At 44.2% G+C, this 69,804-nt stretch overlaps 12 protein-coding genes and 1 pseudogene across 12 annotated transcripts; 8 read left to right on the forward strand and 5 right to left on the reverse strand.

The window, feature by feature from the left end:
• Nucleotides 1–3,747: 3,747 nt before the first annotated feature.
• On the reverse strand, nucleotides 3,748–4,422 carry LOC131425092 (histone H1B-like). The gene has a single exon (XM_058586679.1). The coding sequence runs from the start codon at nucleotides 4,420–4,422 to the stop codon at nucleotides 3,748–3,750; it is 675 nt and encodes a 224-aa protein (XP_058442662.1).
• A 2,634-nt stretch (nucleotides 4,423–7,056) lies between these two features.
• On the forward strand, nucleotides 7,057–7,368 carry LOC131425129 (histone H4). Its single transcript, XM_058586741.1, has one exon. The coding sequence runs from the start codon at nucleotides 7,057–7,059 to the stop codon at nucleotides 7,366–7,368; it is 312 nt and encodes a 103-aa protein (XP_058442724.1).
• Nucleotides 7,369–9,161: 1,793 nt separating this feature from the next.
• LOC131425136 (histone H2A) lies at nucleotides 9,162–9,536 on the forward strand. Its single transcript, XM_058586754.1, has one exon. It carries the CDS (start codon nucleotides 9,162–9,164, stop codon nucleotides 9,534–9,536), a length of 375 nt encoding a protein of 124 aa, XP_058442737.1.
• Nucleotides 9,537–13,138: 3,602 nt separating this feature from the next.
• On the forward strand, nucleotides 13,139–13,513 carry LOC131427623 (histone H2A). Its single transcript, XM_058590996.1, has one exon. It carries the CDS (start codon nucleotides 13,139–13,141, stop codon nucleotides 13,511–13,513), a length of 375 nt encoding a protein of 124 aa, XP_058446979.1.
• A 917-nt stretch (nucleotides 13,514–14,430) lies between these two features.
• Nucleotides 14,431–15,105, reverse strand: LOC131427630 (histone H1B-like). Its single transcript, XM_058591010.1, has one exon. It carries the CDS (start codon nucleotides 15,103–15,105, stop codon nucleotides 14,431–14,433), a length of 675 nt encoding a protein of 224 aa, XP_058446993.1.
• Nucleotides 15,106–19,836: 4,731 nt separating this feature from the next.
• On the forward strand, nucleotides 19,837–20,211 carry LOC131425142 (histone H2A). Its single transcript, XM_058586765.1, has one exon. It carries the CDS (start codon nucleotides 19,837–19,839, stop codon nucleotides 20,209–20,211), a length of 375 nt encoding a protein of 124 aa, XP_058442748.1.
• A 2,977-nt stretch (nucleotides 20,212–23,188) lies between these two features.
• Nucleotides 23,189–23,565, reverse strand: LOC131425119 (histone H2B-like; annotated as a pseudogene).
• Nucleotides 23,566–28,453: 4,888 nt separating this feature from the next.
• On the forward strand, nucleotides 28,454–28,765 carry LOC131427639 (histone H4). The gene has a single exon (XM_058591021.1). The coding sequence runs from the start codon at nucleotides 28,454–28,456 to the stop codon at nucleotides 28,763–28,765; it is 312 nt and encodes a 103-aa protein (XP_058447004.1).
• A 1,623-nt stretch (nucleotides 28,766–30,388) lies between these two features.
• Nucleotides 30,389–30,778, forward strand: LOC131425523 (histone H2A). The gene has a single exon (XM_058587462.1). The coding sequence runs from the start codon at nucleotides 30,404–30,406 to the stop codon at nucleotides 30,776–30,778; it is 375 nt and encodes a 124-aa protein (XP_058443445.1). The 5' UTR covers nucleotides 30,389–30,403.
• Nucleotides 30,779–34,463: 3,685 nt separating this feature from the next.
• LOC131427647 (histone H2A) lies at nucleotides 34,464–34,838 on the forward strand. The gene has a single exon (XM_058591033.1). The coding sequence runs from the start codon at nucleotides 34,464–34,466 to the stop codon at nucleotides 34,836–34,838; it is 375 nt and encodes a 124-aa protein (XP_058447016.1).
• A 919-nt stretch (nucleotides 34,839–35,757) lies between these two features.
• Nucleotides 35,758–36,432, reverse strand: LOC131427654 (histone H1B-like). Its single transcript, XM_058591046.1, has one exon. It carries the CDS (start codon nucleotides 36,430–36,432, stop codon nucleotides 35,758–35,760), a length of 675 nt encoding a protein of 224 aa, XP_058447029.1.
• A 17,492-nt stretch (nucleotides 36,433–53,924) lies between these two features.
• On the forward strand, nucleotides 53,925–54,236 carry LOC131427663 (histone H4). The gene has a single exon (XM_058591058.1). It carries the CDS (start codon nucleotides 53,925–53,927, stop codon nucleotides 54,234–54,236), a length of 312 nt encoding a protein of 103 aa, XP_058447041.1.
• A 7,097-nt stretch (nucleotides 54,237–61,333) lies between these two features.
• LOC131427672 (histone H1-II-like) lies at nucleotides 61,334–62,001 on the reverse strand. Its single transcript, XM_058591071.1, has 2 exons — nucleotides 61,524–62,001; nucleotides 61,334–61,479 (listed from the first exon to the last, which is right to left on the reverse strand). The coding sequence occupies exons 1-2, from the start codon at nucleotides 61,999–62,001 to the stop codon at nucleotides 61,334–61,336; spliced, it is 624 nt and encodes a 207-aa protein (XP_058447054.1).
• Nucleotides 62,002–69,804: the final 7,803 nt, after the last annotated feature.

Below are 69,804 nucleotides of genomic sequence, written 5' to 3' on the forward strand. Positions count from 1 at the left end.
GAACCGCAGTTTAGTGGTTGGTAAGTGTGTATTGGTGTGCGATTCTAGCAGGAAAAATAAAAACTGCTGCTCATTAGAATATCCTATTGGAAAGACTATCTACTTGGAAAACAGGAACTCCGAATTGTTTTCCGACGGTCCATGTAAGAAATTACTGAAAGATTACTCAATAGCAAGTTGCTTATTTAGCATCGATTGTTGAGTTTCGTTGACATGATCAAACGATGAACGCGGCTTACTCAATCCTAACGCAGTGAACGGAACTCTCGCTGTTCGGATGGTTAGGTTAGCTTAGCAACAATGACAAATGGCAACTGAACGAAAAATGGTTGAAATGGTGAAAAATCTCTCAAACTCTCAAGTGAAAAGTAGTCCAGGTTAACCGGTATTTTTTCTCCCTCTGCTCATGCTCATGGATGGGATATGGGAAATCGGTTTGACTTTGCGTCGTATAAACGGTTGTTCGTTTCTACCTACCACCATCCGAGAGGTAAACAATACGTACATGAAAAAAAAAAACTTAACGACAAAAGTAAAAACCAATCTTTATATGATACCTTCCCGTTATTGTACGTGTTTCAAAACGCTTGTGCCTACAAAATTGAAAAAATTTGTCTTGTGTTTTCTTTTCCGCAATTTTCAGTAGCAAGCAATTTTGTGAATCGCATACCTCAGTTGCACTATTGCGCAAATTGTGTGTGTGTGTGTGTGTGTGTGTGTGTGTGTGTGTGTGTGTGTGTGTGTGTAGACTGCCATGAACAACATGTTCCAACTTATCGCAAACAGAGGTGCGTTGGGAGAGCGAGAGAGAGAGAAAAGCAAGTTAGAGAACATAAGAATGAACTTTATTATGACTGAGGGAAAAACCAATACCCATACATTGAAGTAAACCAGTATGACGTTGATATACATATGTATTGGTGTATGTTTTTGGAAAGCGGAAAATCTTCTTTTTCGTTCTTTGTCTCCGAATTCATCTCCTTTCATTGATAATCGATGGATGAGTGATAAATGATGAATGCTAACTCAAATCGCTATTAAAATATAAATCACCACTCGCAAAATCGAACAAACTAATGTTTTCTGTCCTGCAGGTACAAATCTAATTGTTCCTAACAAGCAAACAGTAAACTTCGGTTGCTAGAGATGATGTCCGATTTTGAGACATTTTCGTTATTTTGGCACAGGAGATTTATTCTTCTCGAAAACCTGCGATTTTCACGAAAACAAACACACACGCACGCGCGCAATCAAATGAAAAAGTGCATGTTCGAAAGAAATTTACATTTGCTTGTCGTCTTCGTGATGAAGTCTTACCATCAAAGCATCATAGAAGAATACTTTACTATGGGACGCCTTTTCAAAATTTACCCTCTGAGAATGTGATAAGTTTTTTGTTTTATCAATGTCTTCTTTCGCCGTTCTTCGGAAAAGGCGGGAAATCTTTGGTCATCCCTGTACAAAAGTAGTGCCTAAAACAATTCGCTCTCTCTCGCTTCCGCAACGGTGTGTGGCTGGTTTCAAGGAATTCAGTTCCAGCATAATGTAATGCACAAATTGGATGAGATTGTTCAAAACAACTAAACTCACTCAAACCAATTGCCCAGCACCTTCCCTCTATTGCACTTTCTTTCACAAACGGCCACCACCATCACAATCGAAACGAGTAAAGAAGAAGCAAGCAAAACAACACACGAGAATTCGAATTTAACACTTTGTGTAGATTTGTTTGTGGCCCTTAAAAGGGCCGTTTGTTAGTTCTCGCATACACGGGGTCGGTGTTGTTCTCAGTTTACTTGGAGCTGGTGTACTTGGTGACGGCTTTGGTTCCCTCAGAAACGGCGTGCTTGGCCAACTCTCCTGGCAAAAGCAGACGAACGGCAGTCTGGATTTCGCGAGAGGTAATCGTCGAACGTTTGTTGTAATGAGCCAAACGCGATGCCTCGGATGCAATGCGTTCGAAGATGTCATTGACGAAACTGTTCATGATGCTCATCGCCTTCGAGGATACTCCGGTATCAGGGTGGACCTGCTTCAACACTTTGTAGATGTAGATAGCGTAGCTTTCCTTCCTGCGGATCTTCTTCTTCTTCTTATCACCCTTGGCGATGTTCTTCTGGGCCTTGCCGGATTTTTTGGCCGCCTTTCCACTAGTTTTCGGTGCCATCGTTCTAACGTTGACGTGCGTTCAGAGTAGCTGTTTTCACGTAAATGACGCTAGCTCGCCCAAGAAACCCCGTTTTATACCTGCTACAGGCAACGCAGTAGGGACAGCCCCTTGGTCAAAATTTGATCCTCTTTTGCGCTTTATGCTCTGCCTATTCGCAGAACGAGAAACAGCGAGATGGTATAAAACAGAGGGTTAGTACTGCGGCAGCCAGTATTACCGAGTTAGCATCCTAGCTGTTAGCATCGTTTCGTGGATTTTTTACGAAAACAAAACACATAAAAGAAAATGTCTGGCCGTGGCAAAGGAGGAAAAGTTAAGGGAAAGGCAAAGTCCCGCTCGAACCGTGCTGGTCTGCAGTTCCCAGTAGGCAGAATCCACCGTCTGCTTCGGAAAGGAAACTACGCCGAACGTGTCGGTGCCGGTGCACCGGTCTATCTGGCGGCAGTGATGGAATACCTGGCCGCCGAAGTGCTGGAATTGGCCGGTAACGCTGCCCGTGACAACAAGAAAACGAGAATCATCCCTCGTCATCTGCAGCTGGCCATCCGTAACGACGAGGAGTTGAACAAACTGCTCTCCGGAGTTACCATCGCACAGGGCGGTGTACTGCCAAACATCCAGGCAGTGTTGCTCCCGAAGAAAACCGAAAAGAAGGCCTAAATTGCACTTGATTCGCACTGAAACCAATCGAAAAAACGTCCTTTTCAGGACGACCACAATTTTCTGATAAAGAACTTATAGAAATTTACTATTTTACTATCGATCAATCATATTTACTCATGCAAGCGCCATAAGACTTGTTTTTTTTTCCATAGCTTCTAGGATAATTTCCCACATTACAAGTGAAAAGTCGATGGTCGGTGGTCGATTGCGCTGGAGAATAGATTTATTTTTTTTTACCGATCAAGCAAGGTTGGTTGAATGAAAACGACAATCGTCTGGAGAGTCAAGCTACTAAATTAAATATGATTATACGAAAAACCGCGTACAGAGCGATACCGTGTCCGAACTGGCTCTACACTAAATGGAAACTATAACGGCATTCATTTTCCAAGAAAAGGAAAACTGGGATAGTTTTAAAATACAAATATAATTGGGAACAAAAACATCAACCATTTTTATCGATGAATTTTCGCAAGCTAGATTTTTACGAACGGACTTCATCAATCATCGTGCATAATCCGTCCGCATTTTCATTTGATCACCTACCGATCCTTTCGTCGCTGCTTACCGACTGAGCGAACGAACATATTTGATTGTACTACAAGAGAAGCATGCGCGTAGCAGCGGGGTCGGCTCTATGGCTGCGCACCAATTTATCCACTATAGCGTGTCGGTGAAGCACACGCTCAGAAAGTAGTGCTGCTATGATGGATAAAAGCATACTTTTTTTTTTTTTTCTTACTGTGCAGTTTTGTTGAAGCGGACTACCCAAAAGCGAGCGAAGTAGGAAATATCGATTAATTCTTTGCATGGATTTTTTGGTAGTCCTGAAAAGGACTGTTTTGTTGAACACCGTCGAAATAAGAACGGTAGAATTCGACATGATGATGATGACTGACTGACGATGGGTCAATTTACTTCTTGGCAGCCACCTTCTTCGGGGCAGCTTTTTTGGCTGGCGCGGCCTTCTTTGGCTTCGGGGTCTTGGGCTTGTTGGCAGCGGCTTTCGATGGCTTGGTGGCCTTCTGCTTCGGTGCAGCAGCCTTCTTGGCGGCCTTGGCTGGTGCTGCCTTAGCCTTCTTTGCAGCGGCGGCTTTCGGCTTTTTCTCACCTGCAGGCTTTTTGGCCTTCGGTTTCTTCTCGCCAGCGGGTTTCTTGGCAACCTTTTTCTTCTCTCCGGCAGCCTTCTTCGGTTTTTTGGCAGCAGCCTTCTTCGGCTTCTTCTCGCCAGCCGGTTGCTTGGCACCGGCTTTGATTTTGAACGAGCCGGATGCACCGGAACCCTTGGTCTGGGTGAGCTTTCCCTTCTCGACGCCAGATTTCAGGGCCTTCTTGATGAACGGGGCCAGCTTGGCGACGTCGCACTTGTAGTTGGCGGCGATGTACTTCTTGATGGCCTGCAGCGAAGATCCGTTGCGTTCCTTCAGCGTCTTGATGGCAGCCACTACCATGTCATTGACTGGTGGATGTGTCGATGGCTTCTTCGGTTTTTTGGCTTCTCCCTTGGCGGCTTTGGCTTTCTTCGGTGCCTTGGCCGGTGAAGCAGCAACCGGAGCTGCGGCCGATACGTCAACAGCGGTTTCAGCCATTTTTTCTAATGTGCACTTTTCTAAAGCAGGTAGAACGAGCGAACGACTAAGCGAATACAAACGAGTGTGTGAATGCAGTAGAATCGTGCGATACGTTCGGGCACCGAATCCGTCGGCCCTGTTAGGGAATACGCACATGACGGTTACCATTCGGTGCTAGGTAGGTGTAGGTAATTTTTCTGGACTATTGTTTTTAAATTGTAAACAATGAATCGACAGCAGCGGAAGTATCGCCAAAGAGTGGTTTTATGTTTGCTACGATGTTTGAACTTTCTGCTCCACCATTCGCGAACAGCCGGACGGGCAGTGATGATAGCGAAATATGCATTCAATATCGGACAAACGGTACATGCTTATTTCGAATTGTCAAAAATAGTAAAACAGTACCATTTAAACAATGCGGACTCCAACGAAACATGGTTCATTGGGAAGAGAAATATTTTCTCTTGACAACTAACACAACCCGTTCGATGACGGTTGCGACGCGCACGAGATTGAATCGGTCAAACTTGAACCTGCTGTCTGGCGCAAATCGATCAAACGACCAAAACGCAGTACGAACCGGTGACTAAGCTTTTCAATTTTTCCGTGTTCTGCATTTGGAAAATACAATTTTTAAACAATTTGACTAACAGATATGTTACGTGAGCATAATATTTCCGAACATGCCTTCCGAAATCTGGAACACGATGGCACTGCCAACGAATAATGCTGGCCAACGTCGCCAACGCCCGGGCGTGTCGGTTGTTCTGAAAGCATTTTGGTTACTATTTTTTGTAATGAACTTGTTTTGCCATTTGAATTTGGTTCATCTTGCAAATATTAAACCTGAACATCAGGACAGGTCAATTCCAAGAGAGAGGATGTTTAAAAATTTCGACAGTGAAAAATTAGAATCAAACAAACCGAAGTCCTTTCTAACACAACGAGTCAAATGTGTGGTGTGTTGTTCACGTACCACAAACGGCTGGCTGGGCTGAGAATATTTGTCATCAGAAGCAAAAACCAAAAAACAATCTTTCCCAAATCAGAATACCGGAATTGTGGAGCGCATTTAGGATTTTACATGCAAAATATACGGTGCAAGTATTACCATTAAATAATAATAATAATCCTTCGACACCTCCATCTGTCTAGCGTGCGTGCCAGACATAGTCAGTCTCTCAGTCTCAATCGATTGGCAACAAAGAACTCGAGCAGTGATTTGATTTGATACCGAATTTGAGTGTTGCTTATATTTGATAGATATTGGCCGAAAATTGTCACGTACCGGAAGAAAGCACCGAACCCAACCGAACATTAGCCTACTATTCAAAGATTGGCAATTGCTGTGTATTTCTTTCGCCAGAAACATCCCCACCAGTCGTCTGGGGATGGGACGTTGACTATGTCAACGGCAAGCAAGCGTCTGTCGGGGTAGTCTTGGAACGAAACAAATTGGTATTTTCATGATTTTGAACCAATATTGTATAGTATAGTGTATTGAGAGTAGCAGTAGCAGAGTAATACTAGTAACTGGTGGCCGAATCCCGTCAGAATTGTCAGGCAGTCAGTCACATGGCATGACACGGCGAGTGCACGATGTGTTGCAAGCTGGGTAACAGGACAATACACATTGCTGAACTATGTAACAGGGAAGCAATGTGTATTGTCTGTGCTGCTTGTCTGTCAGCAGGTCGTCTATTCTCCTCTCAACTGCTACTTTAGCAGAAACAAAAATGAAAGACCAAAAAATAAGGAAAACATTTCAAACACCTATAGATTACTGACTTTCCATATGGGGCATGAATTGTGCAACGGATCGGATGTCATTTTCTGTGCGCGCGCAACTTGTGTGTGTGTGTGTCTGAGTATGTGATTGTTTAAGGGAAAATATTCGAATTCGTAAACTCGTTGGTAATTGATTGGGTGGCCCTGAAAAGGGCCTTTGGGGTATATGTTGTGAGATCAAACGAAAGCCGATAGCCTGTTTAAGCACGTTCGCCACGGATCCGACGAGCCAGCTGGATGTCCTTTGGCATGATGGTAACACGCTTGGCGTGGATCGCGCATAGATTGGTGTCCTCGAACAAACCGACTAGATAGGCTTCGCTGGCCTCCTGCAGTGCCATGACGGCGGAACTCTGGAAGCGAAGGTCGGTCTTGAAATCTTGGGCAATTTCACGCACTAAACGCTGGAACGGCAGCTTGCGAATCAACAGCTCAGTCGATTTCTGGTAACGACGGATCTCCCGAAGGGCTACTGTTCCTGGCCGATAACGATGGGGTTTCTTCACTCCGCCAGTAGCAGGAGCACTTTTGCGAGCAGCCTTTGTCGCCAGTTGCTTACGAGGAGCCTTTCCTCCGGTCGATTTACGAGCGGTCTGCTTGGTACGAGCCATTATTTCTTTCTTTTGCTTATCCTTTCTCTCTACACCGTACTGTACGCGTTGAAAACAAAACACAGAATGAGCTCAAAACGGACCTGGCTGGCTGTTTTATACCTGCCCGACCGCTCTGAAGCAGCCAATCAGCACAAAGCAAAGCACGAAACGGACCCTCTCGGTAGGTATAAAAAAAAGCACCGGTCTGCGAAGTGGCATTAGTTTCACTTGTACTGTCTTACTTGCAAGAACAAGCAGCTAGCAGAGAAAAATGACTGGTCGCGGCAAAGGAGGAAAGGGACTCGGAAAAGGAGGCGCCAAGCGTCATCGTAAAGTGCTTCGTGATAACATCCAGGGAATTACCAAGCCCGCTATCCGTCGTCTGGCTCGTCGTGGTGGTGTCAAGCGTATCTCCGGTCTGATCTATGAGGAAACTCGTGGAGTGCTGAAGGTGTTCCTGGAAAATGTGATCCGAGATGCAGTAACCTACACTGAACACGCCAAGCGCAAGACCGTCACCGCCATGGATGTCGTGTATGCTCTGAAGCGACAGGGTCGCACTCTGTATGGTTTCGGAGGTTAAACGTCGTAACGAGAACACACATAACATAATACGGAAGGATAAAAGGCCCTTTTCAGGGCCACCAATATGTTTCGCAAAGAATTAGTTAGCATTTGCTGGTATTCATTATAATCTATAATCATGATGATGATGATGATGATGGTGGTGGTGGTGGTGATGATATGAGAATAGTAAGAAGTGTGCAATAGAGTAGTGAGTAGTGTGAATTCAACCGGGTTCGAAACTGACTAGATTTTTCAGTCCAACAACTAGGTTTTCAAACAAAAGCGGCCCTTACACGAGCATTAAAAATGTCAGTTTTAATGTAACTAAGTAATGATGTATTTCAAATTTGTTTGAAATCTCGTCATTACTGCACCATTACACGTTCATTAATAATTCAGTAATGACATTTTTAATGCTCGTGTAAGGGCCGCTAAACAATTTAACCAGCAGTCGTTAGGGTGGAAACTGGTTTTCGGTTTCGCATCAAGCAAACACGACATTATTATTTCTGGTCGGTTGTGAGTTTCAAACTGCTGTTGACACTTGAGTACTACTTAACGCGCCGCTGAAAAACGTAACATTTGAGAAATGAAATTAGTTATGTTGTTTAACATGAACTATCTTTTCGAAATCATTCATTCCCATTCAACTGTTCTGGTCAACTGTCAATGCTGTTGGCTTCGAATTTCGACTATACAACATGCAGCATTTGCTCAAAGCCGCCTAGGATAGAAAAACGATTGCTGTTGATATGTCATTGGTTGGTTTACAGTAGCATGCATGTGTATGTGTAGCAATTTATTATTTGGTTGGTCGACCAAGTCTGTCGATTGGTCCGAAAAGTAATCGATACTTTTCTTTATTTCGAAACCAACATATTTTTGCTCCGAACAATATATTGTCCATATGGCATGGATGAATACTCCGAAACGCGAGAACAATTGTACCTGTGTTGTTCATAATTTGTTCTGTTTTTCTCGTTAGGTGTTTGTTGGCTGATGAAAGTAAAATCATCAACGAACAAAATGTGTTTGGTGATTGAATGAGGGAAATATGCGAACTTAACACTTTGTGTAGATTTGTTTGTGGCCCTTAAAAGGGCCGATTATGCTTGGCGATTCGTATGCACACACACGATCGGGGGGGTTTGGTTGTTCTCACTCAGTTTACTTGGAGCTAGTGTACTTGGTGACGGCTTTGGTTCCTTCCGAAACGGCGTGCTTGGCCAACTCTCCTGGCAAAAGCAGACGAACGGCGGTCTGGATTTCGCGAGAGGTAATCGTCGAACGTTTGTTGTAATGGGCCAAACGCGATGCCTCGGATGCAATGCGTTCGAAGATGTCATTGACGAAACTGTTCATGATGCTCATCGCCTTCGAGGATACTCCGGTATCAGGGTGGACCTGTTTCAACACTTTGTAGATGTAGATAGCGTAGCTTTCCTTCCTGCGGATCTTCTTCTTTTTCTTATCTCCCTTGGCGATGTTTTTCTGGGCCTTGCCGGATTTTTTGGCTGCCTTTCCACTGGTTTTCGGTGCCATCGTGCTTGACGGTTCTCGTACGTTCAGAGTAACTGCTTTAACTTAAATGACGCTATTTGCCATATGACAGCTCGTTTTATACCTGCTATTGAGAGCGGCGCATGGACTGCCCCTTTGTTAGAATTCCTTTTCCTGTTCGCAGAACGGGAAACAGTGAGACGATATAAAACAGAGGGTTAGTACGGCGGCAGCCAGTATTACTGAATTGGCTGTCTAGTCGTTAACAGCATCTCGTGGATTTTTTACGCAGAAACACGCACACACAAAATGTCTGGCCGTGGTAAAGGAGGAAAAGTTAAGGGAAAGGCAAAGTCCCGCTCAAACCGTGCTGGTCTGCAGTTCCCAGTAGGCAGAATCCACCGTCTGCTCCGGAAGGGAAACTACGCCGAACGTGTCGGTGCCGGTGCACCGGTCTATCTGGCGGCAGTGATGGAATACCTGGCCGCCGAAGTGCTGGAATTGGCCGGTAACGCTGCCCGTGACAACAAGAAAACGAGAATCATCCCTCGCCATCTGCAGCTGGCCATCCGTAACGACGAGGAGTTGAACAAACTGCTCTCCGGAGTTACCATCGCACAGGGCGGTGTACTGCCAAACATCCAGGCAGTGCTGCTCCCGAAGAAAACCGAGAAAAAGGCCTAAATTGCGATTTCCGGAACATATTGGTGTTACCCCCCTTACAGAACCCGTCCTTTTCAGGACGACCACCTCACTGTGATAAAGAAATATTTAAGATTGCTTTGAATTAAAGATTGCTAAAGTTGTGATACGCCTGGAAAGTATAATGCGCAAATCAAGTATAGCGACCTTTGTTCATTTTCGTTTTCGGAATTTTACCCTGAATCGGTGTATCTACCTGATGCGAAAATGATGTCCGCTTTTTCAGTGTTTGGAAAACAGAAGACAAAATCGGTCATACCAGACGAATCGGAATTTTAGAATGATCGATGTGAGTTCAATGGCGAAAATCTTTCCCATCGATTTACCGGAAAATGCAGCCATTAAAACATCCAAACTTGATCATATAATCTTAGAGAAAGTGTCGCACGAGAAATAAGAGAATAATTTTCGTTCGTATCCGTGACGACACACCGATCCAATATAGCGCATGTATCTGTGTCATCGGTCGGCATCATCTCATGAATGGTGACGACCGACTAGAAAAAAAAAAAGAAGAAGAAGAAGAAGATATCGTAGCTACCACCATGATGGTGAATAAACACTGCCACACACACAGGCCAAAAACAAATGGTAATGTAATGTGTATATGAGGAAACGAAAATCAAGCTGTACCTAAGTTCAGCCATCGGTCTCAGAACCGGAGGGCAAGGTCGCATAAACGCGCGCGTGCGTGTGTGTGTGTGTGTGTGTGTCTGTATATTCATTTACATTACATTAGCGGCCCCTACACGTGGCATTGTTTATTATTGACAACCAAAAGCATCGTCAGTACCACCAATCCAATTAGCTTGGTAACTTGTGTCGGTATTTTTCGAGAAAACGTTTAGAGCTTTAAGTATTGCAACTGAATATTGAAACATTGAGAGAAGAGTTCATTAAACAGTACACTCTCGCCAATGAAAGTTTTGTTGGATTGGCGAATAATTTTGATTGTTTGAACATATTTTCATCAATCCGATGATGTTTCGACCATTCGACTAACATATATTTTCGAACGAATACGAATGCCACAAATACGATAGCGACACGAACGTAAACAATAAGGAGAGTAATATTGGCTACTACGAGAATGCGAGAGGCGTGAAAGAGAGAATGAAAATAACCGACGAACAACTATGGCAACAGTGTACACCAATTGTCTAGACCGAACCGCAGTTTAGTGGTTGGTAAGTGTGTATTGGTGTGCGATTCTAGCAGGAAAAATAAAAACTGCTGCTCATTAGAATATCCTATTGGAAAGACTATCTACTTGGAAAACAGGAACTCCGAATTGTTTTCCGACGGTCCATGTAAGAAATTACTGAAAGATTACTCAATAGCAAGTTGCTTATTTAGCATCGATTGTTGAGTTTCGTTGACATGATCAAACGATGAACGCGGCTTACTCAATCCTAACGCAGTGAACGGAACTCTCGCTGTTCGGATGGTTAGGTTAGCTTAGCAACAATGACAAATGGCAACTGAACGAAAAATGGTTGAAATGGTGAAAAATCTCTCAAACTCTCAAGTGAAAAGTAGTCCAGGTTAACCGGTATTTTTTCTCCCTCTGCTCATGCTCATGGATGGGATATGGGAAATCGGTTTGACTTTGCGTCGTATAAACGGTTGTTCGTTTCTACCTACCACCATCCGAGAGGTAAACAATACGTACATGAAAAAAAAAAACTTAACGACAAAAGTAAAAACCAATCTTTATATGATACCTTCCCGTTATTGTACGTGTTTCAAAACGCTTGTGCCTACAAAATTGAAAAAATTTGTCTTGTGTTTTCTTTTCCGCAATTTTCAGTAGCAAGCAATTTTGTGAATCGCATACCTCAGTTGCACTATTGCGCAAATTGTGTGTGTGTGTGTGTGTGTGTGTGTAGACTGCCATGAACAACATGTTCCAACTTATCGCAAACAGAGGTGCGTTGGGAGAGCGAGAGAGAGAGAAAAGCAAGTTAGAGAACATAAGAATGAACTTTATTATGACTGAGGGAAAAACCAATACCCATACATTGAAGTAAACCAGTATGACGTTGATATACATATGTATTGGTGTATGTTTTTGGAAAGCGGAAAATCTTCTTTTTCGTTCTTTGTCTCCGAATTCATCTCCTTTCATTGATAATCGATGGATGAGTGATAAATGATGAATGCTAACTCAAATCGCTATTAAAATATAAATCACCACTCGCAAAATCGAACAAACTAATGTTTTCTGTCCTGCAGGTACAAATCTAATTGTTCCTAACAAGCAAACAGTAAACTTCGGTTGCTAGAGATAATGACATTTTCGTTATTTTGGCACAGGAGATTTATTCTTCTCGAAAACCTGCGATTTTCACGAAAACAAACACACACGCACGCGCGCAATCAAATGAAAAAGTGCATGTTCGAAAGAAATTTACATTTGCTTGTCGTCTTCGTGATGAAGTCTTACCATCAAAGCATCATAGAAGAATACTTTACTATGGGACGCCTTTTCAAAATTTACCCTCTGAGAATGTGATAAGTTTTTTGTTTTATCAATGTCTTCTTTCGCCGTTCTTCGGAAAAGGCGGGAAATCTTTGGTCATCCCTGTACAAAAGTAGTGCCTAAAACAATTCGCTCTCTCTCGCTTCCGCAACGGTGTGTGGCTGGTTTCAAGGAATTCAGTTCCAGCATAATGTAATGCACAAATTGGATGAGATTGTTCAAAACAACTAAACTCACTCAAACCAATTGCCCAGCACCTTCCCTCTATTGCACTTTCTTTCACAAACGGCCACCACCATCACAATCGAAACGAGTAAAGAAGAAGCAAGCAAAACAACACACGAGAATTCGAATTTAACACTTTGTGTAGATTTGTTTGTGGCCCTTAAAAGGGCCGTTTGTTAGTTCTCGCATACACGGGGTCGGTGTTGTTCTCAGTTTACTTGGAGCTGGTGTACTTGGTGACGGCTTTGGTTCCCTCAGAAACGGCGTGCTTGGCCAACTCTCCTGGCAAAAGCAGACGAACGGCAGTCTGGATTTCGCGAGAGGTAATCGTCGAACGTTTGTTGTAATGAGCCAAACGCGATGCCTCGGATGCAATGCGTTCGAAGATGTCATTGACGAAACTGTTCATGATGCTCATCGCCTTCGAGGATACTCCGGTATCAGGGTGGACCTGCTTCAACACTTTGTAGATGTAGATAGCGTAGCTTTCCTTCCTGCGGATCTTCTTCTTCTTCTTATCACCCTTGGCGATGTTCTTCTGGGCCTTGCCGGATTTTTTGGCCGCCTTTCCACTAGTTTTCGGTGCCATCGTTCTAACGTTGACGTGCGTTCAGAGTAGCTGTTTTCACGTAAATGACGCTAGCTCGCCCAAGAAACCCCGTTTTATACCTGCTACAGGCAACGCAGTAGGGACAGCCCCTTGGTCAAAATTTGATCCTCTTTTGCGCTTTATGCTCTGCCTATTCGCAGAACGAGAAACAGCGAGATGGTATAAAACAGAGGGTTAGTACTGCGGCAGCCAGTATTACCGAGTTAGCATCCTAGCTGTTAGCATCGTTTCGTGGATTTTTTACGAAAACAAAACACATAAAAGAAAATGTCTGGCCGTGGCAAAGGAGGAAAAGTTAAGGGAAAGGCAAAGTCCCGCTCGAACCGTGCTGGTCTGCAGTTCCCAGTAGGCAGAATCCACCGTCTGCTTCGGAAAGGAAACTACGCCGAACGTGTCGGTGCCGGTGCACCGGTCTATCTGGCGGCAGTGATGGAATACCTGGCCGCCGAAGTGCTGGAATTGGCCGGTAACGCTGCCCGTGACAACAAGAAAACGAGAATCATCCCTCGTCATCTGCAGCTGGCCATCCGTAACGACGAGGAGTTGAACAAACTGCTCTCCGGAGTTACCATCGCACAGGGCGGTGTACTGCCAAACATCCAGGCAGTGTTGCTCCCGAAGAAAACCGAAAAGAAGGCCTAAATTGCACTTGATTCGCACTGAAACCAATCGAAAAAACGTCCTTTTCAGGACGACCACAATTTTCTGATAAAGAACTTATAGAAATTTACTATTTTACTATCGATCAATCATATTTACTCATGCAAGCGCCATAAGACTTGTTTTTTTTTCCATAGCTTCTAGGATAATTTCCCACATTACAAGTGAAAAGTCGATGGTCGGTGGTCGATTGCGCTGGAGAATAGATTTATTTTTTTTTACCGATCAAGCAAGGTTGGTTGAATGAAAACGACAATCGTCTGGAGAGTCAAGCTACTAAATTAAATATGATTATACGAAAAACCGCGTACAGAGCGATACCGTGTCCGAACTGGCTCTACACTAAATGGAAACTATAACGGCATTCATTTTCCAAGAAAAGGAAAACTGGGATAGTTTTAAAATACAAATATAATTGGGAACAAAAACATCAACCATTTTTATCGATGAATTTTCGCAAGCTAGATTTTTACGAACGGACTTCATCAATCATCGTGCATAATCCGTCCGCATTTTCATTTGATCACCTACCGATCCTTTCGTCGCTGCTTACCGACTGAGCGAACGAACATATTTGATTGTACTACAAGAGAAGCATGCGCGTAGCAGCGGGGTCGGCTCTATGGCTGCGCACCAATTTATCCACTATAGCGTGTCGGTGAAGCACACGCTCAGAAAGTAGTGCTGCTATGATGGATAAAAGCATACTTTTTTTTTTTTTTCTTACTGTGCAGTTTTGTTGAAGCGGACTACCCAAAAGCGAGCGAAGTAGGAAATATCGATTAATTCTTTGCATGGATTTTTTGGTAGTCCTGAAAAGGACTGTTTTGTTGAACACCGTCGAAATAAGAACGGTAGAATTCGACATGATGATGATGACTGACTGACGATGGGTCAATTTACTTCTTGGCAGCCACCTTCTTCGGGGCAGCTTTTTTGGCTGGCGCGGCCTTCTTTGGCTTCGGGGTCTTGGGCTTGTTGGCAGCGGCTTTCGATGGCTTGGTGGCCTTCTGCTTCGGTGCAGCAGCCTTCTTGGCGGCCTTGGCTGGTGCTGCCTTAGCCTTCTTTGCAGCGGCGGCTTTCGGCTTTTTCTCACCTGCAGGCTTTTTGGCCTTCGGTTTCTTCTCGCCAGCGGGTTTCTTGGCAACCTTTTTCTTCTCTCCGGCAGCCTTCTTCGGTTTTTTGGCAGCAGCCTTCTTCGGCTTCTTCTCGCCAGCCGGTTGCTTGGCACCGGCTTTGATTTTGAACGAGCCGGATGCACCGGAACCCTTGGTCTGGGTGAGCTTTCCCTTCTCGACGCCAGATTTCAGGGCCTTCTTGATGAACGGGGCCAGCTTGGCGACGTCGCACTTGTAGTTGGCGGCGATGTACTTCTTGATGGCCTGCAGCGAAGATCCGTTGCGTTCCTTCAGCGTCTTGATGGCAGCCACTACCATGTCATTGACTGGTGGATGTGTCGATGGCTTCTTCGGTTTTTTGGCTTCTCCCTTGGCGGCTTTGGCTTTCTTCGGTGCCTTGGCCGGTGAAGCAGCAACCGGAGCTGCGGCCGATACGTCAACAGCGGTTTCAGCCATTTTTTCTAATGTGCACTTTTCTAAAGCAGGTAGAACGAGCGAACGACTAAGCGAATACAAACGAGTGTGTGAATGCAGTAGAATCGTGCGATACGTTCGGGCACCGAATCCGTCGGCCCTGTTAGGGAATACGCACATGACGGTTACCATTCGGTGCTAGGTAGGTGTAGGTAATTTTTCTGGACTATTGTTTTTAAATTGTAAACAATGAATCGACAGCAGCGGAAGTATCGCCAAAGAGTGGTTTTATGTTTGCTACGATGTTTGAACTTTCTGCTCCACCATTCGCGAACAGCCGGACGGGCAGTGATGATAGCGAAATATGCATTCAATATCGGACAAACGGTACATGCTTATTTCGAATTGTCAAAAATAGTAAAACAGTACCATTTAAACAATGCGGACTCCAACGAAACATGGTTCATTGGGAAGAGAAATATTTTCTCTTGACAACTAACACAACCCGTTCGATGACGGTTGCGACGCGCACGAGATTGAATCGGTCAAACTTGAACCTGCTGTCTGGCGCAAATCGATCAAACGACCAAAACGCAGTACGAACCGGTGACTAAGCTTTTCAATTTTTCCGTGTTCTGCATTTGGAAAATACAATTTTTAAACAATTTGACTAACAGATATGTTACGTGAGCATAATATTTCCGAACATGCCTTCCGAAATCTGGAACACGATGGCACTGCCAACGAATAATGCTGGCCAACGTCGCCAACGCCCGGGCGTGTCGGTTGTTCTGAAAGCATTTTGGTTACTATTTTTTGTAATGAACTTGTTTTGCCATTTGAATTTGGTTCATCTTGCAAATATTAAACCTGAACATCAGGACAGGTCAATTCCAAGAGAGAGGATGTTTAAAAATTTCGACAGTGAAAAATTAGAATCAAACAAACCGAAGTCCTTTCTAACACAACGAGTCAAATGTGTGGTGTGTTGTTCACGTACCACAAACGGCTGGCTGGGCTGAGAATATTTGTCATCAGAAGCAAAAACCAAAAAACAATCTTTCCCAAATCAGAATACCGGAATTGTGGAGCGCATTTAGGATTTTACATGCAAAATATACGGTGCAAGTATTACCATTAAATAATAATAATAATCCTTCGACACCTCCATCTGTCTAGCGTGCGTGCCAGACATAGTCAGTCTCTCAGTCTCAATCGATTGGCAACAAAGAACTCGAGCAGTGATTTGATTTGATACCGAATTTGAGTGTTGCTTATATTTGATAGATATTGGCCGAAAATTGTCACGTACCGGAAGAAAGCACCGAACCCAACCGAACATTAGCCTACTATTCAAAGATTGGCAATTGCTGTGTATTTCTTTCGCCAGAAACATCCCCACCAGTCGTCTGGGGATGGGACGTTGACTATGTCAACGGCAAGCAAGCGTCTGTCGGGGTAGTCTTGGAACGAAACAAATTGGTATTTTCATGATTTTGAACCAATATTGTATAGTATAGTGTATTGAGAGTAGCAGTAGCAGAGTAATACTAGTAACTGGTGGCCGAATCCCGTCAGAATTGTCAGGCAGTCAGTCACATGGCATGACACGGCGAGTGCACGATGTGTTGCAAGCTGGGTTACAAATTTTGCTGAACTATGTAACAGGGAAGCAATGTGTATTGTCTGTGCTGCTTGTCTGTCAGCAGGTCGTCTATTCTCCTCTCAACTGCTACTTTAGCAGAAACAAAAATGAAAGACCAAAAAATAAGGAAAACATTTCAAACACCTATAGATTACTGACTTTCCATATGGGGCATGAATTGTGCAACGGATCGGATGTCATTTTCTGTGCGCGCGCAACTTGTGTGTGTGTGTGTCTGAGTATGTGATTGTTTAAGGGAAAATATTCGAATTCGTAAACTCGTTGGTAATTGATTGGGTGGCCCTGAAAAGGGCCTTTGGGGTATATGTTGTGAGATCAAACGAAAGCCGATAGCCTGTTTAAGCACGTTCGCCACGGATCCGACGAGCCAGCTGGATGTCCTTTGGCATGATGGTAACACGCTTGGCGTGGATCGCGCATAGATTGGTGTCCTCGAACAAACCGACTAGATAGGCTTCGCTGGCCTCCTGCAGTGCCATGACGGCGGAACTCTGGAAGCGAAGGTCGGTCTTGAAATCTTGGGCAATTTCACGCACTAAACGCTGGAACGGCAGCTTGCGAATCAACAGCTCAGTCGATTTCTGGTAACGACGGATCTCCCGAAGGGCTACTGTTCCTGGCCGATAACGATGGGGTTTCTTCACTCCGCCAGTAGCAGGAGCACTTTTGCGAGCAGCCTTTGTCGCCAGTTGCTTACGAGGAGCCTTTCCTCCGGTCGATTTACGAGCGGTCTGCTTGGTACGAGCCATTATTTCTTTCTTTTGCTTATCCTTTCTCTCTACACCGTACTGTACGCGTTGAAAACAAAACACAGAATGAGCTCAAAACGGACCTGGCTGGCTGTTTTATACCTGCCCGACCGCTCTGAAGCAGCCAATCAGCACAAAGCAAAGCACGAAACGGACCCTCTCGGTAGGTATAAAAAAAAGCACCGGTCTGCGAAGTGGCATTAGTTTCACTTGTACTGTCTTACTTGCAAGAACAAGCAGCTAGCAGAGAAAAATGACTGGTCGCGGCAAAGGAGGAAAGGGACTCGGAAAAGGAGGCGCCAAGCGTCATCGTAAAGTGCTTCGTGATAACATCCAGGGAATTACCAAGCCCGCTATCCGTCGTCTGGCTCGTCGTGGTGGTGTCAAGCGTATCTCCGGTCTGATCTATGAGGAAACTCGTGGAGTGCTGAAGGTGTTCCTGGAAAATGTGATCCGAGATGCAGTAACCTACACTGAACACGCCAAGCGCAAGACCGTCACCGCCATGGATGTCGTGTATGCTCTGAAGCGACAGGGTCGCACTCTGTATGGTTTCGGAGGTTAAACGTCGTAACGAGAACACACATAACATAATACGGAAGGATAAAAGGCCCTTTTCAGGGCCACCAATATGTTTCGCAAAGAATTAGTTAGCATTTGCTGGTATTCATTATAATCTATAATCATGATGATGATGATGATGATGGTGGTGGTGGTGGTGATGATATGAGAATAGTAAGAAGTGTGCAATAGAGTAGTGAGTAGTGTGAATTCAACCGGGTTCGAAACTGACTAGATTTTTCAGTCCAACAACTAGGTTTTCAAACAAAAGCGGCCCTTACACGAGCATTAAAAATGTCAGTTTTAATGTAACTAAGTAATGATGTATTTCAAATTTGTTTGAAATCTCGTCATTACTGCACCATTACACGTTCATTAATAATTCAGTAATGACATTTTTAATGCTCGTGTAAGGGCCGCTAAACAATTTAACCAGCAGTCGTTAGGGTGGAAACTGGTTTTCGGTTTCGCATCAAGCAAACACGACATTATTATTTCTGGTCGGTTGTGAGTTTCAAACTGCTGTTGACACTTGAGTACTACTTAACGCGCCGCTGAAAAACGTAACATTTGAGAAATGAAATTAGTTATGTTGTTTAACATGAACTATCTTTTCGAAATCATTCATTCCCATTCAACTGTTCTGGTCAACTGTCAATGCTGTTGGCTTCGAATTTCGACTATACAACATGCAGCATTTGCTCAAAGCCGCCTAGGATAGAAAAACGATTGCTGTTGATATGTCATTGGTTGGTTTACAGTAGCATGCATGTGTATGTGTAGCAATTTATTATTTGGTTGGTCGACCAAGTCTGTCGATTGGTCCGAAAAGTAATCGATACTTTTCTTTATTTCGAAACCAACATATTTTTGCTCCGAACAATATATTGTCCATATGGCATGGATGAATACTCCGAAACGCGAGAACAATTGTACCTGTGTTGTTCATAATTTGTTCTGTTTTTCTCGTTAGGTGTTTGTTGGCTGATGAAAGTAAAATCATCAACGAACAAAATGTGTTTGGTGATTGAATGAGGGAAATATGCGAACTTAACACTTTGTGTAGATTTGTTTGTGGCCCTTAAAAGGGCCGATTATGCTTGGCGATTCGTATGCACACACACGATCGGGGGGGTTTGGTTGTTCTCACTCAGTTTACTTGGAGCTAGTGTACTTGGTGACGGCTTTGGTTCCTTCCGAAACGGCGTGCTTGGCCAACTCTCCTGGCAAAAGCAGACGAACGGCGGTCTGGATTTCGCGAGAGGTAATCGTCGAACGTTTGTTGTAATGGGCCAAACGCGATGCCTCGGATGCAATGCGTTCGAAGATGTCATTGACGAAACTGTTCATGATGCTCATCGCCTTCGAGGATACTCCGGTATCAGGGTGGACCTGTTTCAACACTTTGTAGATGTAGATAGCGTAGCTTTCCTTCCTGCGGATCTTCTTCTTTTTCTTATCTCCCTTGGCGATGTTTTTCTGGGCCTTGCCGGATTTTTTGGCTGCCTTTCCACTGGTTTTCGGTGCCATCGTGCTTGACGGTTCTCGTACGTTCAGAGTAACTGCTTTAACTTAAATGACGCTATTTGCCATATGACAGCTCGTTTTATACCTGCTATTGAGAGCGGCGCATGGACTGCCCCTTTGTTAGAATTCCTTTTCCTGTTCGCAGAACGGGAAACAGTGAGACGATATAAAACAGAGGGTTAGTACGGCGGCAGCCAGTATTACTGAATTGGCTGTCTAGTCGTTAACAGCATCTCGTGGATTTTTTACGCAGAAACACGCACACACAAAATGTCTGGCCGTGGTAAAGGAGGAAAAGTTAAGGGAAAGGCAAAGTCCCGCTCAAACCGTGCTGGTCTGCAGTTCCCAGTAGGCAGAATCCACCGTCTGCTCCGGAAGGGAAACTACGCCGAACGTGTCGGTGCCGGTGCACCGGTCTATCTGGCGGCAGTGATGGAATACCTGGCCGCCGAAGTGCTGGAATTGGCCGGTAACGCTGCCCGTGACAACAAGAAAACGAGAATCATCCCTCGCCATCTGCAGCTGGCCATCCGTAACGACGAGGAGTTGAACAAACTGCTCTCCGGAGTTACCATCGCACAGGGCGGTGTACTGCCAAACATCCAGGCAGTGCTGCTCCCGAAGAAAACCGAGAAAAAGGCCTAAATTGCGATTTCCGGAACATATTGGTGTTACCCCCCTTACAGAACCCGTCCTTTTCAGGACGACCACCTCACTGTGATAAAGAAATATTTAAGATTGCTTTGAATTAAAGATTGCTAAAGTTGTGATACGCCTGGAAAGTATAATGCGCAAATCAAGTATAGCGACCTTTGTTCATTTTCGTTTTCGGAATTTTACCCTGAATCGGTGTATCTACCTGATGCGAAAATGATGTCCGCTTTTTCAGTGTTTGGAAAACAGAAGACAAAATCGGTCATACCAGACGAATCGGAATTTTAGAATGATCGATGTGAGTTCAATGGCGAAAATCTTTCCCATCGATTTACCGGAAAATGCAGCCATTAAAACATCCAAACTTGATCATATAATCTTAGAGAAAGTGTCGCACGAGAAATAAGAGAATAATTTTCGTTCGTATCCGTGACGACACACCGATCCAATATAGCGCATGTATCTGTGTCATCGGTCGGCATCATCTCATGAATGGTGACGACCGACTAGAAAAAAAAAAAGAAGAAGAAGAAGAAGATATCGTAGCTACCACCATGATGGTGAATAAACACTGCCACACACACAGGCCAAAAACAAATGGTAATGTAATGTGTATATGAGGAAACGAAAATCAAGCTGTACCTAAGTTCAGCCATCGGTCTCAGAACCGGAGGGCAAGGTCGCATAAACGCGCGCGTGCGTGTGTGTGTGTGTGTGTGTGTGTCTGTATATTCATTTACATTACATTAGCGGCCCCTACACGTGGCATTGTTTATTATTGACAACCAAAAGCATCGTCAGTACCACCAATCCAATTAGCTTGGTAACTTGTGTCGGTATTTTTCGAGAAAACGTTTAGAGCTTTAAGTATTGCAACTGAATATTGAAACATTGAGAGAAGAGTTCATTAAACAGTACACTCTCGCCAATGAAAGTTTTGTTGGATTGGCGAATAATTTTGATTGTTTGAACATATTTTCATCAATCCGATGATGTTTCGACCATTCGACTAACATATATTTTCGAACGAATACGAATGCCACAAATACGATAGCGACACGAACGTAAACAATAAGGAGAGTAATATTGGCTACTACGAGAATGCGAGAGGCGTGAAAGAGAGAATGAAAATAACCGACGAACAACTATGGCAACAGTGTACACCAATTGTCTAGACCGAACCGCAGTTTAGTGGTTGGTAAGTGTGTATTGGTGTGCGATTCTAGCAGGAAAAATAAAAACTGCTGCTCATTAGAATATCCTATTGGAAAGACTATCTACTTGGAAAACAGGAACTCCGAATTGTTTTCCGACGGTCCATGTAAGAAATTACTGAAAGATTACTCAATAGCAAGTTGCTTATTTAGCATCGATTGTTGAGTTTCGTTGACATGATCAAACGATGAACGCGGCTTACTCAATCCTAACGCAGTGAACGGAACTCTCGCTGTTCGGATGGTTAGGTTAGCTTAGCAACAATGACAAATGGCAACTGAACGAAAAATGGTTGAAATGGTGAAAAATCTCTCAAACTCTCAAGTGAAAAGTAGTCCAGGTTAACCGGTATTTTTTCTCCCTCTGCTCATGCTCATGGATGGGATATGGGAAATCGGTTTGACTTTGCGTCGTATAAACGGTTGTTCGTTTCTACCTACCACCATCCGAGAGGTAAACAATACGTACATGAAAAAAAAAAACTTAACGACAAAAGTAAAAACCAATCTTTATATGATACCTTCCCGTTATTGTACGTGTTTCAAAACGCTTGTGCCTACAAAATTGAAAAAATTTGTCTTGTGTTTTCTTTTCCGCAATTTTCAGTAGCAAGCAATTTTGTGAATCGCATACCTCAGTTGCACTATTGCGCAAATTGTGTGTGTGTGTGTGTGTGTGTGTGTGTGTGTGTGTGTGTGTGTGTGTGTAGACTGCCATGAACAACATGTTCCAACTTATCGCAAACAGAGGTGCGTTGGGAGAGCGAGAGAGAGAGAAAAGCAAGTTAGAGAACATAAGAATGAACTTTATTATGACTGAGGGAAAAACCAATACCCATACATTGAAGTAAACCAGTATGACGTTGATATACATATGTATTGGTGTATGTTTTTGGAAAGCGGAAAATCTTCTTTTTCGTTCTTTGTCTCCGAATTCATCTCCTTTCATTGATAATCGATGGATGAGTGATAAATGATGAATGCTAACTCAAATCGCTATTAAAATATAAATCACCACTCGCAAAATCGAACAAACTAATGTTTTCTGTCCTGCAGGTACAAATCTAATTGTTCCTAACAAGCAAACAGTAAACTTCGGTTGCTAGAGATGATGTCCGATTTTGAGACATTTTCGTTATTTTGGCACAGGAGATTTATTCTTCTCGAAAACCTGCGATTTTCACGAAAACAAACACACACGCACGCGCGCAATCAAATGAAAAAGTGCATGTTCGAAAGAAATTTACATTTGCTTGTCGTCTTCGTGATGAAGTCTTACCATCAAAGCATCATAGAAGAATACTTTACTATGGGACGCCTTTTCAAAATTTACCCTCTGAGAATGTGATAAGTTTTTTGTTTTATCAATGTCTTCTTTCGCCGTTCTTCGGAAAAGGCGGGAAATCTTTGGTCATCCCTGTACAAAAGTAGTGCCTAAAACAATTCGCTCTCTCTCGCTTCCGCAACGGTGTGTGGCTGGTTTCAAGGAATTCAGTTCCAGCATAATGTAATGCACAAATTGGATGAGATTGTTCAAAACAACTAAACTCACTCAAACCAATTGCCCAGCACCTTCCCTCTATTGCACTTTCTTTCACAAACGGCCACCACCATCACAATCGAAACGAGTAAAGAAGAAGCAAGCAAAACAACACACGAGAATTCGAATTTAACACTTTGTGTAGATTTGTTTGTGGCCCTTAAAAGGGCCGTTTGTTAGTTCTCGCATACACGGGGTCGGTGTTGTTCTCAGTTTACTTGGAGCTGGTGTACTTGGTGACGGCTTTGGTTCCCTCAGAAACGGCGTGCTTGGCCAACTCTCCTGGCAAAAGCAGACGAACGGCAGTCTGGATTTCGCGAGAGGTAATCGTCGAACGTTTGTTGTAATGAGCCAAACGCGATGCCTCGGATGCAATGCGTTCGAAGATGTCATTGACGAAACTGTTCATGATGCTCATCGCCTTCGAGGATACTCCGGTATCAGGGTGGACCTGCTTCAACACTTTGTAGATGTAGATAGCGTAGCTTTCCTTCCTGCGGATCTTCTTCTTCTTCTTATCACCCTTGGCGATGTTCTTCTGGGCCTTGCCGGATTTTTTTTGGCCGCCTTTCCACTAGTTTTCGGTGCCATCGTTCTAACGTTGACGTGCGTTCAGAGTAGCTGTTTTCACGTAAATGACGCTAGCTCGCCCAAGAAACCCCGTTTTATACCTGCTACAGGCAACGCAGTAGGGACAGCCCCTTGGTCAAAATTTGATCCTCTTTTGCGCTTTATGCTCTGCCTATTCGCAGAACGAGAAACAGCGAGATGGTATAAAACAGAGGGTTAGTACTGCGGCAGCCAGTATTACCGAGTTAGCATCCTAGCTGTTAGCATCGTTTCGTGGATTTTTTACGAAAACAAAACACATAAAAGAAAATGTCTGGCCGTGGCAAAGGAGGAAAAGTTAAGGGAAAGGCAAAGTCCCGCTCGAACCGTGCTGGTCTGCAGTTCCCAGTAGGCAGAATCCACCGTCTGCTTCGGAAAGGAAACTACGCCGAACGTGTCGGTGCCGGTGCACCGGTCTATCTGGCGGCAGTGATGGAATACCTGGCCGCCGAAGTGCTGGAATTGGCCGGTAACGCTGCCCGTGACAACAAGAAAACGAGAATCATCCCTCGTCATCTGCAGCTGGCCATCCGTAACGACGAGGAGTTGAACAAACTGCTCTCCGGAGTTACCATCGCACAGGGCGGTGTACTGCCAAACATCCAGGCAGTGTTGCTCCCGAAGAAAACCGAAAAGAAGGCCTAAATTGCACTTGATTCGCACTGAAACCAATCGAAAAAACGTCCTTTTCAGGACGACCACAATTTTCTGATAAAGAACTTATAGAAATTTACTATTTTACTATCGATCAATCATATTTACTCATGCAAGCGCCATAAGACTTGTTTTTTTTTCCATAGCTTCTAGGATAATTTCCCACATTACAAGTGAAAAGTCGATGGTCGGTGGTCGATTGCGCTGGAGAATAGATTTATTTTTTTTTACCGATCAAGCAAGGTTGGTTGAATGAAAACGACAATCGTCTGGAGAGTCAAGCTACTAAATTAAATATGATTATACGAAAAACCGCGTACAGAGCGATACCGTGTCCGAACTGGCTCTACACTAAATGGAAACTATAACGGCATTCATTTTCCAAGAAAAGGAAAACTGGGATAGTTTTAAAATACAAATATAATTGGGAACAAAAACATCAACCATTTTTATCGATGAATTTTCGCAAGCTAGATTTTTACGAACGGACTTCATCAATCATCGTGCATAATCCGTCCGCATTTTCATTTGATCACCTACCGATCCTTTCGTCGCTGCTTACCGACTGAGCGAACGAACATATTTGATTGTACTACAAGAGAAGCATGCGCGTAGCAGCGGGGTCGGCTCTATGGCTGCGCACCAATTTATCCACTATAGCGTGTCGGTGAAGCACACGCTCAGAAAGTAGTGCTGCTATGATGGATAAAAGCATACTTTTTTTTTTTTTCTTACTGTGCAGTTTTGTTGAAGCGGACTACCCAAAAGCGAGCGAAGTAGGAAATATCGATTAATTCTTTGCATGGATTTTTTGGTAGTCCTGAAAAGGACTGTTTTGTTGAACACCGTCGAAATAAGAACGGTAGAATTCGACATGATGATGATGACTGACTGACGATGGGTCAATTTACTTCTTGGCAGCCACCTTCTTCGGGGCAGCTTTTTTGGCTGGCGCGGCCTTCTTTGGCTTCGGGGTCTTGGGCTTGTTGGCAGCGGCTTTCGATGGCTTGGTGGCCTTCTGCTTCGGTGCAGCAGCCTTCTTGGCGGCCTTGGCTGGTGCTGCCTTAGCCTTCTTTGCAGCGGCGGCTTTCGGCTTTTTCTCACCTGCAGGCTTTTTGGCCTTCGGTTTCTTCTCGCCAGCGGGTTTCTTGGCAACCTTTTTCTTCTCTCCGGCAGCCTTCTTCGGTTTTTTGGCAGCAGCCTTCTTCGGCTTCTTCTCGCCAGCCGGTTGCTTGGCACCGGCTTTGATTTTGAACGAGCCGGATGCACCGGAACCCTTGGTCTGGGTGAGCTTTCCCTTCTCGACGCCAGATTTCAGGGCCTTCTTGATGAACGGGGCCAGCTTGGCGACGTCGCACTTGTAGTTGGCGGCGATGTACTTCTTGATGGCCTGCAGCGAAGATCCGTTGCGTTCCTTCAGCGTCTTGATGGCAGCCACTACCATGTCATTGACTGGTGGATGTGTCGATGGCTTCTTCGGTTTTTTGGCTTCTCCCTTGGCGGCTTTGGCTTTCTTCGGTGCCTTGGCCGGTGAAGCAGCAACCGGAGCTGCGGCCGATACGTCAACAGCGGTTTCAGCCATTTTTTCTAATGTGCACTTTTCTAAAGCAGGTAGAACGAGCGAACGACTAAGCGAATACAAACGAGTGTGTGAATGCAGTAGAATCGTGCGATACGTTCGGGCACCGAATCCGTCGGCCCTGTTAGGGAATACGCACATGACGGTTACCATTCGGTGCTAGGTAGGTGTAGGTAATTTTTCTGGACTATTGTTTTTAAATTGTAAACAATGAATCGACAGCAGCGGAAGTATCGCCAAAGAGTGGTTTTATGTTTGCTACGATGTTTGAACTTTCTGCTCCACCATTCGCGAACAGCCGGACGGGCAGTGATGATAGCGAAATATGCATTCAATATCGGACAAACGGTACATGCTTATTTCGAATTGTCAAAAATAGTAAAACAGTACCATTTAAACAATGCGGACTCCAACGAAACATGGTTCATTGGGAAGAGAAATATTTTCTCTTGACAACTAACACAACCCGTTCGATGACGGTTGCGACGCGCACGAGATTGAATCGGTCAAACTTGAACCTGCTGTCTGGCGCAAATCGATCAAACGACCAAAACGCAGTACGAACCGGTGACTAAGCTTTTCAATTTTTCCGTGTTCTGCATTTGGAAAATACAATTTTTAAACAATTTGACTAACAGATATGTTACGTGAGCATAATATTTCCGAACATGCCTTCCGAAATCTGGAACACGATGGCACTGCCAACGAATAATGCTGGCCAACGTCGCCAACGCCCGGGCGTGTCGGTTGTTCTGAAAGCATTTTGGTTACTATTTTTTGTAATGAACTTGTTTTGCCATTTGAATTTGGTTCATCTTGCAAATATTAAACCTGAACATCAGGACAGGTCAATTCCAAGAGAGAGGATGTTTAAAAATTTCGACAGTGAAAAATTAGAATCAAACAAACCGAAGTCCTTTCTAACACAACGAGTCAAATGTGTGGTGTGTTGTTCACGTACCACAAACGGCTGGCTGGGCTGAGAATATTTGTCATCAGAAGCAAAAACCAAAAAACAATCTTTCCCAAATCAGAATACCGGAATTGTGGAGCGCATTTAGGATTTTACATGCAAAATATACGGTGCAAGTATTACCATTAAATAATAATAATAATCCTTCGACACCTCCATCTGTCTAGCGTGCGTGCCAGACATAGTCAGTCTCTCAGTCTCAATCGATTGGCAACAAAGAACTCGAGCAGTGATTTGATTTGATACCGAATTTGAGTGTTGCTTATATTTGATAGATATTGGCCGAAAATTGTCACGTACCGGAAGAAAGCACCGAACCCAACCGAACATTAGCCTACTATTCAAAGATTGGCAATTGCTGTGTATTTCTTTCGCCAGAAACATCCCCACCAGTCGTCTGGGGATGGGACGTTGACTATGTCAACGGCAAGCAAGCGTCTGTCGGGGTAGTCTTGGAACGAAACAAATTGGTATTTTCATGATTTTGAACCAATATTGTATAGTATAGTGTATTGAGAGTAGCAGTAGCAGAGTAATACTAGTAACTGGTGGCCGAATCCCGTCAGAATTGTCAGGCAGTCAGTCACATGGCATGACACGGCGAGTGCACGATGTGTTGCAAGCTGGGTAACAGGACAATACACATTGCTGAACTATGTAACAGGGAAGCAATGTGTATTGTCTGTGCTGCTTGTCTGTCAGCAGGTCGTCTATTCTCCTCTCAACTGCTACTTTAGCAGAAACAAAAATGAAAGACCAAAAAATAAGGAAAACATTTCAAACACCTATAGATTACTGACTTTCCATATGGGGCATGAATTGTGCAACGGATCGGATGTCATTTTCTGTGCGCGCGCAACTTGTGTGTGTGTGTGTCTGAGTATGTGATTGTTTAAGGGAAAATATTCGAATTCGTAAACTCGTTGGTAATTGATTGGGTGGCCCTGAAAAGGGCCTTTGGGGTATATGTTGTGAGATCAAACGAAAGCCGATAGCCTGTTTAAGCACGTTCGCCACGGATCCGACGAGCCAGCTGGATGTCCTTTGGCATGATGGTAACACGCTTGGCGTGGATCGCGCATAGATTGGTGTCCTCGAACAAACCGACTAGATAGGCTTCGCTGGCCTCCTGCAGTGCCATGACGGCGGAACTCTGGAAGCGAAGGTCGGTCTTGAAATCTTGGGCAATTTCACGCACTAAACGCTGGAACGGCAGCTTGCGAATCAACAGCTCAGTCGATTTCTGGTAACGACGGATCTCCCGAAGGGCTACTGTTCCTGGCCGATAACGATGGGGTTTCTTCACTCCGCCAGTAGCAGGAGCACTTTTGCGAGCAGCCTTTGTCGCCAGTTGCTTACGAGGAGCCTTTCCTCCGGTCGATTTACGAGCGGTCTGCTTGGTACGAGCCATTATTTCTTTCTTTTGCTTATCCTTTCTCTCTACACCGTACTGTACGCGTTGAAAACAAAACACAGAATGAGCTCAAAACGGACCTGGCTGGCTGTTTTATACCTGCCCGACCGCTCTGAAGCAGCCAATCAGCACAAAGCAAAGCACGAAACGGACCCTCTCGGTAGGTATAAAAAAAAGCACCGGTCTGCGAAGTGGCATTAGTTTCACTTGTACTGTCTTACTTGCAAGAACAAGCAGCTAGCAGAGAAAAATGACTGGTCGCGGCAAAGGAGGAAAGGGACTCGGAAAAGGAGGCGCCAAGCGTCATCGTAAAGTGCTTCGTGATAACATCCAGGGAATTACCAAGCCCGCTATCCGTCGTCTGGCTCGTCGTGGTGGTGTCAAGCGTATCTCCGGTCTGATCTATGAGGAAACTCGTGGAGTGCTGAAGGTGTTCCTGGAAAATGTGATCCGAGATGCAGTAACCTACACTGAACACGCCAAGCGCAAGACCGTCACCGCCATGGATGTCGTGTATGCTCTGAAGCGACAGGGTCGCACTCTGTATGGTTTCGGAGGTTAAACGTCGTAACGAGAACACACATAACATAATACGGAAGGATAAAAGGCCCTTTTCAGGGCCACCAATATGTTTCGCAAAGAATTAGTTAGCATTTGCTGGTATTCATTATAATCTATAATCATGATGATGATGATGATGATGGTGGTGGTGGTGGTGATGATATGAGAATAGTAAGAAGTGTGCAATAGAGTAGTGAGTAGTGTGAATTCAACCGGGTTCGAAACTGACTAGATTTTTCAGTCCAACAACTAGGTTTTCAAACAAACAATTTAACCAGCAGTCGTTAGGGTGGAAACTGGTTTTCGGTTTCGCATCAAGCAAACACGACATTATTATTTCTGGTCGGTTGTGAGTTTCAAACTGCTGTTGACACTTGAGTACTACTTAACGCGCCGCTGAAAAACGTAACATTTGAGAAAAGAAATTAGTTATGTTGTTTAACATGAACTATCTTTTCGAAATCATTCATTCCCATTCAACTGTTCTGGTCAACTGTCAATGCTGTTGGCTTCGAATTTCGACTATACAACATGCAGCATTTGCTCAAAGCCGCCTAGGATAGAAAAACGATTGCTGTTGATATGTCATTGGTTGGTTTACAGTAGCATGCATGTGTATGTGTAGCAATTTGTTATTTGGTTGGTCGACCAAGTCTGTCGATTGGTCCGAAAAGTAATCGATACTTTTCTTTATTTCGAAACCAACATATTTTTGCTCCGAACAATATATTGTCCATATGGCATGGATGAATACTCCGAAACGCGAGAACAATTGTACCTGTGTTGTTCATAATTTGTTCTGTTTTTCTCGTTAGGTGTTTGTTGGCTGATGAAAGTAAAATCATCAACGAACAAAATGTGTTTGGTGATTGAATGAGGGAAATATGCGAACTTAACACTTTGTGTAGATTTGTTTGTGGCCCTTAAAAGGGCCGATTATGCTTGGCGATTCGTATGCACACACACGATCGGGGGGGTTTGGTTGTTCTCACTCAGTTTACTTGGAGCTAGTGTACTTGGTGACGGCTTTGGTTCCTTCCGAAACGGCGTGCTTGGCCAACTCTCCTGGCAAAAGCAGACGAACGGCGGTCTGGATTTCGCGAGAGGTAATCGTCGAACGTTTGTTGTAATGGGCCAAACGCGATGCCTCGGATGCAATGCGTTCGAAGATGTCATTGACGAAACTGTTCATGATGCTCATCGCCTTCGAGGATACTCCGGTATCAGGGTGGACCTGTTTCAACACTTTGTAGATGTAGATAGCGTAGCTTTCCTTCCTGCGGATCTTCTTCTTTTTCTTATCTCCCTTGGCGATGTTTTTCTGGGCCTTGCCGGATTTTTTGGCTGCCTTTCCACTGGTTTTCGGTGCCATCGTGCTTGACGGTTCTCGTACGTTCAGAGTAACTGCTTTAACTTAAATGACGCTATTTGCCATATGACAGCTCGTTTTATACCTGCTATTGAGAGCGGCGCATGGACTGCCCCTTTGTTAGAATTCCTTTTCCTGTTCGCAGAACGGGAAACAGTGAGACGATATAAAACAGAGGGTTAGTACGGCGGCAGCCAGTATTACTGAATTGGCTGTCTAGTCGTTAACAGCATCTCGTGGATTTTTTACGCAGAAACACGCACACGCAAAATGTCTGGCCGTGGTAAAGGAGGAAAAGTTAAGGGAAAGGCAAAGTCCCGCTCAAACCGTGCTGGTCTGCAGTTCCCAGTAGGCAGAATCCACCGTCTGCTCCGGAAGGGAAACTACGCCGAACGTGTCGGTGCCGGTGCACCGGTCTATCTGGCGGCAGTGATGGAATACCTGGCCGCCGAAGTGCTGGAATTGGCCGGTAACGCTGCCCGTGACAACAAGAAAACGAGAATCATCCCTCGCCATCTGCAGCTGGCCATCCGTAACGACGAGGAGTTGAACAAACTGCTCTCCGGAGTTACCATCGCACAGGGCGGTGTACTGCCAAACATCCAGGCAGTGCTGCTCCCGAAGAAAACCGAGAAAAAGGCCTAAATTGCGATTTCCGGAACATATTGGTGTTACCCCCCTTACAGAACCCGTCCTTTTCAGGACGACCACCTCACTGTGATAAAGAAATATTTAAGATTGCTTTGAATTAAAGATTGCTAAAGTTGTGATACGCCTGGAAAGTATAATGCGCAAATCAAGTATAGCGACCTTTGTTCATTTTCGTTTTCGGAATTTTACCCTGAATCGGTGTATCTACCTGATGCGAAAATGATGTCCGCTTTTTCAGTGTTTGGAAAACAGAAGACAAAATCGGTCATACCAGACGAATCGGAATTTTAGAATGATCGATGTGAGTTCAATGGCGAAAATCTTTCCCATCGATTTACCGGAAAATGCAGCCATTAAAACATCCAAACTTGATCATATAATCTTAGAGAAAGTGTCGCACGAGAAATAAGAGAATAATTTTCGTTCGTATCCGTGACGACACACCGATCCAATATAGCGCATGTATCTGTGTCATCGGTCGGCATCATCTCATGAATGGTGACGACCGACTAGAAAAAAAGAAGAAGAAGAAGAAGATATCGTAGCTACCACCATGATGGTGAATAAACACTGCCACACACACAGGCCAAAAACAAATGGTAATGTAATGTGTATATGAGGAAACGAAAATCAAGCTGTACCTAAGTTCAGCCATCGGTCTCAGAACCGGAGGGCAAGGTCGCATAAACGCGCGCGTGCGTGTGTGTGTGTGTGTGTGTGTGTGTGTGTGTGTGTGTGTCTGTATATTCATTTACATTACATTAGCGGCCCCTACACGTGGCATTGTTTATTATTGACAACCAAAAGCATCGTCAGTACCACCAATCCAATTAGCTTGGTAACTTGTGTCGGTATTTTTCGAGAAAACGTTTAGAGCTTTAAGTATTGCAACTGAATATTGAAACATTGAGAGAAGAGTTCATTAAACAGTACACTCTCGCCAATGAAAGTTTTGTTGGATTGGCGAATAATTTTGATTGTTTGAACATATTTTCATCAATCCGATGATGTTTCGACCATTCGACTAACATATATTTTCGAACGAATACGAATGCCACAAATACGATAGCGACACGAACGTAAACAATAAGGAGAGTAATATTGGCTACTACGAGAATGCGAGAGGCGTGAAAGAGAGAATGAAAATAACCGACGAACAACTATGGCAACAGTGTACACCAATTGTCTAGACCGAACCGCAGTTTAGTGGTTGGTAAGTGTGTATTGGTGTGCGATTCTAGCAGGAAAAATAAAAACTGCTGCTCATTAGAATATCCTATTGGAAAGACTATCTACTTGGAAAACAGGAACTCCGAATTGTTTTCCGACGGTCCATGTAAGAAATTACTGAAAGATTACTCAATAGCAAGTTGCTTATTTAGCATCGATTGTTGAGTTTCGTTGACATGATCAAACGATGAACGCGGCTTACTCAATCCTAACGCAGTGAACGGAACTCTCGCTGTTCGGATGGTTAGGTTAGCTTAGCAACAATGACAAATGGCAACTGAACGAAAAATGGTTGAAATGGTGAAAAATCTCTCAAACTCTCAAGTGAAAAGTAGTCCAGGTTAACCGGTATTTTTTCTCCCTCTGCTCATGCTCATGGATGGGATATGGGAAATCGGTTTGACTTTGCGTCGTATAAACGGTTGTTCGTTTCTACCTACCACCATCCGAGAGGTAAACAATACGTACATGAAAAAAAAAAACTTAACGACAAAAGTAAAAACCAATCTTTATATGATACCTTCCCGTTATTGTACGTGTTTCAAAACGCTTGTGCCTACAAAATTGAAAAAATTTGTCTTGTGTTTTCTTTTCCGCAATTTTCAGTAGCAAGCAATTTTGTGAATCGCATACCTCAGTTGCACTATTGCGCAAATGTGTGTGTGTGTGTGTGTGTGTGTGTGTGTGTGTGTGTGTGTGTGTGTGTGTGTGTGTGTGTGTGTGTGTGTGTGTGTGTGTGTAGACTGCCATGAACAACATGTTCCAACTTATCGCAAACAGAGGTGCGTTGGGAGAGCGAGAGAGAGAGAAAAGCAAGTTAGAGAACATAAGAATGAACTTTATTATGACTGAGGGAAAAACCAATACCCATACATTGAAGTAAACCAGTATGACGTTGATATACATATGTATTGGTGTATGTTTTTGGAAAGCGGAAAATCTTCTTTTTCGTTCTTTGTCTCCGAATTCATCTCCTTTCATTGATAATCGATGGATGAGTGATAAATGATGAATGCTAACTCAAATCGCTATTAAAATATAAATCACCACTCGCAAAATCGAACAAACTAATGTTTTCTGTCCTGCAGGTACAAATCTAATTGTTCCTAACAAGCAAACAGTAAACTTCGGTTGCTAGAGATGATGTCCGATTTTGAGACATTTTCGTTATTTTGGCACAGGAGATTTATTCTTCTCGAAAACCTGCGATTTTCACGAAAACAAACACACACGCACGCGCGCAATCAAATGAAAAAGTGCATGTTCGAAAGAAATTTACATTTGCTTGTCGTCTTCGTGATGAAGTCTTACCATCAAAGCATCATAGAAGAATACTTTACTATGGGACGCCTTTTCAAAATTTACCCTCTGAGAATGTGATAAGTTTTTTGTTTTATCAATGTCTTCTTTCGCCGTTCTTCGGAAAAGGCGGGAAATCTTTGGTCATCCCTGTACAAAAGTAGTGCCTAAAACAATTCGCTCTCTCTCGCTTCCGCAACGGTGTGTGGCTGGTTTCAAGGAATTCAGTTCCAGCATAATGTAATGCACAAATTGGATGAGATTGTTCAAAACAACTAAACTCACTCAAACCAATTGCCCAGCACCTTCCCTCTATTGCACTTTCTTTCACAAACGGCCACCACCATCACAATCGAAACGAGTAAAGAAGAAGCAAGCAAAACAACACACGAGAATTCGAATTTAACACTTTGTGTAGATTTGTTTGTGGCCCTTAAAAGGGCCGTTTGTTAGTTCTCGCATACACGGGGTCGGTGTTGTTCTCAGTTTACTTGGAGCTGGTGTACTTGGTGACGGCTTTGGTTCCCTCAGAAACGGCGTGCTTGGCCAACTCTCCTGGCAAAAGCAGACGAACGGCAGTCTGGATTTCGCGAGAGGTAATCGTCGAACGTTTGTTGTAATGAGCCAAACGCGATGCCTCGGATGCAATGCGTTCGAAGATGTCATTGACGAAACTGTTCATGATGCTCATCGCCTTCGAGGATACTCCGGTATCAGGGTGGACCTGCTTCAACACTTTGTAGATGTAGATAGCGTAGCTTTCCTTCCTGCGGATCTTCTTCTTCTTCTTATCACCCTTGGCGATGTTCTTCTGGGCCTTGCCGGATTTTTTGGCCGCCTTTCCACTAGTTTTCGGTGCCATCGTTCTAACGTTGACGTGCGTTCAGAGTAGCTGTTTTCACGTAAATGACGCTAGCTCGCCCAAGAAACCCCGTTTTATACCTGCTACAGGCAACGCAGTAGGGACAGCCCCTTTGTCAAAATTTGATCCTCTTTTGCGCTTTATGCTCTGCCTATTCGCAGAACGAGAAACAGCGAGATGGTATAAAACAGAGGGTTAGTACTGCGGCAGCCAGTATTACCGAGTTAGCATCCTAGCTGTTAGCATCGTTTCGTGGATTTTTTACGAAAACAAAACACATAAAAGAAAATGTCTGGCCGTGGCAAAGGAGGAAAAGTTAAGGGAAAGGCAAAGTCCCGCTCGAACCGTGCTGGTCTGCAGTTCCCAGTAGGCAGAATCCACCGTCTGCTTCGGAAAGGAAACTACGCCGAACGTGTCGGTGCCGGTGCACCGGTCTATCTGGCGGCAGTGATGGAATACCTGGCCGCCGAAGTGCTGGAATTGGCCGGTAACGCTGCCCGTGACAACAAGAAAACGAGAATCATCCCTCGTCATCTGCAGCTGGCCATCCGTAACGACGAGGAGTTGAACAAACTGCTCTCCGGAGTTACCATCGCACAGGGCGGTGTACTGCCAAACATCCAGGCAGTGTTGCTCCCGAAGAAAACCGAAAAGAAGGCCTAAATTGCACTTGATTCGCACTGAAACCAATCGAAAAAACGTCCTTTTCAGGACGACCACAATTTTCTGATAAAGAACTTATAGAAATTTACTATTTTACTATCGATCAATCATATTTACTCATGCAAGCGCCATAAGACTTGTTTTTTTTTTTCCATAGCTTCTAGGATAATTTCCCACATTACAAGTGAAAAGTCGATGGTCGGTGGTCGATTGCGCTGGAGAATAGATTTATTTTTTTTTTACCGATCAAGCAAGGTTGGTTGAATGAAAACGACAATCGTCTGGAGAGTCAAGCTACTAAATTAAATATGATTATACGAAAAACCGCGTACAGAGCGATACCGTGTCCGAACTGGCTCTACACTAAATGGAAACTATAACGGCATTCATTTTCCAAGAAAAGGAAAACTGGGATAGTTTTAAAATACAAATATAATTGGGAACAAAAACATCAACCATTTTTATTGATGAATTTTCGCAAGCTAGATTTTTACGAACGGACTTCATCAATCATCGTGCATAATCCGTCCGCATTTTCATTTGATCACCTACCGATCCTTTCGTCGCTGCTTACCGACTGAGCGAACGAACATATTTGATTGTACTACAAGAGAAGCATGCGCGTAGCAGCGGGGTCGGCTCTATGGCTGCGCACCAATTTATCCACTATAGCGTGTCGGTGAAGCACACGCTCAGAAAGTAGTGCTGCTGTGATGGATAAAAGCATACTTTTTTTTTTTTTCTTACTGTGCAGTTTTGTTGAAGCGGACTACCCAAAAGCGAGCGAAGTAGGAAATATCGATTAATTCTTTGCATGGATTTTTTGGTAGTCCTGAAAAGGACTGTTTTGTTGAACACCGTCGAAATAAGAACGGTAGAATTCGACATGATGATGATGACTGACTGACGATGGGTCAATTTACTTCTTGGCAGCCACCTTCTTCGGGGCAGCTTTTTTGGCTGGCGCGGCCTTCTTTGGCTTCGGGGTCTTGGGCTTGTTGGCAGCGGCTTTCGATGGCTTGGTGGCCTTCTGCTTCGGTGCAGCAGCCTTCTTGGCGGCCTTGGCTGGTGCTGCCTTAGCCTTCTTTGCAGCGGCGGCTTTCGGCTTTTTCTCACCTGCAGGCTTTTTGGCCTTCGGTTTCTTCTCGCCAGCGGGTTTCTTGGCAACCTTTTTCTTCTCTCCGGCAGCCTTCTTCGGTTTTTTGGCAGCAGCCTTCTTCGGCTTCTTCTCGCCAGCCGGTTGCTTGGCACCGGCTTTGATTTTGAACGAGCCGGATGCACCGGAACCCTTGGTCTGGGTGAGCTTTCCCTTCTCGACGCCAGATTTCAGGGCCTTCTTGATGAACGGGGCCAGCTTGGCGACGTCGCACTTGTAGTTGGCGGCGATGTACTTCTTGATGGCCTGCAGCGAAGATCCGTTGCGTTCCTTCAGCGTCTTGATGGCAGCCACTACCATGTCATTGACTGGTGGATGTGTCGATGGCTTCTTCGGTTTTTTGGCTTCTCCCTTGGCGGCTTTGGCTTTCTTCGGTGCCTTGGCCGGTGAAGCAGCAACCGGAGCTGCGGCCGATACGTCAACAGCGGTTTCAGCCATTTTTTCTAATGTGCACTTTTCTAAAGCAGGTAGAACGAGCGAACGACTAAGCGAATACAAACGAGTGTGTGAATGCAGTAGAATCGTGCGATACGTTCGGGCACCGAATCCGTCGGCCCTGTTAGGGAATACGCACATGACGGTTACCATTCGGTGCTAGGTAGGTGTAGGTAATTTTTCTGGACTATTGTTTTTAAATTGTAAACAATGAATCGACAGCAGCGGAAGTATCGCCAAAGAGTGGTTTTATGTTTGCTACGATGTTTGAACTTTCTGCTCCACCATTCGCGAACAGCCGGACGGGCAGTGATGATAGCGAAATATGCATTCAATATCGGACAAACGGTACATGCTTATTTCGAATTGTCAAAAATAGTAAAACAGTACCATTTAAACAATGCGGACTCCAACGAAACATGGTTCATTGGGAAGAGAAATATTTTCTCTTGACAACTAACACAACCCGTTCGATGACGGTTGCGACGCGCACGAGATTGAATCGGTCAAACTTGAACCTGCTGTCTGGCGCAAATCGATCAAACGACCAAAACGCAGTACGAACCGGTGACTAAGCTTTTCAATTTTTCCGTGTTCTGCATTTGGAAAATACAATTTTTAAACAATTTGACTAACAGATATGTTACGTGAGCATAATATTTCCGAACATGCCTTCCGAAATCTGGAACACGATGGCACTGCCAACGAATAATGCTGGCCAACGTCGCCAACGCCCGGGCGTGTCGGTTGTTCTGAAAGCATTTTGGTTACTATTTTTTGTAATGAACTTGTTTTGCCATTTGAATTTGGTTCATCTTGCAAATATTAAACCTGAACATCAGGACAGGTCAATTCCAAGAGAGAGGATGTTTAAAAATTTCGACAGTGAAAAATTAGAATCAAACAAACCGAAGTCCTTTCTAACACAACGAGTCAAATGTGTGGTGTGTTGTTCACGTACCACAAACGGCTGGCTGGGCTGAGAATATTTGTCATCAGAAGCAAAAACCAAAAAACAATCTTTCCCAAATCAGAATACCGGAATTGTGGAGCGCATTTAGGATTTTACATGCAAAATATACGGTGCAAGTATTATCATTAAATAATAATAATAATCCTTCGACACCTCCATCTGTCTAGCGTGCTTGCCAGACATAGTCAGTCTCTCAGTCTCAATCGATTGGCAACAAAGAACTCGAGCAGTGATTTGATTTGATACCGAATTTGAGTGTTGCTTATATTTGATAGATATTGGCCGAAAATTGTCACGTACCGGAAGAAAGCACCGAACCCAACCGAACATTAGCCTACTATTCAAAGATTGGCAATTGCTGTGTATTTCTTTCGCCAGAAACATCCCCACCAGTCGTCTGGGGATGGGACGTTGACTATGTCAACGGCAAGCAAGCGTCTGTCGGGGTAGTCTTGGAACGAAACAAATTGGTATTTTCATGATTTTGAACCAATACTGTATAGTATAGTGTATTGAGAGTAGCAGTAGCAGAGTAATACTAGTAACTGGTGGCCGAATCCCGTCAGAATTGTCAGGCAGTCAGTCACATGGCATGACACGGCGAGTGCACGATGTGTTGCAAGCTGGGTTACAAATTTTGCTGAACTATGTAACAGGGAAGCAATGTGTATTGTCTGTGCTGCTGGTCTGTCAGCAGGTCGTCTATTCTCCTCTCAACTGCTACTTTAGCAGAAACAAAAATGAAAGACCAAAAAATAAGGAAAACATTTCAAACACCTATAGATTACTGACTTTCCATATGGGGCATGAATTGTGCAACGGATCGGATGTCATTTTCTGTGCGCGCGCAACTTGTGTGTGTGTGTGTCTGAGTATGTGATTGTTTAAGGGAAAATATTCGAATTCGTAAACTCGTTGGTAATTGATTGGGTGGCCCTGAAAAGGGCCTTTGGGGTATATGTTGTGAGATCAAACGAAAGCCGATAGCCTGTTTAAGCACGTTCGCCACGGATCCGACGAGCCAGCTGGATGTCCTTTGGCATGATGGTAACACGCTTGGCGTGGATCGCGCATAGATTGGTGTCCTCGAACAAACCGACTAGATAGGCTTCGCTGGCCTCCTGCAGTGCCATGACGGCGGAACTCTGGAAGCGAAGGTCGGTCTTGAAATCTTGGGCAATTTCACGCACTAAACGCTGGAACGGCAGCTTGCGAATCAACAGCTCAGTCGATTTCTGGTAACGACGGATCTCCCGAAGGGCTACTGTTCCTGGCCGATAACGATGGGGTTTCTTCACTCCGCCAGTAGCAGGAGCACTTTTGCGAGCAGCCTTTGTCGCCAGTTGCTTACGAGGAGCCTTTCCTCCGGTCGATTTACGAGCGGTCTGCTTGGTACGAGCCATTATTTCTTTCTTTTGCTTATCCTTTCTCTCTACACCGTACTGTACGCGTTGAAAACAAAACACAGAATGAGCTCAAAACGGACCTGGCTGGCTGTTTTATACCTGCCCGACCGCTCTGAAGCAGCCAATCAGCACAAAGCAAAGCACGAAACGGACCCTCTCGGTAGGTATAAAAAAAAGCACCGGTCTGCGAAGTGGCATTAGTTTCACTTGTACTGTCTTACTTGCAAGAACAAGCAGCTAGCAGAGAAAAATGACTGGTCGCGGCAAAGGAGGAAAGGGACTCGGAAAAGGAGGCGCCAAGCGTCATCGTAAAGTGCTTCGTGATAACATCCAGGGAATTACCAAGCCCGCTATCCGTCGTCTGGCTCGTCGTGGTGGTGTCAAGCGTATCTCCGGTCTGATCTATGAGGAAACTCGTGGAGTGCTGAAGGTGTTCCTGGAAAATGTGATCCGAGATGCAGTAACCTACACTGAACACGCCAAGCGCAAGACCGTCACCGCCATGGATGTCGTGTATGCTCTGAAGCGACAGGGTCGCACTCTGTATGGTTTCGGAGGTTAAACGTCGTAACGAGAACACACATAACATAATACGGAAGGATAAAAGGCCCTTTTCAGGGCCACCAATATGTTTCGCAAAGAATTAGTTAGCATTTGCTGGTATTCATTATAATCTATAATCATGATGATGATGATGATGATGGTGCACGATTTGGCAACGGAAAAGCCATTCAAAGCAGTGGTACGTGGTTTACCGCTGATGAGCGGTAATGACATCGCATCGGAGCTGGCCGAACGATACAAGCTCCAACCGGTTGCTGTTTTCCCGATGACTAGGAAGGATGTCACCAACAAGTATCGCGATTGTCTGTACCTCGTGCATTTTAAAAAAGGTACAGTGACACTGAACGCTTTGAAAGCTGTTAGATCCATCAGCAGTATGATCGTGAGCTGGGAACCGTACCGTGGGACAAACCGTGACGTCACCCAGTGTATGCGCTGTCTGAACTTCGGACACGGTACACGCAACTGCCATCTTCAACCGAGATGCAACAACTGCGGTCAGGTGCATTTAACGTCTAGCTGCCCTGCAGAAGGAGACGCCGTATTGAAATGTATTCATTGCGGTGAAGGTCATCGGTCTACCGACAAGCAGTGTCGCAAGAGGGAGGAGTACAAACAAATACGGAAACGTGCATCGCAGAATCATCAGCCTGGAAGAAAACCCAACAAGGGTCCGGTTTTCAATAACGGCGAGTTTCCTTTGCTGGCGTCAAATCGGAAGAACGGCGCTGGAACTTCCTCCACACAGCAACTGCCGCCGCAGCCAAATCCTACGGTTCTCTGGTCATCGTTGTTGGCAGGATCCGGAATGCCACTTGCTGGAGTGAACGGTCAACCAGCTCAGGTGAGTCCCCATTTAACTACCCCTCATTTGGACCAAAATCTTCCGCCCAAATTTACCACAGAACAACTCTTGCCGATCTTCGCAGAGATGTGCAACAAAATGCAAAAATGTCAAACAAGATTTGACCAGATTTCTGTGTTAGGGCAATTCATTATACAATATGCCTGTTAACCCGTTAAATATTGTTTTATGGAACGCCCGCGGATTGTCGCGGAAACGAGTTGAGTTGTGTGATCTCTTGGAGCAACAATCAACAGATATCGTAGCTATCACGGAAACGCATTTAAAACCCGGAAATAACCTATACCTTCCTGGGTTTAACATAGTTAGGCTGGATCGAACCCACTCGGGCGGAGGAGGTGTCGCTCTAGCCATCAGGAAAACCATTAAATTCACCATTCAACCACACTATCGAACATCTGTTATCGAAGCCGTCGGTATCGAGGTGTCTTCCGATACTGGAAAAATTATTATTATTGCCGCTTATTGTCCGACACAGTGCTATGACGGCAATGGGATGGCAAGGAAATTTAAAAATGATCTTGCGAAGCTAACCAGAACCGACAAGAAGTTTATCTTGGCTTGCGATTTAAACGCGAAACACGAGACATGGCGAAATATCCGTAGGAATAAAAATGGGTGTCTTCTCTTCGAGGATCTACAGCTGGGTTATTACACTATCCACGCTCCGTATCAGCCGACATATCTTTCGCCTGCCGGCATCTCGTCCACCTTGGATATAGTTCTGTCGAACTTCGACTTACTGAGCCAACCAGTTACAACAAACGATCTCAGCTCTGATCATTTTCCGGTTTCATTTCAAATCGGTGGTGATATTCAGCGCGGTGAACCGCAAACCAGAAAAAACTACCACGACGTCAACTGGGTGGAATTCGCCCGGATTGTTGATCGGCATATCGATGCAACCAAAGCGTTGAATTCCACTGACGATATAGATGAAGCTTTATCCGAGCTAAAGGCCGCTATCTCTGTAGCTGAGAACCACTGCGTTAGACAGGTTCCGATCCACGGAGTATTGCTTAAAATCGACTCGATGACCAAAGCAATTATCCGTCAACGTAACAAAGTACGGCGCCAATTTCAAAGGTCAGGCGATTTATCGAAAAAATACGTTGCATCGAAATTGTCAGAGCTGATCAGTTCTCGAGTTGATGACTTGAAAAACGAAAACTTCTCGTCAATGATCCGAAGGCTAGACCCGTTCTCGCGGCCTTTCTGGAAGGTGTCAAAGGTATTAAAGTCAAAACCGAAACAAATCCCTCCGTTAACTCAGAACAACGACATTCTGGTCACACCGTTTGAAAAAGCGACCGCAATCGGCGAACACATTTTGCGCTCTCACAATCTGGGTAATTCCGTTGTCAGTCTCATGGAAGACGCAGTTCGAGAAACGATGTCCACATTGCGTAACACCCGCTGCTACGTTCCGGAAAATGTTAAGGTTAAACCCGAACAAGTTGCCGCAACAGTAAAAGCATCCAAAAACATGAAGGCGCCGGGCTTTGACTCGATTTTTAACCTTACATTAAAGAAACTCAGCCATCAGACCTACACCTTTATTGCCAATGTTTTCAACAGATGTCTCGATATAAACTACTTTCCCTCGGAGTGGAAAATCGCCAAGGTTGTACCGTTACTGAAACCATCTAAAGATCCAACGAATCCCTCTAGCTATCGTCCCATTAGCCTTCTGTCGTCGCTAAGCAAGCTCTTCGAAAGACTCATCTTAGATCGTGTTCTGTTGCACATCGAAAACAACAACATTTTCTTGCCCGAACAGTTCGGATTCAGAAAGGGACATTCCACAACTCATCAGTTGCAAAGAGTAGTGAACATCATCGACCGTAACAAGCACGTCGCAAAATCTACAGCTATGGCTCTACTGGACGTCGAGAAGGCATTCGACAACGTCTGGCACGAAGGTCTCATCTACAAGATGTATCGCTACAACTTCCCAGTGTACCTCATCAAGATAGTGCAAAACTATCTCAGTGGCAGAAGCTTCAAAGTCAGCGTGAACGGAACCCTATCGAACGGGTTTGTTGTACCCGCCGGAGTACCTCAGGGTAGTATTCTCGGACCAGTATTGTACAACGTCTACACCTCGGATTTCCCTCGACTTCCTGATGGTTGCCAATTCTGCTTCTTCGCGGATGATACAGCTATCCTTTGCAAAGGAAGGGTCACAAAACATCTCACCAAAAAGCTGCAAAACTGCCTTGATTCCGTTGTCAGCTACATGAACACCTGGAAGATAAAAATTAACGCTTCCAAAACTCAGGCGATCCTGTTTCCATACAGTCTATCTCAGCGACTCACTCCTCCAGCTGATTGCAAGATCGTGGTTGATGGGCTTCCAATCGACTGGTCCAATGAGGTGGTCTACTTGGGGCTCACTTTTGATCGTAAACTACTTTTCCGCTCGCATGTCGACAAGATAAAATCTAAATGCTCCTTGCTCATTAAATGTCTCTACCCGCTAATCAAGAGAAGGTCATCTCTTATTCGCAAGAATAAGCTAGCTGTTTACACCCAGATCATCGCTCCAGTGTTTCAGTACGCGTTGCCTGTGTGGGGGAGGTGTGCCGTTACACATCGGAACAAAATCCAAGTGCTGCAGAACAGAGCCCTGAAAATGATTCTGGATCTTCCGTGGTTCACCAGGACTTCAACAGTTCATCAACTAGCAGACGTCACTACCGTCGACGAGAAAATAACTGCAGCCAATAGAAAATTCCAAGAAAAATGTGCAATCTCAGAATATCCTCTAATTAGTTCGCTATTTTAGTATTTGTTTATAGTTTATAGTTTTAGTTGTAGTTTTGTTATATAAATCAAACTGTCTATCAGTTAAACTGTTAAAAAAAAAATTGAATCAAAATTATTAACTAGTAAATTACCGTAAATCAAAAGATGAAAAGTAACATTACTACATCACTTGACATGTAATATCATACAGAAATGTAACCAAAGAGAAACAATAAATATTTAATGTAAAAAAAAAAAAAAAAAAAAATGCGAAGTGGCATTAGTTTCACTTGTACTGTCTTACTTGCAAGAACAAGCAGCTAGCAGAGAAAAATGACTGGTCGCGGCAAAGGAGGAAAGGGACTCGGAAAAGGAGGCGCCAAGCGTCATCGTAAAGTGCTTCGTGATAACATCCAGGGAATTACCAAGCCCGCTATCCGTCGTCTGGCTCGTCGTGGTGGTGTCAAGCGTATCTCCGGTCTGATCTATGAGGAAACTCGTGGAGTGCTGAAGGTGTTCCTGGAAAATGTGATCCGAGATGCAGTAACCTACACTGAACACGCCAAGCGCAAGACCGTCACCGCCATGGATGTCGTGTATGCTCTGAAGCGACAGGGTCGCACTCTGTATGGTTTCGGAGGTTAAACGTCGTAACGAGAACACACATAACATAATACGGAAGGATAAAAGGCCCTTTTCAGGGCCACCAATATGTTTCGCAAAGAATTAGTTAGCATTTGCTGGTATTCATTATAATCTATAATCATGATGATGATGATGATGATGGTGGTGGTGGTGGTGATGATATGAGAATAGTAAGAAGTGTGCAATAGAGTAGTGAGTAGTGTGAATTCAACCGGGTTCGAAACTGACTAGATTTTTCAGTCCAACAACTAGGTTTTCAAACAAACAATTTAACCAGCAGTCGTTAGGGTGGAAACTGGTTTTCGGTTTCGCATCAAGCAAACACGACATTATTATTTCTGGTCGGTTGTGAGTTTCAAACTGCTGTTGACACTTGAGTACTACTTAACGCGCCGCTGAAAAACGTAACATTTGAGAAAAGAAATTAGTTATGTTGTTTAACATGAACTATCTTTTCGAAATCATTCATTCCCATTCAACTGTTCTGGTCAACTGTCAATGCTGTTGGCTTCGAATTTCGACTATACAACATGCAGCATTTGCTCAAAGCCGCCTAGGATAGAAAAACGATTGCTGTTGATATGTCATTGGTTGGTTTACAGTAGCATGCATGTGTATGTGTAGCAATTTGTTATTTGGTTGGTCGACCAAGTCTGTCGATTGGTCCGAAAAGTAATCGATACTTTTCTTTATTTCGAAACCAACATATTTTTGCTCCGAACAATATATTGTCCATATGGCATGGATGAATACTCCGAAACGCGAGAACAATTGTACCTGTGTTGTTCATAATTTGTTCTGTTTTTCTCGTTAGGTGTTTGTTGGCTGATGAAAGTAAAATCATCAACGAACAAAATGTGTTTGGTGATTGAATGAGGGAAATATGCGAACTTAACACTTTGTGTAGATTTGTTTGTGGCCCTTAAAAGGGCCGATTATGCTTGGCGATTCGTATGCACACACACGATCGGGGGGGTTTGGTTGTTCTCACTCAGTTTACTTGGAGCTAGTGTACTTGGTGACGGCTTTGGTTCCTTCCGAAACGGCGTGCTTGGCCAACTCTCCTGGCAAAAGCAGACGAACGGCGGTCTGGATTTCGCGAGAGGTAATCGTCGAACGTTTGTTGTAATGGGCCAAACGCGATGCCTCGGATGCAATGCGTTCGAAGATGTCATTGACGAAACTGTTCATGATGCTCATCGCCTTCGAGGATACTCCGGTATCAGGGTGGACCTGTTTCAACACTTTGTAGATGTAGATAGCGTAGCTTTCCTTCCTGCGGATCTTCTTCTTTTTCTTATCTCCCTTGGCGATGTTTTTCTGGGCCTTGCCGGATTTTTTGGCTGCCTTTCCACTGGTTTTCGGTGCCATCGTGCTTGACGGTTCTCGTACGTTCAGAGTAACTGCTTTAACTTAAATGACGCTATTTGCCATATGACAGCTCGTTTTATACCTGCTATTGAGAGCGGCGCATGGACTGCCCCTTTGTTAGAATTCCTTTTCCTGTTCGCAGAACGGGAAACAGTGAGACGATATAAAACAGAGGGTTAGTACGGCGGCAGCCAGTATTACTGAATTGGCTGTCTAGTCGTTAACAGCATCTCGTGGATTTTTTACGCAGAAACACGCACACGCAAAATGTCTGGCCGTGGTAAAGGAGGAAAAGTTAAGGGAAAGGCAAAGTCCCGCTCAAACCGTGCTGGTCTGCAGTTCCCAGTAGGCAGAATCCACCGTCTGCTCCGGAAGGGAAACTACGCCGAACGTGTCGGTGCCGGTGCACCGGTCTATCTGGCGGCAGTGATGGAATACCTGGCCGCCGAAGTGCTGGAATTGGCCGGTAACGCTGCCCGTGACAACAAGAAAACGAGAATCATCCCTCGCCATCTGCAGCTGGCCATCCGTAACGACGAGGAGTTGAACAAACTGCTCTCCGGAGTTACCATCGCACAGGGCGGTGTACTGCCAAACATCCAGGCAGTGCTGCTCCCGAAGAAAACCGAGAAAAAGGCCTAAATTGCGATTTCCGGAACATATTGGTGTTACCCCCCTTACAGAACCCGTCCTTTTCAGGACGACCACCTCACTGTGATAAAGAAATATTTAAGATTGCTTTGAATTAAAGATTGCTAAAGTTGTGATACGCCTGGAAAGTATAATGCGCAAATCAAGTATAGCGACCTTTGTTCATTTTCGTTTTCGGAATTTTACCCTGAATCGGTGTATCTACCTGATGCGAAAATGATGTCCGCTTTTTCAGTGTTTGGAAAACAGAAGACAAAATCGGTCATACCAGACGAATCGGAATTTTAGAATGATCGATGTGAGTTCAATGGCGAAAATCTTTCCCATCGATTTACCGGAAAATGCAGCCATTAAAACATCCAAACTTGATCATATAATCTTAGAGAAAGTGTCGCACGAGAAATAAGAGAATAATTTTCGTTCGTATCCGTGACGACACACCGATCCAATATAGCGCATGTATCTGTGTCATCGGTCGGCATCATCTCATGAATGGTGACGACCGACTAGAAAAAAAGAAGAAGAAGAAGAAGATATCGTAGCTACCACCATGATGGTGAATAAACACTGCCACACACACAGGCCAAAAACAAATGGTAATGTAATGTGTATATGAGGAAACGAAAATCAAGCTGTACCTAAGTTCAGCCATCGGTCTCAGAACCGGAGGGCAAGGTCGCATAAACGCGCGCGTGCGTGTGTGTGTGTGTGTGTGTGTGTGTGTGTGTGTCTGTATATTCATTTACATTACATTAGCGGCCCCTACACGTGGCATTGTTTATTATTGACAACCAAAAGCATCGTCAGTACCACCAATCCAATTAGCTTGGTAACTTGTGTCGGTATTTTTCGAGAAAACGTTTAGAGCTTTAAGTATTGCAACTGAATATTGAAACATTGAGAGAAGAGTTCATTAAACAGTACACTCTCGCCAATGAAAGTTTTGTTGGATTGGCGAATAATTTTGATTGTTTGAACATATTTTCATCAATCCGATGATGTTTCGACCATTCGACTAACATATATTTTCGAACGAATACGAATGCCACAAATACGATAGCGACACGAACGTAAACAATAAGGAGAGTAATATTGGCTACTACGAGAATGCGAGAGGCGTGAAAGAGAGAATGAAAATAACCGACGAACAACTATGGCAACAGTGTACACCAATTGTCTAGACCGAACCGCAGTTTAGTGGTTGGTAAGTGTGTATTGGTGTGCGATTCTAGCAGGAAAAATAAAAACTGCTGCTCATTAGAATATCCTATTGGAAAGACTATCTACTTGGAAAACAGGAACTCCGAATTGTTTTCCGACGGTCCATGTAAGAAATTACTGAAAGATTACTCAATAGCAAGTTGCTTATTTAGCATCGATTGTTGAGTTTCGTTGACATGATCAAACGATGAACGCGGCTTACTCAATCCTAACGCAGTGAACGGAACTCTCGCTGTTCGGATGGTTAGGTTAGCTTAGCAACAATGACAAATGGCAACTGAACGAAAAATGGTTGAAATGGTGAAAAATCTCTCAAACTCTCAAGTGAAAAGTAGTCCAGGTTAACCGGTATTTTTTCTCCCTCTGCTCATGCTCATGGATGGGATATGGGAAATCGGTTTGACTTTGCGTCGTATAAACGGTTGTTCGTTTCTACCTACCACCATCCGAGAGGTAAACAATACGTACATGAAAAAAAAAAAACTTAACGACAAAAGTAAAAACCAATCTTTATATGATACCTTCCCGTTATTGTACGTGTTTCAAAACGCTTGTGCCTACAAAATTGAAAAAATTTGTCTTGTGTTTTCTTTTCCGCAATTTTCAGTAGCAAGCAATTTTGTGAATCGCATACCTCAGTTGCACTATTGCGCAAATTGTGTGTGTGTGTGTGTGTGTGTGTGTGTGTGTGTGTGTGTGTGTGTGTGTGTGTGTGTGTGTGTGTGTGTGTGTGTGTGTGTAGACTGCCATGAACAACATGTTCCAACTTATCGCAAACAGAGGTGCGTTGGGAGAGCGAGAGAGAGAGAAAAGCAAGTTAGAGAACATAAGAATGAACTTTATTATGACTGAGGGAAAAACCAATACCCATACATTGAAGTAAACCAGTATGACGTTGATATACATATGTATTGGTGTATGTTTTTGGAAAGCGGAAAATCTTCTTTTTCGTTCTTTGTCTCCGAATTCATCTCCTTTCATTGATAATCGATGGATGAGTGATAAATGATGAATGCTAACTCAAATCGCTATTAAAATATAAATCACCACTCGCAAAATCGAACAAACTAATGTTTTCTGTCCTGCAGGTACAAATCTAATTGTTCCTAACAAGCAAACAGTAAACTTCGGTTGCTAGAGATGATGTCCGATTTTGAGACATTTTCGTTATTTTGGCACAGGAGATTTATTCTTCTCGAAAACCTGCGATTTTCACGAAAACAAACACACACGCACGCGCGCAATCAAATGAAAAAGTGCATGTTCGAAAGAAATTTACATTTGCTTGTCGTCTTCGTGATGAAGTCTTACCATCAAAGCATCATAGAAGAATACTTTACTATGGGACGCCTTTTCAAAATTTACCCTCTGAGAATGTGATAAGTTTTTTGTTTTATCAATGTCTTCTTTCGCCGTTCTTCGGAAAAGGCGGGAAATCTTTGGTCATCCCTGTACAAAAGTAGTGCCTAAAACAATTCGCTCTCTCTCGCTTCCGCAACGGTGTGTGGCTGGTTTCAAGGAATTCAGTTCCAGCATAATGTAATGCACAAATTGGATGAGATTGTTCAAAACAACTAAACTCACTCAAACCAATTGCCCAGCACCTTCCCTCTATTGCACTTTCTTTCACAAACGGCCACCACCATCACAATCGAAACGAGTAAAGAAGAAGCAAGCAAAACAACACACGAGAATTCGAATTTAACACTTTGTGTAGATTTGTTTGTGGCCCTTAAAAGGGCCGTTTGTTAGTTCTCGCATACACGGGGTCGGTGTTGTTCTCAGTTTACTTGGAGCTGGTGTACTTGGTGACGGCTTTGGTTCCCTCAGAAACGGCGTGCTTGGCCAACTCTCCTGGCAAAAGCAGACGAACGGCAGTCTGGATTTCGCGAGAGGTAATCGTCGAACGTTTGTTGTAATGAGCCAAACGCGATGCCTCGGATGCAATGCGTTCGAAGATGTCATTGACGAAACTGTTCATGATGCTCATCGCCTTCGAGGATACTCCGGTATCAGGGTGGACCTGTTTCAACACTTTGTAGATGTAGATAGCGTAGCTTTCCTTCCTGCGGATCTTCTTCTTCTTCTTATCACCCTTGGCGATGTTCTTCTGGGCCTTGCCGGATTTTTTGGCCGCCTTTCCACTAGTTTTCGGTGCCATCGTTCTAACGTTGACGTGCGTTCAGAGTAGCTGTTTTCACGTAAATGACGCTAGCTCGCCCAAGAAACCCCGTTTTATACCTGCTACAGGCAACGCAGTAGGGACAGCCCCTTGGTCAAAATTTGATCCTCTTTTGCGCTTTATGCTCTGCCTATTCGCAGAACGAGAAACAGCGAGATGGTATAAAACAGAGGGTTAGTACTGCGGCAGCCAGTATTACCGAGTTAGCATCCTAGCTGTTAGCATCGTTTCGTGGATTTTTTACGAAAACAAAACACATAAAAGAAAATGTCTGGCCGTGGCAAAGGAGGAAAAGTTAAGGGAAAGGCAAAGTCCCGCTCGAACCGTGCTGGTCTGCAGTTCCCAGTAGGCAGAATCCACCGTCTGCTTCGGAAAGGAAACTACGCCGAACGTGTCGGTGCCGGTGCACCGGTCTATCTGGCGGCAGTGATGGAATACCTGGCCGCCGAAGTGCTGGAATTGGCCGGTAACGCTGCCCGTGACAACAAGAAAACGAGAATCATCCCTCGTCATCTGCAGCTGGCCATCCGTAACGACGAGGAGTTGAACAAACTGCTCTCCGGAGTTACCATCGCACAGGGCGGTGTACTGCCAAACATCCAGGCAGTGTTGCTCCCGAAGAAAACCGAAAAGAAGGCCTAAATTGCACTTGATTCGCACTGAAACCAATCGAAAAAACGTCCTTTTCAGGACGACCACAATTTTCTGATAAAGAACTTATAGAAATTTACTATTTTACTATCGATCAATCATATTTACTCATGCAAGCGCCATAAGACTTGTTTTTTTTTCCATAGCTTCTAGGATAATTTCCCACATTACAAGTGAAAAGTCGATGGTCGGTGGTCGATTGCGCTGGAGAATAGATTTATTTTTTTTTTACCGATCAAGCAAGGTTGGTTGAATGAAAACGACAATCGTCTGGAGAGTCAAGCTACTAAATTAAATATGATTATACGAAAAACCGCGTACAGAGCGATACCGTGTCCGAACTGGCTCTACACTAAATGGAAACTATAACGGCATTCATTTTCCAAGAAAAGGAAAACTGGGATAGTTTTAAAATACAAATATAATTGGGAACAAAAACATCAACCATTTTTATTGATGAATTTTCGCAAGCTAGATTTTTACGAACGGACTTCATCAATCATCGTGCATAATCCGTCCGCATTTTCATTTGATCACCTACCGATCCTTTCGTCGCTGCTTACCGACTGAGCGAACGAACATATTTGATTGTACTACAAGAGAAGCATGCGCGTAGCAGCGGGGTCGGCTCTATGGCTGCGCACCAATTTATCCACTATAGCGTGTCGGTGAAGCACACGCTCAGAAAGTAGTGCTGCTATGATGGATAAAAGCATACTTTTTTTTTTTTTTCTTACTGTGCAGTTTTGTTGAAGCGGACTACCCAAAAGCGAGCGAAGTAGGAAATATCGATTAATTCTTTGCATGGATTTTTTGGTAGTCCTGAAAAGGACTGTTTTGTTGAACACCGTCGAAATAAGAACGGTAGAATTCGACATGATGATGATGACTGACTGACGATGGGTCAATTTACTTCTTGGCAGCCACCTTCTTCGGGGCAGCTTTTTTGGCTGGCGCGGCCTTCTTTGGCTTCGGGGTCTTGGGCTTGTTGGCAGCGGCTTTCGATGGCTTGGTGGCCTTCTGCTTCGGTGCAGCAGCCTTCTTGGCGGCCTTGGCTGGTGCTGCCTTAGCCTTCTTTGCAGCGGCGGCTTTCGGCTTTTTCTCACCTGCAGGCTTTTTGGCCTTCGGTTTCTTCTCGCCAGCGGGTTTCTTGGCAACCTTTTTCTTCTCTCCGGCAGCCTTCTTCGGTTTTTTGGCAGCAGCCTTCTTCGGCTTCTTCTCGCCAGCCGGTTGCTTGGCACCGGCTTTGATTTTGAACGAGCCGGATGCACCGGAACCCTTGGTCTGGGTGAGCTTTCCCTTCTCGACGCCAGATTTCAGGGCCTTCTTGATGAACGGGGCCAGCTTGGCGACGTCGCACTTGTAGTTGGCGGCGATGTACTTCTTGATGGCCTGCAGCGAAGATCCGTTGCGTTCCTTCAGCGTCTTGATGGCAGCCACTACCATGTCATTGACTGGTGGATGTGTCGATGGCTTCTTCGGTTTTTTGGCTTCTCCCTTGGCGGCTTTGGCTTTCTTCGGTGCCTTGGCCGGTGAAGCAGCAACCGGAGCTGCGGCCGATACGTCAACAGCGGTTTCAGCCATTTTTTCTAATGTGCACTTTTCTAAAGCAGGTAGAACGAGCGAACGACTAAGCGAATACAAACGAGTGTGTGAATGCAGTAGAATCGTGCGATACGTTCGGGCACCGAATCCGTCGGCCCTGTTAGGGAATACGCACATGACGGTTACCATTCGGTGCTAGGTAGGTGTAGGTAATTTTTCTGGACTATTGTTTTTAAATTGTAAACAATGAATCGACAGCAGCGGAAGTATCGCCAAAGAGTGGTTTTATGTTTGCTACGATGTTTGAACTTTCTGCTCCACCATTCGCGAACAGCCGGACGGGCAGTGATGATAGCGAAATATGCATTCAATATCGGACAAACGGTACATGCTTATTTCGAATTGTCAAAAATAGTAAAACAGTACCATTTAAACAATGCGGACTCCAACGAAACATGGTTCATTGGGAAGAGAAATATTTTCTCTTGACAACTAACACAACCCGTTCGATGACGGTTGCGACGCGCACGAGATTGAATCGGTCAAACTTGAACCTGCTGTCTGGCGCAAATCGATCAAACGACCAAAACGCAGTACGAACCGGTGACTAAGCTTTTCAATTTTTCCGTGTTCTGCATTTGGAAAATACAATTTTTAAACAATTTGACTAACAGATATGTTACGTGAGCATAATATTTCCGAACATGCCTTCCGAAATCTGGAACACGATGGCACTGCCAACGAATAATGCTGGCCAACGTCGCCAACGCCCGGGCGTGTCGGTTGTTCTGAAAGCATTTTGGTTACTATTTTTTGTAATGAACTTGTTTTGCCATTTGAATTTGGTTCATCTTGCAAATATTAAACCTGAACATCAGGACAGGTCAATTCCAAGAGAGAGGATGTTTAAAAATTTCGACAGTGAAAAATTAGAATCAAACAAACCGAAGTCCTTTCTAACACAACGAGTCAAATGTGTGGTGTGTTGTTCACGTACCACAAACGGCTGGCTGGGCTGAGAATATTTGTCATCAGAAGCAAAAACCAAAAAACAATCTTTCCCAAATCAGAATACCGGAATTGTGGAGCGCATTTAGGATTTTACATGCAAAATATACGGTGCAAGTATTACCATTAAATAATAATAATAATCCTTCGACACCTCCATCTGTCTAGCGTGCGTGCCAGACATAGTCAGTCTCTCAGTCTCAATCGATTGGCAACAAAGAACTCGAGCAGTGATTTGATTTGATACCGAATTTGAGTGTTGCTTATATTTGATAGATATTGGCCGAAAATTGTCACGTACCGGAAGAAAGCACCGAACCCAACCGAACATTAGCCTACTATTCAAAGATTGGCAATTGCTGTGTATTTCTTTCGCCAGAAACATCCCCACCAGTCGTCTGGGGATGGGACGTTGACTATGTCAACGGCAAGCAAGCGTCTGTCGGGGTAGTCTTGGAACGAAACAAATTGGTATTTTCATGATTTTGAACCAATATTGTATAGTATAGTGTATTGAGAGTAGCAGTAGCAGAGTAATACTAGTAACTGGTGGCCGAATCCCGTCAGAATTGTCAGGCAGTCAGTCACATGGCATGACACGGCGAGTGCACGATGTGTTGCAAGCTGGGTAACAGGACAATACACATTGCTGAACTATGTAACAGGGAAGCAATGTGTATTGTCTGTGCTGCTTGTCTGTCAGCAGGTCGTCTATTCTCCTCTCAACTGCTACTTTAGCAGAAACAAAAATGAAAGACCAAAAAATAAGGAAAACATTTCAAACACCTATAGATTACTGACTTTCCATATGGGGCATGAATTGTGCAACGGATCGGATGTCATTTTCTGTGCGCGCGCAACTTGTGTGTGTGTGTGTCTGAGTATGTGATTGTTTAAGGGAAAATATTCGAATTCGTAAACTCGTTGGTAATTGATTGGGTGGCCCTGAAAAGGGCCTTTGGGGTATATGTTGTGAGATCAAACGAAAGCCGATAGCCTGTTTAAGCACGTTCGCCACGGATCCGACGAGCCAGCTGGATGTCCTTTGGCATGATGGTAACACGCTTGGCGTGGATCGCGCATAGATTGGTGTCCTCGAACAAACCGACTAGATAGGCTTCGCTGGCCTCCTGCAGTGCCATGACGGCGGAACTCTGGAAGCGAAGGTCGGTCTTGAAATCTTGGGCAATTTCACGCACTAAACGCTGGAACGGCAGCTTGCGAATCAACAGCTCAGTCGATTTCTGGTAACGACGGATCTCCCGAAGGGCTACTGTTCCTGGCCGATAACGATGGGGTTTCTTCACTCCGCCAGTAGCAGGAGCACTTTTGCGAGCAGCCTTTGTCGCCAGTTGCTTACGAGGAGCCTTTCCTCCGGTCGATTTACGAGCGGTCTGCTTGGTACGAGCCATTATTTCTTTCTTTTGCTTATCCTTTCTCTCTACACCGTACTGTACGCGTTGAAAACAAAACACAGAATGAGCTCAAAACGGACCTGGCTGGCTGTTTTATACCTGCCCGACCGCTCTGAAGCAGCCAATCAGCACAAAGCAAAGCACGAAACGGACCCTCTCGGTAGGTATAAAAAAAAGCACCGGTCTGCGAAGTGGCATTAGTTTCACTTGTACTGTCTTACTTGCAAGAACAAGCAGCTAGCAGAGAAAAATGACTGGTCGCGGCAAAGGAGGAAAGGGACTCGGAAAAGGAGGCGCCAAGCGTCATCGTAAAGTGCTTCGTGATAACATCCAGGGAATTACCAAGCCCGCTATCCGTCGTCTGGCTCGTCGTGGTGGTGTCAAGCGTATCTCCGGTCTGATCTATGAGGAAACTCGTGGAGTGCTGAAGGTGTTCCTGGAAAATGTGATCCGAGATGCAGTAACCTACACTGAACACGCCAAGCGCAAGACCGTCACCGCCATGGATGTCGTGTATGCTCTGAAGCGACAGGGTCGCACTCTGTATGGTTTCGGAGGTTAAACGTCGTAACGAGAACACACATAACATAATACGGAAGGATAAAAGGCCCTTTTCAGGGCCACCAATATGTTTCGCAAAGAATTAGTTAGCATTTGCTGGTATTCATTATAATCTATAATCATGATGATGATGATGATGATGATGATGGTGGTGGTGGTGATGATATGAGAATAGTAAGAAGTGTGCAATAGAGTAGTGAGTAGTGTGAATTCAACCGGGTTCGAAACTGACTAGATTTTTCAGTCCAACAACTAGGTTTTCAAACAAAAGCGGCCCTTACACGAGCATTAAAAATGTCAGTTTTAATGTAACTAAGTAATGATGTATTTCAAATTTGTTTGAAATCTCGTCATTACTGCACCATTACACGTTCATTAATAATTCAGTAATGACATTTTTAATGCTCGTGTAAGGGCCGCTAAACAATTTAACCAGCAGTCGTTAGGGTGGAAACTGGTTTTCGGTTTCGCATCAAGCAAACACGACATTATTATTTCTGGTCGGTTGTGAGTTTCAAACTGCTGTTGACACTTGAGTACTACTTAACGCGCCGCTGAAAAACGTAACATTTGAGAAATGAAATTAGTTATGTTGTTTAACATGAACTATCTTTTCGAAATCATTCATTCCCATTCAACTGTTCTGGTCAACTGTCAATGCTGTTGGCTTCGAATTTCGACTATACAACATGCAGCATTTGCTCAAAGCCGCCTAGGATAGAAAAACGATTGCTGTTGATATGTCATTGGTTGGTTTACAGTAGCATGCATGTGTATGTGTAGCAATTTATTATTTGGTTGGTCGACCAAGTCTGTCGATTGGTCCGAAAAGTAATCGATACTTTTCTTTATTTCGAAACCAACATATTTTTGCTCCGAACAATATATTGTCCATATGGCATGGATGAATACTCCGAAACGCGAGAACAATTGTACCTGTGTTGTTCATAATTTGTTCTGTTTTTCTCGTTAGGTGTTTGTTGGCTGATGAAAGTAAAATCATCAACGAACAAAATGTGTTTGGTGATTGAATGAGGGAAATATGCGAACTTAACACTTTGTGTAGATTTGTTTGTGGCCCTTAAAAGGGCCGATTATGCTTGGCGATTCGTATGCACACACACGATCGGGGGGGTTTGGTTGTTCTCACTCAGTTTACTTGGAGCTAGTGTACTTGGTGACGGCTTTGGTTCCTTCCGAAACGGCGTGCTTGGCCAACTCTCCTGGCAAAAGCAGACGAACGGCGGTCTGGATTTCGCGAGAGGTAATCGTCGAACGTTTGTTGTAATGGGCCAAACGCGATGCCTCGGATGCAATGCGTTCGAAGATGTCATTGACGAAACTGTTCATGATGCTCATCGCCTTCGAGGATACTCCGGTATCAGGGTGGACCTGTTTCAACACTTTGTAGATGTAGATAGCGTAGCTTTCCTTCCTGCGGATCTTCTTCTTTTTCTTATCTCCCTTGGCGATGTTTTTCTGGGCCTTGCCGGATTTTTTGGCTGCCTTTCCACTGGTTTTCGGTGCCATCGTGCTTGACGGTTCTCGTACGTTCAGAGTAACTGCTTTAACTTAAATGACGCTATTTGCCATATGACAGCTCGTTTTATACCTGCTATTGAGAGCGGCGCATGGACTGCCCCTTTGTTAGAATTCCTTTTCCTGTTCGCAGAACGGGAAACAGTGAGACGATATAAAACAGAGGGTTAGTACGGCGGCAGCCAGTATTACTGAATTGGCTGTCTAGTCGTTAACAGCATCTCGTGGATTTTTTACGCAGAAACACGCACACACAAAATGTCTGGCCGTGGTAAAGGAGGAAAAGTTAAGGGAAAGGCAAAGTCCCGCTCAAACCGTGCTGGTCTGCAGTTCCCAGTAGGCAGAATCCACCGTCTGCTCCGGAAGGGAAACTACGCCGAACGTGTCGGTGCCGGTGCACCGGTCTATCTGGCGGCAGTGATGGAATACCTGGCCGCCGAAGTGCTGGAATTGGCCGGTAACGCTGCCCGTGACAACAAGAAAACGAGAATCATCCCTCGCCATCTGCAGCTGGCCATCCGTAACGACGAGGAGTTGAACAAACTGCTCTCCGGAGTTACCATCGCACAGGGCGGTGTACTGCCAAACATCCAGGCAGTGCTGCTCCCGAAGAAAACCGAGAAAAAGGCCTAAATTGCGATTTCCGGAACATATTGGTGTTACCCCCCTTACAGAACCCGTCCTTTTCAGGACGACCACCTCACTGTGATAAAGAAATATTTAAGATTGCTTTGAATTAAAGATTGCTAAAGTTGTGATACGCCTGGAAAGTATAATGCGCAAATCAAGTATAGCGACCTTTGTTCATTTTCGTTTTCGGAATTTTACCCTGAATCGGTGTATCTACCTGATGCGAAAATGATGTCCGCTTTTTCAGTGTTTGGAAAACAGAAGACAAAATCGGTCATACCAGACGAATCGGAATTTTAGAATGATCGATGTGAGTTCAATGGCGAAAATCTTTCCCATCGATTTACCGGAAAATGCAGCCATTAAAACATCCAAACTTGATCATATAATCTTAGAGAAAGTGTCGCACGAGAAATAAGAGAATAATTTTCGTTCGTATCCGTGACGACACACCGATCCAATATAGCGCATGTATCTGTGTCATCGGTCGGCATCATCTCATGAATGGTGACGACCGACTAGAAAAAAAAAAAGAAGAAGAAGAAGAAGATATCGTAGCTACCACCATGATGGTGAATAAACACTGCCACACACACAGGCCAAAAACAAATGGTAATGTAATGTGTATATGAGGAAACGAAAATCAAGCTGTACCTAAGTTCAGCCATCGGTCTCAGAACCGGAGGGCAAGGTCGCATAAACGCGCGCGTGCGTGTGTGTGTGTGTGTGTGTGTGTGTCTGTATATTCATTTACATTACATTAGCGGCCCCTACACGTGGCATTGTTTATTATTGACAACCAAAAGCATCGTCAGTACCACCAATCCAATTAGCTTGGTAACTTGTGTCGGTATTTTTCGAGAAAACGTTTAGAGCTTTAAGTATTGCAACTGAATATTGAAACATTGAGAGAAGAGTTCATTAAACAGTACACTCTCGCCAATGAAAGTTTTGTTGGATTGGCGAATAATTTTGATTGTTTGAACATATTTTCATCAATCCGATGATGTTTCGACCATTCGACTAACATATATTTTCGAACGAATACGAATGCCACAAATACGATAGCGACACGAACGTAAACAATAAGGAGAGTAATATTGGCTACTACGAGAATGCGAGAGGCGTGAAAGAGAGAATGAAAATAACCGACGAACAACTATGGCAACAGTGTACACCAATTGTCTAGACCGAACCGCAGTTTAGTGGTTGGTAAGTGTGTATTGGTGTGCGATTCTAGCAGGAAAAATAAAAACTGCTGCTCATTAGAATATCCTATTGGAAAGACTATCTACTTGGAAAACAGGAACTCCGAATTGTTTTCCGACGGTCCATGTAAGAAATTACTGAAAGATTACTCAATAGCAAGTTGCTTATTTAGCATCGATTGTTGAGTTTCGTTGACATGATCAAACGATGAACGCGGCTTACTCAATCCTAACGCAGTGAACGGAACTCTCGCTGTTCGGATGGTTAGGTTAGCTTAGCAACAATGACAAATGGCAACTGAACGAAAAATGGTTGAAATGGTGAAAAATCTCTCAAACTCTCAAGTGAAAAGTAGTCCAGGTTAACCGGTATTTTTTCTCCCTCTGCTCATGCTCATGGATGGGATATGGGAAATCGGTTTGACTTTGCGTCGTATAAACGGTTGTTCGTTTCTACCTACCACCATCCGAGAGGTAAACAATACGTACATGAAAAAAAAAAACTTAACGACAAAAGTAAAAACCAATCTTTATATGATACCTTCCCGTTATTGTACGTGTTTCAAAACGCTTGTGCCTACAAAATTGAAAAAATTTGTCTTGTGTTTTCTTTTCCGCAATTTTCAGTAGCAAGCAATTTTGTGAATCGCATACCTCAGTTGCACTATTGCGCAAATTGTGTGTGTGTGTGTGTGTGTGTGTGTGTGTGTGTGTGTGTGTAGACTGCCATGAACAACATGTTCCAACTTATCGCAAACAGAGGTGCGTTGGGAGAGCGAGAGAGAGAGAAAAGCAAGTTAGAGAACATAAGAATGAACTTTATTATGACTGAGGGAAAAACCAATACCCATACATTGAAGTAAACCAGTATGACGTTGATATACATATGTATTGGTGTATGTTTTTGGAAAGCGGAAAATCTTCTTTTTCGTTCTTTGTCTCCGAATTCATCTCCTTTCATTGATAATCGATGGATGAGTGATAAATGATGAATGCTAACTCAAATCGCTATTAAAATATAAATCACCACTCGCAAAATCGAACAAACTAATGTTTTCTGTCCTGCAGGTACAAATCTAATTGTTCCTAACAAGCAAACAGTAAACTTCGGTTGCTAGAGATGATGTCCGATTTTGAGACATTTTCGTTATTTTGGCACAGGAGATTTATTCTTCTCGAAAACCTGCGATTTTCACGAAAACAAACACACACGCACGCGCGCAATCAAATGAAAAAGTGCATGTTCGAAAGAAATTTACATTTGCTTGTCGTCTTCGTGATGAAGTCTTACCATCAAAGCATCATAGAAGAATACTTTACTATGGGACGCCTTTTCAAAATTTACCCTCTGAGAATGTGATAAGTTTTTTGTTTTATCAATGTCTTCTTTCGCCGTTCTTCGGAAAAGGCGGGAAATCTTTGGTCATCCCTGTACAAAAGTAGTGCCTAAAACAATTCGCTCTCTCTCGCTTCCGCAACGGTGTGTGGCTGGTTTCAAGGAATTCAGTTCCAGCATAATGTAATGCACAAATTGGATGAGATTGTTCAAAACAACTAAACTCACTCAAACCAATTGCCCAGCACCTTCCCTCTATTGCACTTTCTTTCACAAACGGCCACCACCATCACAATCGAAACGAGTAAAGAAGAAGCAAGCAAAACAACACACGAGAATTCGAATTTAACACTTTGTGTAGATTTGTTTGTGGCCCTTAAAAGGGCCGTTTGTTAGTTCTCGCATACACGGGGTCGGTGTTGTTCTCAGTTTACTTGGAGCTGGTGTACTTGGTGACGGCTTTGGTTCCCTCAGAAACGGCGTGCTTGGCCAACTCTCCTGGCAAAAGCAGACGAACGGCAGTCTGGATTTCGCGAGAGGTAATCGTCGAACGTTTGTTGTAATGAGCCAAACGCGATGCCTCGGATGCAATGCGTTCGAAGATGTCATTGACGAAACTGTTCATGATGCTCATCGCCTTCGAGGATACTCCGGTATCAGGGTGGACCTGCTTCAACACTTTGTAGATGTAGATAGCGTAGCTTTCCTTCCTGCGGATCTTCTTCTTCTTCTTATCACCCTTGGCGATGTTCTTCTGGGCCTTGCCGGATTTTTTGGCCGCCTTTCCACTAGTTTTCGGTGCCATCGTTCTAACGTTGACGTGCGTTCAGAGTAGCTGTTTTCACGTAAATGACGCTAGCTCGCCCAAGAAACCCCGTTTTATACCTGCTACAGGCAACGCAGTAGGGACAGCCCCTTGGTCAAAATTTGATCCTCTTTTGCGCTTTATGCTCTGCCTATTCGCAGAACGAGAAACAGCGAGATGGTATAAAACAGAGGGTTAGTACTGCGGCAGCCAGTATTACCGAGTTAGCATCCTAGCTGTTAGCATCGTTTCGTGGATTTTTTACGAAAACAAAACACATAAAAGAAAATGTCTGGCCGTGGCAAAGGAGGAAAAGTTAAGGGAAAGGCAAAGTCCCGCTCGAACCGTGCTGGTCTGCAGTTCCCAGTAGGCAGAATCCACCGTCTGCTTCGGAAAGGAAACTACGCCGAACGTGTCGGTGCCGGTGCACCGGTCTATCTGGCGGCAGTGATGGAATACCTGGCCGCCGAAGTGCTGGAATTGGCCGGTAACGCTGCCCGTGACAACAAGAAAACGAGAATCATCCCTCGTCATCTGCAGCTGGCCATCCGTAACGACGAGGAGTTGAACAAACTGCTCTCCGGAGTTACCATCGCACAGGGCGGTGTACTGCCAAACATCCAGGCAGTGTTGCTCCCGAAGAAAACCGAAAAGAAGGCCTAAATTGCACTTGATTCGCACTGAAACCAATCGAAAAAACGTCCTTTTCAGGACGACCACAATTTTCTGATAAAGAACTTATAGAAATTTACTATTTTACTATCGATCAATCATATTTACTCATGCAAGCGCCATAAGACTTGTTTTTTTTTCCATAGCTTCTAGGATAATTTCCCACATTACAAGTGAAAAGTCGATGGTCGGTGGTCGATTGCGCTGGAGAATAGATTTATTTTTTTTTTACCGATCAAGCAAGGTTGGTTGAATGAAAACGACAATCGTCTGGAGAGTCAAGCTACTAAATTAAATATGATTATACGAAAAACCGCGTACAGAGCGATACCGTGTCCGAACTGGCTCTACACTAAATGGAAACTATAACGGCATTCATTTTCCAAGAAAAGGAAAACTGGGATAGTTTTAAAATACAAATATAATTGGGAACAAAAACATCAACCATTTTTATTGATGAATTTTCGCAAGCTAGATTTTTACGAACGGACTTCATCAATCATCGTGCATAATCCGTCCGCATTTTCATTTGATCACCTACCGATCCTTTCGTCGCTGCTTACCGACTGAGCGAACGAACATATTTGATTGTACTACAAGAGAAGCATGCGCGTAGCAGCGGGGTCGGCTCTATGGCTGCGCACCAATTTATCCACTATAGCGTGTCGGTGAAGCACACGCTCAGAAAGTAGTGCTGCTGTGATGGATAAAAGCATACTTTTTTTTTTTTTCTTACTGTGCAGTTTTGTTGAAGCGGACTACCCAAAAGCGAGCGAAGTAGGAAATATCGATTAATTCTTTGCATGGATTTTTTGGTAGTCCTGAAAAGGACTGTTTTGTTGAACACCGTCGAAATAAGAACGGTAGAATTCGACATGATGATGATGACTGACTGACGATGGGTCAATTTACTTCTTGGCAGCCACCTTCTTCGGGGCAGCTTTTTTGGCTGGCGCGGCCTTCTTTGGCTTCGGGGTCTTGGGCTTGTTGGCAGCGGCTTTCGATGGCTTGGTGGCCTTCTGCTTCGGTGCAGCAGCCTTCTTGGCGGCCTTGGCTGGTGCTGCCTTAGCCTTCTTTGCAGCGGCGGCTTTTTCTCACCTGCAGGCTTTTTGGCCTTCGGTTTCTTCTCGCCAGCGGGTTTCTTGGCAACCTTTTTCTTCTCTCCGGCAGCCTTCTTCGGTTTTTTGGCAGCAGCCTTCTTCGGCTTCTTCTCGCCAGCCGGTTGCTTGGCACCGGCTTTGATTTTGAACGAGCCGGATGCACCGGAACCCTTGGTCTGGGTGAGCTTTCCCTTCTCGACGCCAGATTTCAGGGCCTTCTTGATGAACGGGGCCAGCTTGGCGACGTCGCACTTGTAGTTGGCGGCGATGTACTTCTTGATGGCCTGCAGCGAAGATCCGTTGCGTTCCTTCAGCGTCTTGATGGCAGCCACTACCATGTCATTGACTGGTGGATGTGTCGATGGCTTCTTCGGTTTTTTGGCTTCTCCCTTGGCGGCTTTGGCTTTCTTCGGTGCCTTGGCCGGTGAAGCAGCAACCGGAGCTGCGGCCGATACGTCAACAGCGGTTTCAGCCATTTTTTCTAATGTGCACTTTTCTAAAGCAGGTAGAACGAGCGAACGACTAAGCGAATACAAACGAGTGTGTGAATGCAGTAGAATCGTGCGATACGTTCGGGCACCGAATCCGTCGGCCCTGTTAGGGAATACGCACATGACGGTTACCATTCGGTGCTAGGTAGGTGTAGGTAATTTTTCTGGACTATTGTTTTTAAATTGTAAACAATGAATCGACAGCAGCGGAAGTATCGCCAAAGAGTGGTTTTATGTTTGCTACGATGTTTGAACTTTCTGCTCCACCATTCGCGAACAGCCGGACGGGCAGTGATGATAGCGAAATATGCATTCAATATCGGACAAACGGTACATGCTTATTTCGAATTGTCAAAAATAGTAAAACAGTACCATTTAAACAATGCGGACTCCAACGAAACATGGTTCATTGGGAAGAGAAATATTTTCTCTTGACAACTAACACAACCCGTTCGATGACGGTTGCGACGCGCACGAGATTGAATCGGTCAAACTTGAACCTGCTGTCTGGCGCAAATCGATCAAACGACCAAAACGCAGTACGAACCGGTGACTAAGCTTTTCAATTTTTCCGTGTTCTGCATTTGGAAAATACAATTTTTAAACAATTTGACTAACAGATATGTTACGTGAGCATAATATTTCCGAACATGCCTTCCGAAATCTGGAACACGATGGCACTGCCAACGAATAATGCTGGCCAACGTCGCCAACGCCCGGGCGTGTCGGTTGTTCTGAAAGCATTTTGGTTACTATTTTTTGTAATGAACTTGTTTTGCCATTTGAATTTGGTTCATCTTGCAAATATTAAACCTGAACATCAGGACAGGTCAATTCCAAGAGAGAGGATGTTTAAAAATTTCGACAGTGAAAAATTAGAATCAAACAAACCGAAGTCCTTTCTAACACAACGAGTCAAATGTGTGGTGTGTTGTTCACGTACCACAAACGGCTGGCTGGGCTGAGAATATTTGTCATCAGAAGCAAAAACCAAAAAACAATCTTTCCCAAATCAGAATACCGGAATTGTGGAGCGCATTTAGGATTTTACATGCAAAATATACGGTGCAAGTATTACCATTAAATAATAATAATAATCCTTCGACACCTCCATCTGTCTAGCGTGCGTGCCAGACATAGTCAGTCTCTCAGTCTCAATCGATTGGCAACAAAGAACTCGAGCAGTGATTTGATTTGATACCGAATTTGAGTGTTGCTTATATTTGATAGATATTGGCCGAAAATTGTCACGTACCGGAAGAAAGCACCGAACCCAACCGAACATTAGCCTACTATTCAAAGATTGGCAATTGCTGTGTATTTCTTTCGCCAGAAACATCCCCACCAGTCGTCTGGGGATGGGACGTTGACTATGTCAACGGCAAGCAAGCGTCTGTCGGGGTAGTCTTGGAACGAAACAAATTGGTATTTTCATGATTTTGAACCAATATTGTATAGTATAGTGTATTGAGAGTAGCAGTAGCAGAGTAATACTAGTAACTGGTGGCCGAATCCCGTCAGAATTGTCAGGCAGTCAGTCACATGGCATGACACGGCGAGTGCACGATGTGTTGCAAGCTGGGTAACAGGACAATACACATTGCTGAACTATGTAACAGGGAAGCAATGTGTATTGTCTGTGCTGCTTGTCTGTCAGCAGGTCGTCTATTCTCCTCTCAACTGCTACTTTAGCAGAAACAAAAATGAAAGACCAAAAAATAAGGAAAACATTTCAAACACCTATAGATTACTGACTTTCCATATGGGGCATGAATTGTGCAACGGATCGGATGTCATTTTCTGTGCGCGCGCAACTTGTGTGTGTGTGTGTCTGAGTATGTGATTGTTTAAGGGAAAATATTCGAATTCGTAAACTCGTTGGTAATTGATTGGGTGGCCCTGAAAAGGGCCTTTGGGGTATATGTTGTGAGATCAAACGAAAGCCGATAGCCTGTTTAAGCACGTTCGCCACGGATCCGACGAGCCAGCTGGATGTCCTTTGGCATGATGGTAACACGCTTGGCGTGGATCGCGCATAGATTGGTGTCCTCGAACAAACCGACTAGATAGGCTTCGCTGGCCTCCTGCAGTGCCATGACGGCGGAACTCTGGAAGCGAAGGTCGGTCTTGAAATCTTGGGCAATTTCACGCACTAAACGCTGGAACGGCAGCTTGCGAATCAACAGCTCAGTCGATTTCTGGTAACGACGGATCTCCCGAAGGGCTACTGTTCCTGGCCGATAACGATGGGGTTTCTTCACTCCGCCAGTAGCAGGAGCACTTTTGCGAGCAGCCTTTGTCGCCAGTTGCTTACGAGGAGCCTTTCCTCCGGTCGATTTACGAGCGGTCTGCTTGGTACGAGCCATTATTTCTTTCTTTTGCTTATCCTTTCTCTCTACACCGTACTGTACGCGTTGAAAACAAAACACAGAATGAGCTCAAAACGGACCTGGCTGGCTGTTTTATACCTGCCCGACCGCTCTGAAGCAGCCAATCAGCACAAAGCAAAGCACGAAACGGACCCTCTCGGTAGGTATAAAAAAAAGCACCGGTCTGCGAAGTGGCATTAGTTTCACTTGTACTGTCTTACTTGCAAGAACAAGCAGCTAGCAGAGAAAAATGACTGGTCGCGGCAAAGGAGGAAAGGGACTCGGAAAAGGAGGCGCCAAGCGTCATCGTAAAGTGCTTCGTGATAACATCCAGGGAATTACCAAGCCCGCTATCCGTCGTCTGGCTCGTCGTGGTGGTGTCAAGCGTATCTCCGGTCTGATCTATGAGGAAACTCGTGGAGTGCTGAAGGTGTTCCTGGAAAATGTGATCCGAGATGCAGTAACCTACACTGAACACGCCAAGCGCAAGACCGTCACCGCCATGGATGTCGTGTATGCTCTGAAGCGACAGGGTCGCACTCTGTATGGTTTCGGAGGTTAAACGTCGTAACGAGAACACACATAACATAATACGGAAGGATAAAAGGCCCTTTTCAGGGCCACCAATATGTTTCGCAAAGAATTAGTTAGCATTTGCTGGTATTCATTATAATCTATAATCATGATGATGATGATGATGATGATGATGGTGGTGGTGGTGATGATATGAGAATAGTAAGAAGTGTGCAATAGAGTAGTGAGTAGTGTGAATTCAACCGGGTTCGAAACTGACTAGATTTTTCAGTCCAACAACTAGGTTTTCAAACAAAAGCGGCCCTTACACGAGCATTAAAAATGTCAGTTTTAATGTAACTAAGTAATGATGTATTTCAAATTTGTTTGAAATCTCGTCATTACTGCACCATTACACGTTCATTAATAATTCAGTAATGACATTTTTAATGCTCGTGTAAGGGCCGCTAAACAATTTAACCAGCAGTCGTTAGGGTGGAAACTGGTTTTCGGTTTCGCATCAAGCAAACACGACATTATTATTTCTGGTCGGTTGTGAGTTTCAAACTGCTGTTGACACTTGAGTACTACTTAACGCGCCGCTGAAAAACGTAACATTTGAGAAATGAAATTAGTTATGTTGTTTAACATGAACTATCTTTTCGAAATCATTCATTCCCATTCAACTGTTCTGGTCAACTGTCAATGCTGTTGGCTTCGAATTTCGACTATACAACATGCAGCATTTGCTCAAAGCCGCCTAGGATAGAAAAACGATTGCTGTTGATATGTCATTGGTTGGTTTACAGTAGCATGCATGTGTATGTGTAGCAATTTATTATTTGGTTGGTCGACCAAGTCTGTCGATTGGTCCGAAAAGTAATCGATACTTTTCTTTATTTCGAAACCAACATATTTTTGCTCCGAACAATATATTGTCCATATGGCATGGATGAATACTCCGAAACGCGAGAACAATTGTACCTGTGTTGTTCATAATTTGTTCTGTTTTTCTCGTTAGGTGTTTGTTGGCTGATGAAAGTAAAATCATCAACGAACAAAATGTGTTTGGTGATTGAATGAGGGAAATATGCGAACTTAACACTTTGTGTAGATTTGTTTGTGGCCCTTAAAAGGGCCGATTATGCTTGGCGATTCGTATGCACACACACGATCGGGGGGGTTTGGTTGTTCTCACTCAGTTTACTTGGAGCTAGTGTACTTGGTGACGGCTTTGGTTCCTTCCGAAACGGCGTGCTTGGCCAACTCTCCTGGCAAAAGCAGACGAACGGCGGTCTGGATTTCGCGAGAGGTAATCGTCGAACGTTTGTTGTAATGGGCCAAACGCGATGCCTCGGATGCAATGCGTTCGAAGATGTCATTGACGAAACTGTTCATGATGCTCATCGCCTTCGAGGATACTCCGGTATCAGGGTGGACCTGTTTCAACACTTTGTAGATGTAGATAGCGTAGCTTTCCTTCCTGCGGATCTTCTTCTTTTTCTTATCTCCCTTGGCGATGTTTTTCTGGGCCTTGCCGGATTTTTTGGCTGCCTTTCCACTGGTTTTCGGTGCCATCGTGCTTGACGGTTCTCGTACGTTCAGAGTAACTGCTTTAACTTAAATGACGCTATTTGCCATATGACAGCTCGTTTTATACCTGCTATTGAGAGCGGCGCATGGACTGCCCCTTTGTTAGAATTCCTTTTCCTGTTCGCAGAACGGGAAACAGTGAGACGATATAAAACAGAGGGTTAGTACGGCGGCAGCCAGTATTACTGAATTGGCTGTCTAGTCGTTAACAGCATCTCGTGGATTTTTTACGCAGAAACACGCACACACAAAATGTCTGGCCGTGGTAAAGGAGGAAAAGTTAAGGGAAAGGCAAAGTCCCGCTCAAACCGTGCTGGTCTGCAGTTCCCAGTAGGCAGAATCCACCGTCTGCTCCGGAAGGGAAACTACGCCGAACGTGTCGGTGCCGGTGCACCGGTCTATCTGGCGGCAGTGATGGAATACCTGGCCGCCGAAGTGCTGGAATTGGCCGGTAACGCTGCCCGTGACAACAAGAAAACGAGAATCATCCCTCGCCATCTGCAGCTGGCCATCCGTAACGACGAGGAGTTGAACAAACTGCTCTCCGGAGTTACCATCGCACAGGGCGGTGTACTGCCAAACATCCAGGCAGTGCTGCTCCCGAAGAAAACCGAGAAAAAGGCCTAAATTGCGATTTCCGGAACATATTGGTGTTACCCCCCTTACAGAACCCGTCCTTTTCAGGACGACCACCTCACTGTGATAAAGAAATATTTAAGATTGCTTTGAATTAAAGATTGCTAAAGTTGTGATACGCCTGGAAAGTATAATGCGCAAATCAAGTATAGCGACCTTTGTTCATTTTCGTTTTCGGAATTTTACCCTGAATCGGTGTATCTACCTGATGCGAAAATGATGTCCGCTTTTTCAGTGTTTGGAAAACAGAAGACAAAATCGGTCATACCAGACGAATCGGAATTTTAGAATGATCGATGTGAGTTCAATGGCGAAAATCTTTCCCATCGATTTACCGGAAAATGCAGCCATTAAAACATCCAAACTTGATCATATAATCTTAGAGAAAGTGTCGCACGAGAAATAAGAGAATAATTTTCGTTCGTATCCGTGACGACACACCGATCCAATATAGCGCATGTATCTGTGTCATCGGTCGGCATCATCTCATGAATGGTGACGACCGACTAGAAAAAAAAAAAGAAGAAGAAGAAGAAGATATCGTAGCTACCACCATGATGGTGAATAAACACTGCCACACACACAGGCCAAAAACAAATGGTAATGTAATGTGTATATGAGGAAACGAAAATCAAGCTGTACCTAAGTTCAGCCATCGGTCTCAGAACCGGAGGGCAAGGTCGCATAAACGCGCGCGTGCGTGTGTGTGTGTGTGTGTGTGTCTGTATATTCATTTACATTACATTAGCGGCCCCTACACGTGGCATTGTTTATTATTGACAACCAAAAGCATCGTCAGTACCACCAATCCAATTAGCTTGGTAACTTGTGTCGGTATTTTTCGAGAAAACGTTTAGAGCTTTAAGTATTGCAACTGAATATTGAAACATTGAGAGAAGAGTTCATTAAACAGTACACTCTCGCCAATGAAAGTTTTGTTGGATTGGCGAATAATTTTGATTGTTTGAACATATTTTCATCAATCCGATGATGTTTCGACCATTCGACTAACATATATTTTCGAACGAATACGAATGCCACAAATACGATAGCGACACGAACGTAAACAATAAGGAGAGTAATATTGGCTACTACGAGAATGCGAGAGGCGTGAAAGAGAGAATGAAAATAACCGACGAACAACTATGGCAACAGTGTACACCAATTGTCTAGACCGAACCGCAGTTTAGTGGTTGGTAAGTGTGTATTGGTGTGCGATTCTAGCAGGAAAAATAAAAACTGCTGCTCATTAGAATATCCTATTGGAAAGACTATCTACTTGGAAAACAGGAACTCCGAATTGTTTTCCGACGGTCCATGTAAGAAATTACTGAAAGATTACTCAATAGCAAGTTGCTTATTTAGCATCGATTGTTGAGTTTCGTTGACATGATCAAACGATGAACGCGGCTTACTCAATCCTAACGCAGTGAACGGAACTCTCGCTGTTCGGATGGTTAGGTTAGCTTAGCAACAATGACAAATGGCAACTGAACGAAAAATGGTTGAAATGGTGAAAAATCTCTCAAACTCTCAAGTGAAAAGTAGTCCAGGTTAACCGGTATTTTTTCTCCCTCTGCTCATGCTCATGGATGGGATATGGGAAATCGGTTTGACTTTGCGTCGTATAAACGGTTGTTCGTTTCTACCTACCACCATCCGAGAGGTAAACAATACGTACATGAAAAAAAAAAACTTAACGACAAAAGTAAAAACCAATCTTTATATGATACCTTCCCGTTATTGTACGTGTTTCAAAACGCTTGTGCCTACAAAATTGAAAAAATTTGTCTTGTGTTTTCTTTTCCGCAATTTTCAGTAGCAAGCAATTTTGTGAATCGCATACCTCAGTTGCACTATTGCGCAAATTGTGTGTGTGTGTGTGTGTGTGTGTGTAGACTGCCATGAACAACATGTTCCAACTTATCGCAAACAGAGGTGCGTTGGGAGAGCGAGAGAGAGAGAAAAGCAAGTTAGAGAACATAAGAATGAACTTTATTATGACTGAGGGAAAAACCAATACCCATACATTGAAGTAAACCAGTATGACGTTGATATACATATGTATTGGTGTATGTTTTTGGAAAGCGGAAAATCTTCTTTTTCGTTCTTTGTCTCCGAATTCATCTCCTTTCATTGATAATCGATGGATGAGTGATAAATGATGAATGCTAACTCAAATCGCTATTAAAATATAAATCACCACTCGCAAAATCGAACAAACTAATGTTTTCTGTCCTGCAGGTACAAATCTAATTGTTCCTAACAAGCAAACAGTAAACTTCGGTTGCTAGAGATAATGACATTTTCGTTATTTTGGCACAGGAGATTTATTCTTCTCGAAAACCTGCGATTTTCACGAAAACAAACACACACGCACGCGCGCAATCAAATGAAAAAGTGCATGTTCGAAAGAAATTTACATTTGCTTGTCGTCTTCGTGATGAAGTCTTACCATCAAAGCATCATAGAAGAATACTTTACTATGGGACGCCTTTTCAAAATTTACCCTCTGAGAATGTGATAAGTTTTTTGTTTTATCAATGTCTTCTTTCGCCGTTCTTCGGAAAAGGCGGGAAATCTTTGGTCATCCCTGTACAAAAGTAGTGCCTAAAACAATTCGCTCTCTCTCGCTTCCGCAACGGTGTGTGGCTGGTTTCAAGGAATTCAGTTCCAG

Source organism: Malaya genurostris, chromosome 1, assembly GCF_030247185.1.
Source record: "Malaya genurostris strain Urasoe2022 chromosome 1, Malgen_1.1, whole genome shotgun sequence".
Taxonomy (NCBI): domain Eukaryota; kingdom Metazoa; phylum Arthropoda; class Insecta; order Diptera; family Culicidae; genus Malaya; species Malaya genurostris.

Excerpts from the sequence above, each read along its gene's own strand:
- LOC131425092 (XM_058586679.1), bottom strand. The coding sequence starts at position 4,422 with ATGGCTGAAACCGCTGTTGACGTATCGGCCGCAGCTCCGGTTGCTGCT.
- LOC131425129 (XM_058586741.1), top strand. The coding sequence starts at position 7,057 with ATGACTGGTCGCGGCAAAGGAGGAAAGGGACTCGGAAAAGGAGGCGCC.
- LOC131425136 (XM_058586754.1), top strand. The coding sequence starts at position 9,162 with ATGTCTGGCCGTGGTAAAGGAGGAAAAGTTAAGGGAAAGGCAAAGTCC.
- LOC131427623 (XM_058590996.1), top strand. The coding sequence starts at position 13,139 with ATGTCTGGCCGTGGCAAAGGAGGAAAAGTTAAGGGAAAGGCAAAGTCC.
- LOC131427630 (XM_058591010.1), bottom strand. The coding sequence starts at position 15,105 with ATGGCTGAAACCGCTGTTGACGTATCGGCCGCAGCTCCGGTTGCTGCT.
- LOC131425142 (XM_058586765.1), top strand. The coding sequence starts at position 19,837 with ATGTCTGGCCGTGGTAAAGGAGGAAAAGTTAAGGGAAAGGCAAAGTCC.
- LOC131427639 (XM_058591021.1), top strand. The coding sequence starts at position 28,454 with ATGACTGGTCGCGGCAAAGGAGGAAAGGGACTCGGAAAAGGAGGCGCC.
- LOC131425523 (XM_058587462.1), top strand. The coding sequence starts at position 30,404 with ATGTCTGGCCGTGGTAAAGGAGGAAAAGTTAAGGGAAAGGCAAAGTCC.
- LOC131427647 (XM_058591033.1), top strand. The coding sequence starts at position 34,464 with ATGTCTGGCCGTGGCAAAGGAGGAAAAGTTAAGGGAAAGGCAAAGTCC.
- LOC131427654 (XM_058591046.1), bottom strand. The coding sequence starts at position 36,432 with ATGGCTGAAACCGCTGTTGACGTATCGGCCGCAGCTCCGGTTGCTGCT.
- LOC131427663 (XM_058591058.1), top strand. The coding sequence starts at position 53,925 with ATGACTGGTCGCGGCAAAGGAGGAAAGGGACTCGGAAAAGGAGGCGCC.
- LOC131427672 (XM_058591071.1), bottom strand. The coding sequence starts at position 62,001 with ATGGCTGAAACCGCTGTTGACGTATCGGCCGCAGCTCCGGTTGCTGCT. Across the intron at positions 61,480-61,523 it reads GAAGGCCAAAAAGCCTGCAG|CCAAGGCCGCCAAGAAGGCT; the intron begins GTGAGAAAAAGC and ends AGGCAGCACCAG.